At 40.4% G+C, this 66970-nt stretch overlaps 2 protein-coding genes across 3 annotated transcripts; both read left to right on the forward strand.

Moving 5' to 3' along the window:
* The first annotated feature begins 1945 nt into the window (after positions 1-1945).
* Positions 1946-8271, forward strand: LYZ (lysozyme). The gene is given in 6 exon segments (XM_059816138.1): positions 1946-1966; positions 4367-4397; positions 4400-4495; positions 5641-5646; positions 5952-6041; positions 8189-8271. Coding segments are annotated over 6 exon segments (327 nt in total).
* A 6541-nt stretch (positions 8272-14812) lies between these two features.
* On the forward strand, positions 14813-20277 carry YEATS4 (YEATS domain containing 4). 2 transcript variants are annotated; one of them, XM_059816822.1, is made up of 7 exons: positions 14813-14890; positions 15059-15178; positions 15690-15756; positions 15858-15952; positions 17419-17511; positions 17589-17676; positions 19726-20277. In XM_059816822.1, the coding sequence occupies exons 1-7, from the start codon at positions 14840-14842 to the stop codon at positions 19893-19895; spliced, it is 684 nt and encodes a 227-aa protein (XP_059672805.1). In that variant the 5' UTR covers positions 14813-14839; the 3' UTR covers positions 19896-20277. The 2 variants fall into 2 exon arrangements, with proteins under 2 accessions (XP_059672805.1, XP_059672807.1); XM_059816824.1 differs by lacking the exons at positions 15690-15756; positions 15858-15952.
* The last annotated feature ends 46693 nt before the right edge of the window (positions 20278-66970 follow it).

Genomic DNA, 66970 nt, shown 5'->3' on the forward strand with positions numbered 1-66970 from the left:
TGCGAGCTTTTCCCTGTGTGTGAATGCAGAATTGCCTTTGCTGTTTTCTCTCTCTCATGCACTCAGGACTGTTTTCAATACCAGAGAAAAAGAGGAGCCCTCTACTCAGCACAGGGGGAGTTGTCATTCCTACAAAATAAAGGATGCAGTCCTAAAAGTTCATAGCCTCAGGGTCTGAAAGATGGTCAGGAACTGCGTATACAGTATTAGGCTTCTTTAAACACAGCTGTTGAAAAAGAAAGGTGTTCTTGGCCAAGATACTACTAGTTACTATTCTTATGGTAGGAGAGTGTTAGACTGACTGGGGAAGAGACAGTAAATGAAAGTAGTTTCTTCTCTTCTGCTTTCCTTCCTGAGCCCCAAAGGAATGAAGGCGAAAGTGGCATCTTCCATCCATGGTTATTACTAAGACGAGCCGGAAAATACTCTTCAGCTCCAGCCACAGGAGTGTCTCAAAGCGTCTGTGGGTGGTGAATGCACTCACTTAACCGTGACAAAAGCATGTTCTGAATAACGTGTTTTGGGTTTATAGAATCAACCTGAACTGGAAGCAAAACTAACGCTTTCTAGTTTTACTTCCTTTGGAATGTGTTGGGGTTATTTGCCAGCTCAAAAGGTGAAGTGGAGCAACTATACAGAAGACCTAGAAAAGCAGTTAGTTCCCAGATGACTGTAGCTGGAGATAATTTTGGGGGGATTTGTCCATAAATATTGTAATTTTTAGTCATTACTTTGGTGAATAATTTTGCTTCAGCTTTTTGAGCTTTCATTGAAAGACAGACAAACCCTCCCTTTGTACCCCCCCAAAAACTGTAGCTTCTCAAGGAATATCATAAAATAATTACAAATGTGAATCAAAGCAGTATTGTTTTCCAGACTTTCCCCACAGCCTGAAACAACAGTTCTGAGAGGCACAAATAAGATGTTGAATGCTGCAGTTTTACCATGATATTTAAAATGTCAGTGTTGCTAATTACTTCAAATGCTCTTTATTTTTGCGAAATTTGCAGCCAGCATCCTTTGCCTGCATTCTCACACTGTGAATGCTTATGCTATTGAAAATGCCTACAGGTAGTCAGACCTTCAGTTCCTCCCCTGACAACTCTTAGGGCTGTTGTGATGAGCAGGACAGGACCTTTCTTAAAGGTAACCTTTCATGAAGGAAATTTTAACTTTCCATTAAATAGAGGAAAAAATGGAGAGAATAGAGATGTATTTCATTTTCCCCAATAGCAAAGGTAATGGAATTTAAAGAGTAGTTACAAAAATAGAAATTAATACCTGGGTTAATTTCTACAGTAAGAGAGCACAGGAGCTCTAGATCTATATGAACATGCCATTTTTAAAACAACTCTACAAGTGTAAACCTTTATTGCCATTCCTCTCCTCAAAACCAGGGCAACCTGTGGTCGGTGTGAGGTGGCTGATGGCCACTCCTGCAGCTACTGTACTTTGAGCCTTTTGCCACTGCAATGACAACTGTTCCCAGGGGCTGCTCTTGCGGAGTGTATCGCTGCAGGCGTGTCACCACCAGTCCCGCCTAGCCCCTTCCCTCACCAGTAGCCGGAGCGTTCCTGCTGGTGCGTTGGGCAGGTGTGCTGAAAGCTTCTTCCCAGCCTAGCTTGGAGCAGGAATGGTCCTGGAGAAGGAGCGTGTAGCCCTGCCCACCATCGGTGCTCACTGACCCACTTCCGAGTGCCTCCTGCTGCTGGAGACCCCCCTCCCTCTCCTGGCCACAGGCACGGGCTGGGGGATGTCCATCCCTGTGAAGAAGCAAGGGGAATGCAGTTCCCCACAAAATACCAACAAGGAGGGGATCAGCGGACAGATTAGAGGACAACACCTGCAAGACTATTCCCTTCTACTGCAGTGCTGTGGGCAACAGCAGGATAAGAGCTTGCAGTTGTTTGTGAGGTGGAGGTAAAAGGGAATGAGGCCACGGACCATGAAGAAGGTGCTGATGGTGGTAATGGGCTGGCCTGGAGGGAGGGGGATAAAGGAGGTTTGGGATTTTGTTTCCTTTCAATTTAAGCAGGCGTGGGCAGGGTGACTGGGGGGCATCACCCTTACGAGGCTTAACAAGAACATGCTTCATGGACACCTTGCAAGAATTTCTGCGACGCATCACTGTTTCGGCAGACTTCATAGGAATTTGCAGTATTGGTTCAAACAAAAGTCAAATTCCTGCCGGGGCTGGGCTTATTCACCTTTGTAATGGGCAAGGTGTTTCCCCCAGTCATGCTGTGGGCTGTGGTTTAAAGGCATTCATAGCTGGTGAGGAGTGAAGCAATCTCTGATTACACAGGTTTGCAGGTTGACAGGACTGGAGGCCATGGGCACAAACTGAAACGCAGGAGGTTCCCTCTGAACATCAGGAAAACACTTTTTCACGGTGGGGGTGACCGAGCACTGGCACAGGTTGCCCGGGGAGGGTGTGGAGTCTCCATCCTTGAAGACATTCAAAAGCTGTCTGGACATGCTCCTGGGCAAGCGGCTGTAGGTGGCCCTGCTTGCGCGTAGGGGTTGGAACAGATGACCTCCAGAGGTCCCTTCCCACCTCAACCATCCTGTGATACCCTGAAGTTCAAAGCATGGCTTCAAGCACCCCATTTGTTACTCAGCATTAAAACAAGCAGATCAGCCAGGGTTGGTACATCTGCAGCCATCAGACCACCACTGGCAAGGGAATGAGGCAGTAACAGTGAATATTCCTGCTTGACCACCAGAAAGCCACACATTTCTGCATTGGTATTTAGAAATACTAATTGTGGATTGCAAGACAGGAGTGTCTTAAGATTTTTGTTTCTTCCCTGTTGGTGACAGCACAGTTCTGGTTATTGCAGTCAACTTATTTATAAGAGGATAAAAATAATGAGGATACCAAATCTAAATTTGAAGACTAAGAAAGTTTTAGCTGCATTTATCATTAAGACATTGAGACCTTTACTGCATAGCTATGGTATTTAGGTGTCCCTTTGCCTAGTTACTTATTGCCCTCAGCAGAGGTCAGACAAGAACCCAGGTCTCCCAGGCTACTTGATTGACTATGAGGCAACATTAATCCTCAAAAAGGAGAAAAAAAGTGTAATTTACAGTTGTTAAAGTGAACTAGCTGATATCATGATGCAATCGGTATCATCAAGGGGCTTAGCGTGGAAGATGGAGCCTAGGGATGGTGTTAGAAGCTGCTGTTCTCTAATAGAGTTGCGATTTGAAGTGGGACACTCTGAAGGGCTGATCTCTTAAAGAAGTTGCTGAACATGACAAGAGACCATATTTCAGCCCACCTATCGAAGTGCCTGTAATTCCCCATGCAAAGGTGCCCTAACAAAGCAAATCAAATGAGATTGTGTGCTGGCCCACTGCTTCTTGTCAGCACTTTCCTTCTGAAATGAATTTAGCAGATCTGAATTTCAAAGTCTAATAAAAAGTAACCAGCTTTGAATGTCATTAAAAAGTAGATCTGCTTGCAGTAGCTCAGCTTCCCTATGCCCATTTAAAAAAAAAAAAACTGTACAAGCTGAACCTCAGGGCTCCAGATTAGCTGTAAAACTGACTTCTCTGTATTAATTCCACAATCAAAACATGAAGAATATGTAGGTGCTGGTGGCTAGTGCAGAGGGGTTTTCATGCTTCACCCTTTGGGGAGAACTTAGACAAGGGTTGATTCATCAGGGGCGTCAAGGAATCTGCATGTGCTTCTTTCTCCCGTTACTCCTGCGTGATGCTCCACCTCATTTGCTAGTGACTGGCTCCACGGCCCCCTTGCACCCCAAGCCCTGATAAACCCAGCATTGCTCCCAACACCGTGTAAGAACACACGACAAGCACCATGATGAGGTTGCTCATATCGATACACATATGATGTATTGCCATACTTCAGCACTTGACTAGAAGAACCACCTTTGCAGAGCCAGAGGATAACACAGTAATTATGCCAATTAAAACTTCTTTATCTCCTAAGGCTGTTTTTGTTAGGTTGTTAATGGTGATATATTTATGATGACCAGTAACTGTGCAGTAAGACCAGGACTTTCATAATAATTTCATAATAAATCTGAGTAGCAGAGTTTAGATAGCCAAATCCCTCTTTGGTAGGTATTGTGACAGAGTTTAAACAAAATTCTTCTGAGATAATGTTATTCTGTCCTCCTATGGCTTTCCACATTGTATAAGATATTTGACAATTTTGGAGTGATGTTTTAAGTATTGGGAAATGCCCATGTACTGAAGAGGCTGCGTTTTTGGTTACTGCGGAGCAGAGGAACCAAAAGGGGGTGGGAGAAGGTTAAGAGATGAGACAAGTGCAGGAGAGCCTGCAATCTCAGTGTTAAGAGGCTGTGTGCACTACTCTGGCAACATCAAGTCTTGGCTAATCCTTGTGTTTTGCCTCCTACCCCGGCTGCTCAGGGGAAGGTCTATGAGCGGTGTGAGCTGGCAGCAGCTATGAAGCATCTTGGACCAAATAACTTTTGAGGACACAGCCTGGGACTCTGTAAGTCTGCTCTCATGACTTCCAGGAAGCACATGGGGTGGGAATTTCCATTTAACAAGCTTTGCTAAAGTGAGCAGGCTCATGTGAATGCTGGAGCTTCAAGGTTAAGATCCCGTATCGGGTTAGTCCATCTCTGCTGGCACAGACTGCAGGTATTTTCTACAGCTTTTCTCCTTACTGTCTCTTCCCCTGCCGCTCTTCCACAGTCTAATAGAGCTGTGGTCATCAGGAAGCTTTTCCCAGAAGCAGCCTGTCTCATCATACCTCCCCAGTTTCTAGTTGCACTGCTTTTACTTGCTGCAGTTCCCTCCTCTGCCGGTCATCTCCCTGCAGTGGCTGCGCAGCTGGAGCGGGGCAGGCAGGTGAAGCTGTGGAGCAAGCAGGAGTGGGGATGCAGAGCAAGACAGACGGACGGGCAGAGGCACTGCTGTGGGACCTAGAGACAAGGAGTATGGGCAGTGGCAACACACTATCGTTAAACCCATTTCATTCAGAAGGAAGCACGCACGGGCTCTTATCCTGGATCTGGGGAGCAATCCATGTGTTGGCCATGGGATGTCCACATTTCAAATGAGAATCACTGTCCCCATCCCTCCTTCCTGCTGCCCTGACGCAGATGCAGTGGCATGTCAATAGGACAAAATAGGCCAGGTAAGTCATAAGGAGGGAAAGCCAAAGCCCCGAGAGTGGCCCCTCACCAAAACCTCTGCTCCTGCCTTGGTGAGCAGGTATTTGTGCAGCGAGACACTCCATGGGAGCATGCCTGGCGGCAGGAGCAAAGTGAGCAGGTCTGTTTGGATACATCTGCAATGGCCAAAAGCACCCTCGGGGCCACCCGTGAGAGCAGTTCTGCCTGCTAGGGCTCTCAACAGCTTCAAAGCATGACAGGAGCTGCCGCTGCAGAGCACACCCTGCCTGCCACAGCCCACCCGCTAGTCCACGTCCCAGGAGATGTGTGTGCAGCTGGGCCGCCCGTATAAGCCAGCAAAGAGGCAAGGTTATCTTTAGCAGAGTATTTTTTCTGGCCATTCCCAGGGTCTGCATTTTCACCCTTAGGGCAGTAACGATGGTGAGAAGGCCCCAACACGGCACTGGTTTCCCAAGTTTCCCTTGTGAAATCTTACTTGCGCTTCACTTCTGCCCAGGCGAAGGCCAGCATTGATTAAATACGGTCAGAACCACTGCATAAATTGGATGTGGTAGTATTTTCCTCGGTTGTTTTTGCGGAAATATATTTTGGGCTTGATTTGTGCTTCTATATAGAGGGAGCAATGTACAGAAGCATACTGGAATTTTTTTCCAAGAGTAGAAATCCCATGTTGAGTTTTCCAAGGACATGTTGAAGTTAAGATATATTGCATGTGTTTTTCATATTTGGTTGGGTTAACGAATAAAAGGACCACGCCCCTATCATGTGTATTCCCTATACAATCATCTTTTTGATTTTCTGTATCAGAATCGTGGATCTTACAGACCAACAGCCGCTGGTGGTGCGATGGTGGCAGGACTCCGAGGGCCAAGCACATGTGCAATACCCCCTGCTCAGGTGAGCGCAGTTTCTACAGGTAGTGCTGTGATAGGCGGCCCTCTCATATTCCAGCTGCAAATAGATTAGTGAAGGCTGGTGACAGCCCTGTCTTTAATATACAAAGCAGAACAACATTCAAGCCCACTGTTCCCCCTTTCCAAAGGGAGATCACACATGGGAGGAAAAGGTTTCTTTACAGCAGGAACTGCATCATTCCCCTTTTTGTCTGTCTTCATGTTTCTAGAGTAAAGAGGTTTCCACAGAAGCCGTTTACTAATTAGCAGTTACACTAATCTCAGGAAATCTCATTTTTCTTTGAAGACAGTGAGAGCTTGACTGCTTGCCAAAGACGGGCCCACATGCCAGTCTTGCCAACTTGCTCTGTTTTAACAAGAAGAGCTGTAACGCTTCAGAGCTGAGCAGCACTATCCACATAAGATCTAGTTCATGCAAGGAACGGGGTAGGGAATTTTTGCTTCCCAGGAGTGGATTAGGCATGGCATTCACCATCTTCTCATCTGCCAGGAGCCCGGACACACGCTTTGGGGGGCCACGGGAAGGGCAGCTCTGGAAAGCGGTTTGCAGGCAGGGTCTGGCTGCAGCTCCTTAGAGGAGCTCCCCGGTCCATTGTAGGAATGGACAGGGGTGGGCTGACGGGAGGGTACAGCTGGGGCATGGAGCGACCCTGCAAATCAGCAACCCCCTCAGACTCACCTCCTTCTGAAACGGAGAAATTAATTACCCTTGGGTCAGCACAGCCCCCTGCGTGTGACCCTGTTTAGGAGCCGCACGGGCATCGCTCCGGAGTCACCAGCAGTTCAGAGAGAGCTGGTGGGCTTATTCAGAGATACAGCGCAAACCCACGTCAACATGGACTTCTGCCTTCATTCAGCCCAGCAGGCAGGCATGCTCCCTGCCCCAAAGTGAATCAATAATGAAAAGTAACGTCAGATGCTCTTCAGGCCTGCCACTTCTGGTAATTAGCATGGTTTTAAGAGCCGTTTGTCCTCTGCTGCTGTTCGGAGTACCGTGAGAAGCTGTCTGCCTTCCTACAAGAACAAGGAAACATTTTGATCGTATATTCTGTTATATTCAGCTGTGCTAGAAAACAATGTAAATAATGGGTGCTACTAAACCAGCTCATTCTGATGAAGACAAGGACTGCTGACACAAGTTGCTCACACCTAAGCAGGATGAAATGGTGTCAGCTAATTTTTAATACCTTGTTCACCCAGAGAACCATCAGGTTCACAGAACAAACAAAACAGAAACAGCTGAAATCTTTCCTTCTCATGTCTTTTTATACTTTTTTTAATTATAGGTGTTACTGGCATACAACTTTGAGCCAGAGGCATAATGTGTTAGCTTGTGGTGGGATATCCCTTTTGCTGTACTAGAGCACAACTGAATGAATAGTTATCTACCAAGAAGACCAACTGACAACGCAGTTATTTACCCGTGGGCATAGGAGCTTGGTTGCAAATTAACCATAAAACAGCAGCAGAAACTAGTTTGTTGTCACCCTAGTAGCTTCATTCTATATTTTAACTTTATCCTGCAAAGATAAATGCATGAAATACAGCATCCTCTCTTGCAGCCTAGTTTATTTTGCATCATTTGTGGACTTGCTTCACTTACTCTACTTGTATTCTGGTAACTGAAAGTTGCCAGAGGAAAATTCTTTGCTTTTCCTTGGAAACTAGAAAAAGAAGAACACAGAAATTGCCACACACCTCAGCCCTTTGGTTCTTGTTGTCTAGAAGACAACAGGATGATGTCTTACCAAAGAAAGTTATATCCTCTCTACTCCAGAGATGTACAAAGATTTCTGGAGCAGCCAGCCCATAGACGGAGTATTTTGAAGTTTAGAGTGGCTGTGCAACTTTCAGCATGCTTGCCACCTTCCTTTTTCCCTATTTTGTGTGTTTTATAGGCTTTTCCCTCCCACTGTATCTGTCTGGTCAGCACATACTGTTCCCTCATTGGGACTGCTCTGTGCAGGATGCCTCATTTAACCAGGCACCGCGTAGGTCCTTGGGAATGGCTCGTACTAAAACTGGTGAACACCAACCCACACTCTAGCTAAGGGTGTGTTTGAAGACTATTAAAGTAAAAATCTGAAAGAAGAAAAAATATTGACGTAATTCCCTGCTTCTTTTCTTAAGCACTACCGAGCTCAGCCAGAACAGCATCCGTGACCTGCGCGCAGAGGACTGTCAACAACGGGAATGGCCCGAGTGTGCGGTAGGTTTCGGTGGGTTGAAAAGACTAAGCTGCATTTGTAGAACACAGGCAGCCAAGAGAGGGAATATCATTTTAAGCTAACCAAGCTTAGAAAGGACAAGCACATTGTTGAAACAACAAAGTCAGTACCGAGCCCGCGGTCGGGACGGTTTTCCGAGATGAATGACTCAATAACAACTATTTTGTTATCAAGTAGGCATTCTTTAATACAGCGCTGGGTAGCACTGGCGATTGCTCCGCCACGAGTGCTCCAGCGGGTCAGCAAAGCACCTCAGTTCATATACAGAAACATCATACATATTCATCAGATTTCTGGAAAGGGCAGTCTTATGTGGATGAGTTCCTGGAAACCATTTACATAGTCCGAGCATGCGCCGTAAAATTAGGGTGAGGGTCTTTTCACCCTCCGGTGGTCGTCCGTAGTCTTCCTCACACTGTCCGCTAGTTGAACTTTGGGCTTCCTTTGTCCATATGTGGTCATGGAATTAGCTCATCCATCCTTTGGCCCCGGAATGTTACAAGAGGGTCAGTTTAAACTGGTTCTTCGGCGCTTATCTTGACACAAACGTCCTGAGTCCCTGTTATCAGTGATATACTCGGGAGGCTTAATGAGCTATCTCAAGGCCTCGTTGATCTTGCCAGGCAAGAAGTTACATGTTTCAGCACATCCTGTTATCAACTCTGCTGGGCAAATAACTAAAACTATGCAAGTAAAGCTTTTATGTATCACAGTAGGGTCCCAGCCAGGGACTGTCAGGGATTTAACCCTTCATTCCCGCTTTTCTTTAAACTTTGTAAATTCCTTTACAAAGATTCTAAATTGTCATATTTCATTACCGTAGGCAAAGCCCAAACTCTCATAGTCAGTTTCTTCAGCTTATACCACAAAAGGCAATTGACGGCTGTTAGTCTAGTAACAAATACCAACAGCATCAAAAGTGGGTGAACTAAAACATTCAGTTTTTTCTGCAGAGGGTGAGTATCCTGAAAAGATATGCCACCAATGATGGGCGGTATCAGATTCAATTTGACTAGACAGTCCAACAAGTTTGTCTCTAGCTATTGTTGTTTTAATGATAGATTCTGCTAGTGTCTTATTTCGTTTCCTTAAATGTTCTCAAAGTTCCTGAGATTGATTCAATATCTCGTTTAATTTCTTTAGAGATAAACTTGCACGTCTTTTAAATTTAAACTCTCATAATGCCAAAACATTGCCACTTGCTCCTCTGTATATGCAAAGAATGAGTAGGTTTGTCCATACCAAGTTACATGAGTTGTATTTTTAAGGCATCCTGTGAATGGGGTGGTCACGTTATATTCTTCAACTACTGATCGATTGTTAGTCACTAAGCACACATATCTAGCATTAACCTCTACAAACATTTCGAACACATTAGGAGACAGGATCGTCCATTTACAACTATTAACAGAATGTTCTAACAAGCAGGGTTCTTATAACTGGGATTGTTGTCCACACAAGATGCAGTCAGGGGTAGTCTCACAAAGATCTAAATCGTATGTTTTATTATTATTCCCAATATACTTCCCTTGGAATTCCGGTAACCGATATTCTAGGTTCTCTTGACCCGAAAAGAGTGTTGGCGGAATTAAAAATTTACACATTATTTCAGGGTCGGTTACATTATATAATACTAATTTTCCTGCACACCACATATCTTAGCACTGCACAAATTGCGAATAGGCTTTTATCCAGTGTCTAGGATGGACCCATTGTCCAAATAGTTTCCTCCACATGAACTCATTATTACCCATTAAGTAGGACTGCACCTTATTCTTTTGTTCCAATTGCCACATAGTTTGTAGGGTACAAACAGTCCAATCCATAAATTTTGTCAAATTTTTAAGTGATTGTACCTGGGCAACTGTACTTTTATTAAAGAGATATAAGGACTCCTTATCATATTTTAAGGTCTGTATCTGAGGATTAAAGGTGGTTGGCATCCATTCAGCCTGAATCTTGATTGCTTGAGCTACATCGAATCCTGCTGCTCCAACTTTGTTCCTTAAAGTCTCTAAATCTACTGAATTTATGAGTCCTATTCCAGTTCCTACACCTCCGATCAAAGTGTCATACCAAGCTCGTTTGGCTCTACAGGGAGGTGTGGCTGGAAAGGAGATGTTAAAGAACAACATATGTTTTTGTCTAATCCAGTTGATGGTAACCTGATTAGTTGGTCCTGATTCACAGTGGGTTGTGGATTTAACAACGTTAAGGAAGCCACCACTCCAGCAGTCCTATTAACATTTCCATTTGTACACATTAGTGTATCCCAGTTACCGATCTTCCAAGTGTGTGTCTCATTTATAGGGGTGTCATTCCGAAGGAAGCACTCCTTCATCTGCAGTGGAGATCTTATCCCTTTGACTGCACAGCATTTTAAGGTGACATCTGTTACCACAGTGACATTCATCAAATTTGAGCATAATACAAAGGTCATTCTGTGCCATCCTGTCAATTTACTACTTCTAATATAGGGTTTCCACAGAGAACAGTTTTCAGAGAAGTTGACTGATGTCCCGGTGTTGTTTCCCCAAACCCATCTGAAACCACCCACTGATTCATTTGTTTTTTCTCAAGGGCCAACTGGGAGTGAATGCACTTATCAACGCAAGGCTGAAGCATAGCAACATTAATATTTGTTTCGGATCAGTCTTACAGACGTGGGTCCTACGGGTTGGGATTTCCACGATCCACCAGGTGGTTTCTTAATTCTTGAATAGTGGATCCAAGCAGCGTGCTTCTCAAGCTTGACTCCAGTGTAGGTCGTGAGTAGAACTTGAAAGGGGCTGCTGCTCCACTTCTCTTCGAGAGGATCACCTAAAATAGTTTTAACATAAACCCAATCCCCAGGTTTAAACGAATGCACCAGGGAATCCAAACCCCATGCTCTAGTAGACATTACTAATCTATTTACTTCTTGTAATTGCTTCCCTAATGCAATCAGATATTGTTGTATATTAATTTCTCCTACTTGGGTGAGATCTTGCCCTTGATATCTAGTTTGAAATGGTCTTCTCTATAAAATTTCCTTAAGTTTTTCCTTAGTTCTTGGTTTGACTCGGAGCTTTAGTAACACGATAGAGGGCTTGATCCTACCTTAAAATGGTTTCCTGGCAAATCTTACTTAATTGTGTCTTTATTAAATGATTCATCTTTTCCACTTGCCCACTCGCTTGTGGGCGATAAGCTGTGTGCAATTTCCAATTATTTTCTAAAATTTACTAACTTGTTGAACTACTTGTGACACAAAGTGTGATCTCCTATCAGAGGAGATCACTTCTGGCACTCCAAATCAGGAAAGGGAGACTGTTGTGCATGACTGCACATGTTCAGCTTCCTCCAGCGGCTCCCCCTTCAAGTCAGGCCTGCTTGCATACACGGCCTCAATGGTCTCTATACAGTCATGCACAACAGTCTCCCTTTCCTGCTCACCACTTAGAAAAGAAGCGGGGTTAATAACGGTAGATGTGACAATTTCAACATCACCTTTTACGTGGGTTACCGTCACCAGCTTGCCCAACCTCGGGCAATCCTTTTTCCAGTGCCCCATTTGCTTGCAATAAGCACACTGATCTTTCAGGAGGGGTTGATTGCCCCCAGGTGGGGCACTTACACCACTTCTCATGGCTCCCCTCCCTCCAACACTGTTGTTTCCTGATGGGTGCCAAGAGGGTACCTGGCCCCCTATGGTGCGTAAGGCAGTCACTGTAGCATTGGCAATTGTTTTGCTCATTACTCTCTCTTTCTGACTATCCCTATTCCGATACACTTGCCAGGCAGTCTCCAGCAATTTCTCTAAATCTCTCATATCTGTCCCTTGCACTTTCTGTAACTTTTTCCTGATATCATCCGCCGACTGTCCCAAAAACAGGAGTATCAAATGACCCTTTGCCTCCTGAGAGGTAGGGTCTAAACGGGTATATTTCTGCATTCCTTCTTTTAATCGGTTCAAAAAATCAGTAGGGGATTCTTTTCTATTTTGTTTAATTTCATACAATTTAGACCAATTCACTGATTTTGGGACAGCATTTCTTATTCCATAAGCAATCCATTCCCTGTACCGCACCAATAAATCCCGGGCTCCCATCTGGTTAGGCTCCCAACCGGGATTAGTGATCGGAACATGGTTATCCACTGTTCCTGGCAGAGTTCCAGCCAAAACCAGAGCCTGCACCTGGGCTCTGGCCGCTCTCACAACCATCTGCTTCTCTGACTCACTAAACACCACATCCAACATTGCATCCACATCCTCCCAATCAGGGTCCTGAGTTTTAACAATCAATTCAAATCCTTTAGCAACCTTTTCGGGATCATCCCGATAATCCCCTGCAATAGCTCGCCAACCATCTAAATCCGCTAAAGTGAAAGGTACTTTAATTCTGACAGGTCCTCCCGCTCCCATTGCCTGTCTTGGTGGAGCCTGTATGATAGGTCCCATCTTACTTCGAGTTCTGGTAATGATGGGAGAAAATCCAACATTAATCTCTTCCCTTTCCCTTGTCCCTGATTCTTCACACCCAACAGCACCAGCATCTCCTTCTCTATCACCTTCTTCTGGTGGACACAAACAATCCTCTAATCTCTCATTCTGTGAGCCAGTCTTTAAACATCTTTGTCCAATGCTACAAGCTGAGCAACATCTTTTTAGCTTCCCATTTTGCTTATTGTTCTCTTTTTCTATCGCCAGGACCATAGGGTCCTGGGGTGCTAAATTGATTCCGCATACTTTCTGCCACTCAAGGTGATTTTGCAAAGTGAAAAACATATCTGCATAAACCACTTCATCCCATTTTCCTTCTCGGCGCAGAAATAACATGAGCTGCAACGAAGTGTTATACCTTAAAGTTCCGTTAAAAGGCCATTTTTCTCCATCATCTAGCTTATATAAAGGCCACCACTGGTTACAATATTTAATTAAGGTTTTACGATTTACGCTCCCTCCAAGTGGTTCCCCGATATCTTTCCAGTGGGCTAAAATGCAGCCCAAAGGGCTCTTTTTCAACAGTCCGCCTTGTTGGTTCCCCATTCTAAATTTATACGACACAAGGACAGGGGTCGGGGCACGAACACTGCACACAACTAACAATTACTATCACAGATACAGTAACCGCTATTAAACCCCGGGTAACAAATGTCGACTTAGGGTGATCAGAGATTTTCAAATATGCGCATATCAGACATATGCGTGCACCACACACGCGTATGTAAACCGCAATCAGATACACATGCACAAACAAACGACCGTACCAACCAAATGATCAATACAATCATGCAACGTAGTAACCAAGCGATCAATAGAAATCATACACGCAACTGTATGCCACCCGGCGGGGTTCTCACGAACCGCGACTTCGGAGCAGCTTCAAACGACCGGTCCAAAACACGAGAACGCCTGTTCTGACCAGAGGTCCGTGCCTGTCCCCGCGGGGATGCGCCGAATCGGTGAGTCCCTCCCGAGGATTCTCCGGGGCCGGCCTCGGGAGTCGCCGACTCAGAGGTTCCTGCAGCCGGACGGAGGTGGTCCCGTCCGGGTCGCCAAAACCGAAACCACAATGTGGGTACCGAGCCGGCGGTCGGGAGGGTTTTCCGAGGTGAATGACTCCGCAACAACTGGTTTGCTATCAAGCAGGCATTCTTCAGTACAGCGCGGGGCAGCACTGGCGATTGCTCCGCCACGAGTGCTCCAGCGGGTCAGCAAAGCACCTCAGTTCATGTGCAGAAACATCATACATATCCATCACAGTCCTGGAAAGGGCGGTCTTATGTGGATGAGTTCCCGGAAACCATTTACATAGCCCAAGCATGTGCAGTAAAATTAGGGTGAGGGTCTTTCCACCCTCCGGTGGTCGTCCGTAGTCTTCCTCACACTGTCCGCTAGTTGAACTTCGGGCTTCCTTTGTCCATATGTGGTCATGGAATTGGCTCATCCATCCTTTGGCCCCGGAATGTTACAAGAGGGTCAGTTTAAACTGGTTCTTCGGCGCTTATCTTGACACAAACGTCCTGAGCCCCTGTTGTCGGTGGGAGGCTTAACGAGAGCTACCTCGAGGCCTCGCTGATCTCGCCAGGCAAGAAGTTACATGTTTCGGCACAACCCGTTATCAACTCCGCTCGTGAAATAACCAAAACTACCCAAGCGAGGCTTTTATGCCTCACAGTAGGGTCCCAGCCAGGGGCCGTCGGGGATTTAACCCTTCAGTCTAATGGTCTTTTCCGCACCTATTTCAGTTCGCAGCACGTAAGGGCAGTAGCTCACCGAGGCCCGGTGAGGCAGCAGGCTACGGCTGCAGCACCCCCCGCCGCCTGCCAACCGCGGCACTCACCGGCCGCCTCACACCCCGCCGCGCCGGCCAGCCCCGCCCCGCCGCCGTGACGCCAGCGCGCCGCCGGAAGCCGCGGGGGATGGCGGTCGCGGGGCGGCGGCGGCGGCAGCGGGGGCCACCCTCTGGGCTGCGCCGGGGCCGGGCCTGGCCTGGCGGGGCCTGGCGGCCGCGGCGCAGGAGCTGAGCGCGGGCGGCGCGGCTGCGGGCGGCGCCCCCTCCGGGGCAATATGTTCAAGAGAATGGCTGAGTTCGGGCCTGACTCCGGGGGCAGGGTGAAGGTGCGGCCCCGGCGGCGGGAGGAGCGCTGGCCGCGGCGGAGGACGAGAGTTGCTCCGCGGCGCCTCTGCAGGCGCCAGCTTAATTCGGGCTACAAATAGCAACTCGGCAAACGCCGTTCAAAACGCCTCGGGTTTGGGTTTGTTTCGTTACGATTTTTTCTTTCTTAGGGCGTTACCATTGTGAAGCCGATCGTGTATGGAAACGTCGCACGGTATTTTGGGAAGAAGAGAGAAGAAGATGGCCACACTCACCAATGGACGGTTTACGTCAAGCCTTACAGAAACGAGGCAAGGCGTTAACGTGCCGGTGGTCTCCGGCCTTGTAACGGGTCACGGAAGGGGAGTCGGGCTGGTGTCGCGCGTGGGACTGCACGGCCAGGGGAGGGGAGCGCGGGTGAGCGGGTGCGGCTCCTTCGCCCCCGCTGCTGCGAGCCGAGCAGCGCGCTGTAACAGTGCGGGGGGTTTGAAAAGCCGGGATGTGAGGAAAGGGCAGAAGGGTGCTTGGGCATAAGCGGGGGAAATGTGTAGGCTGGTGGTTTCCAAAAAGGAAAAAGGGAGGGAAGACACTTTTTTTTCTTACGTTTTTGGAGTGATCTTTCCAGCCCAAGCGAAAACTAGAGAGCATTCATGGGGACAAAACACTGGCAGACCTGTGTGGCACTGCTAATTCTTGGATTTACTGTCTTGCTTTCCTCCTCTGTTTAAAGTCAGAAGAAACACCAGGCATGTGGGATGGACGAATAAACAGTAGTTTGGTGTGCTGTGTAAATAATCAGAAGTAATGACGTTTCTGTTTTAGGATATGTCTGCCTATGTGAAAAAAATTCAGTTCAAGTTGCATGAAAGCTACGGTAATCCTTTAAGAGGTGGGTTTTGCATTTGGGCATTTGTTCCTAGAGCTGGGATTTTGATTAGTTCCACTGAGCCTTTATCATCCGTATTAACACTTCTGTGTTTCCTGCTGCAGTTGTTACCAAACCACCATATGAAATCACTGAAACGGGCTGGGGTGAATTTGAAATAATCATTAAGATATTTTTCATTGATCCGAATGAAAGACCTGTAAGTACATTGAACTTTTAACAACACTTAATTAGTTATGGTGGCCTGAAGCTGTGCTGTAGGGTATTGCTGGTCAAAATAAGTCCCATCAGCCATGGAAGCAATAAAGCCTGTTCTTGCAGGAAATGTATTTCATGGTTGGCCATGTTTTCTTGTTTCTGTGCTTTACTACTTGCATTTGTGATGGCTTTTCCTGTGCTTGGCTTCTCTGACATTTACTAATATGTGACCGCATGTTGCACCTTACTGGGGTTGAGCACATACTGAGGATTTCTCTTCCATGTAGCTTCCTAGTTCTAGGATATTTGAGTATTTTAATTTTTTTCTTTTTTTTTTTTTGTTTATCAGATTTGGTCAAAATCAGTCAAAAAGCAGCAAAGGTATTATGCTAGCATTAGTCTCTTTCCTAAGAAAACCAGGTTAAGACACTTCTGTAGTTGAATAAAGCATCGGAATGAACTTCTTTCTTCCCATCCTGTGTTTTAGACATATCTTGCAGGTTTGTTTATCCAGGTTTAGGTAGGAAACTTGATTACTGTGTTTTAGGGGAAGGAGATGTTTATTTCTGGAAGGACTGAGTTCCTTCTGTTGCATGAACTACAGAGATCCTTTTGCTTTAGCCATTTTTTGCCAAATGAGGGGAAAACTGAATTTTATGTTTTTCTTGAATATGTGAGAATTGATACTAGACTAGAAAGGGCTTCTTGCGCTGAGGTGCACCCTGACCTGTCATATTAATTCCATTCACAGCTTGACCAAGCTGTCCTAAGGTTGGTTGGGTGTTTTGTCTTTGTGGCTGTTCTTGGAAGGCTGTTGCAGTGCCTGTCGTGTTCTTGCTTTCCAGGAAGTACCAACCAGCGTAAGGTATCGCTCTCTTCCATGACCGTTCATGGGCTTGTTTGTGGAAGGGAAGAGCTGTGGGCTGCGTGCCTCCTTCCCAGGTTATGGTCCAAGCTGTCAGTGTTTCCTCACGGCTAGACAGAGGGCTTCGTTCCTCTCCAGCTCCTGCCATTTGCACTGCAGTAATGGAAGAGTAACTCCGTAGAAAGAAATTTCAGTGAAAAGCTTTCACAGGCCCCCCTGGTGTTTTTCTTTCACAAGAAGGGATGATAAGGTCACAGAAAGCCCTTTCTAAGTGATTAATTGGCAAAGTCAGCTTGAACTAAATCATCCATTTGGAAATGTTTGCTAGAAGGTGGTCTTAGCAGTTTTTATACACCCATCCTAAACCACTTGCCAAGACATTTTTAAAGTATCAAGAAGCCTTTGGATAGTTGGCATGTTTTAACAATGAATATTAAATTTAAGTAATTCTGTTGAATTTAAGTGATGTTTATTTTTGCATGCCTAAAAGATGTTTTAAATACCATACAATTGTTTAGTAAGAACAAATACTACTTGTTGATATCTAAATGATTTGTATTTCCCTACAATTGTCAAGCTAATAAAATTCTCTCTTCGTATAGGTAACCTTGTATCACTTGCTAAAGCTTTTTCAGTCTGATACCAATGCCATCCTGGGAAAGAAAACTGTAGTTTCGGAATTCTATGATGAAATGGTATGAAAATTTTTAAGGTAATCCTCACTTTATTTTGAAGAGTGTTAGTGATACCATGTATTTTTCTTCTTTATTAGATATTTCAAGATCCTACTGCAATGATGCAGCAGCTGTTAACAACGTCTCGTCAGCTAACATTAGGTGCTTATAAGCATGAAACAGAATGTAAGTTGAAAATTAAAATACTTTAATTTTAGAAATAAACAATAGTTGGTTTTGCTTTTAGTGTTTTTTTCTGGGCTGTAACAGTACAATAGATTTGGATGCTGCTAAAAAGTGGTATTTTTGCATTAAATTAGCTTCAACTTTGGCAAAGATATTAATACTTACTTGAAAACTTTTAAGATTTTCTGAACTGTATGCCTGCTGAAAAAAAAGGAATTATGAGTTACTCAGTGTGAAGAGTGATAGCGTGATCTATGCCCAGTTTAACATCTTTGAAATGAGTTAAGACAGACAATAAATTAAGGCCGCTGTATTTGTAGTACAGTTCTGTTCAGCTCATCAGGATGTTAACTGCAAGCAAAGATCACGCTTTAAGCACTGAAATACGGAACAGTTAGTACCGTTTTAGTCAAAGCAGCAATCCTTTTCAGGATAAAGAGTAGTGTCTGAAAGCTCTTCCTGTCTTTTTCCCTTCTTTCTAATTCTTTAACTGTAGGTCGTTTCACAACACACTTCTTCAGTATAGCTTAATGTTCTTTGCATCCTTATCTAATTGTCTTTAAATATAAACCAGAATATTAAGGGAATTAAAGAAATTAAATGAAAATACATTGATTCGTAAAATATGATGCATTTAGTGATTGTTTCTGTTCTGATCTTCTGAATTTCATCTCTTACGTTCTACTCTCAGAAAGCAAATGTAGTATTTATTGAGTCCATATCCTACCTTGTTAGTTATGAACTCTAATGCCATCATAGTCTGGCGCACCTGGCCTTTGGCTTATCTGCATGTTCCCCGACAATAAATGTCACGTATTTTTAGACAGAGAATACCAAGAGCTAAGAGTGGTTATGAGTTTGAAGCTCTACAAAGTTAGGGTTCTGATTTGCCTTATGTCTCTTCGGGTGTGTGGACATGTGGGTTACTTGTATTTTCTACCTCAGTTTAGCCAGTCTTGAGGTGGATTTTCGTTATATTGCATGTTATGGTTTACATGTAGAAAATGTTTAATAATTTGAATAATAAAAAAGTCTTGTCCAAATTTTAAATTTCTGCATGTTTCTCCTGAGCATAGATAAAAATTTTCAGTGGGTTTTTTATATATTTCCTTAAAATGTGCTACTGAAGCAAATAAAAATTAAGATTTCTTTTTTTTTTGCTACTGCCCACAATTATTTAATGTATGGGATATGAAGGGAGATCCATGGCCTCCATAGATTTGTTGGCTTTACTAGCTTTGTCCAAAAACTTGTGCATGAAAAAATAAAAAAAGTAATTAGGACATCTCAGTAAACCAGATTAAGATGTCCTAATGTCAGGTATTTGTAAAGCAAAGGCAGCACCACTGAATCTTGTAGATACATAGAATTAAACTCCCGTGAGACGGAGAGTAGAAGGTGGTTACAGTACATGGAAAAAGAACCACAGAACAGTTGAGGTGCTGCAAAGGCATCTCTGGAGGTCATCTTGCCCCACCCCCTGCTCAAGCAAGGGCCACCTACAGCAGGTTGGTCAGGAGCATGTCCAGACAGCTTCTGAATGTCTCTGTGGATAGAGACTCCACAACCTCCCTGGGCAACCTGTGCCAGTGCTCGGTCACTCGGTCTCCCAGTGAGAAAGTGTTTCCTCATGTTCAGAGGGAACCCCCTGTGTTTCAGCTTGTGCCCATGGCCTCACATGCTGTCACTGGGCACCACATATGAACTATTCATAATTCTCTGTAATCTCCCATTTATTTGTTGTCACCATGTCAGGGGTTTTTTTCCCCACTTAATCTTCAAAAAAACTCTGGAAAATTATTTAGTGAATTATATAACTCCATCCACAAAACTGATGGGCTGAATGAAGCCACAAAACAAGCTTTTTTTTTTTCTTTAATTCCAGGTTTTTATTTCAATACCATTTTGACTACAATCATTGAATCTCTAAGGCTAACAGTAATAGATTTTTTTCAGGATACCCCATCCAAACTACTGTTGCAATTAAAAAAAATAATTACAACTTTTCATGGTACTTACAAGATTTGTTTTTCTTTATCACCACCACAGTTGCAGATCTTGAAGTGAAAACCAGGGAAAAGCTGGAAGCTGCCAAAAAGAAAACTAGTTTTGAAATTGCTGAGCTTAAGGAAAGACTAAAAGCAAGTCGTGAAACCATCAACTGTTTAAAGAATGAAATCAGAAAACTTGAAGAAGATGATCAGTCTAAAGATATGTGATGAGTATTGACTTCATAAAGAGCCTATACTGAAAACAGAAGGACTTCAATCACGGAATTGTATGTGTTCTCTTGAATTCTGTAACTGAGACTATGTGAATTTCACTTGTAAATGATTGAAGAAAAAAGAAAGAATGTATCCTTGTTTTATAGTTAAAATTTGTGGGTACTTAATGTTTTATTTCAAGTAGAAGGGGTGTTGGAGACGAGACTACTTTTTTTTTTAACTGCATTTGGTGTATAAAACCTTTGTATTAAGTCTTGTATTAGTTCAATGTGATTTTTACAAAATGCCCGTGTTTACTTTTTTTACTTGTTTTTTCTACCGATTGTTTAGAAATGCATCTTTAAAGCTGAAAATAAAATATGTGGGTTTTATTTTAATATTTTTTGTCTCTGTCCAGTTGTGGGCTTCAAGAACAATTGTAAACAGCACACCCTGATTTAAGGCAGAGGTTGAAATACAATGGTATGCAAGTTGTTTAAGTCTGGTTACAGTGATTTCTGCATGTCTGTCTGTTACCAGCACAGTGAAACTTTCTGAAAACAGGACTTTTACCTGTAAATATAGAAGTTATTTAGAGTTTCTAGCCCCACATCTACTTTAACACATATAAATGCATCAATTATACAAGTTATGCTCAGAAGCAGGAAATTATTCCAGTCTTGTTCTGTAGAAGTTTTTTTAATATTTGTACTGTACTGTATTTATTCTTAAGTAACTAGCAAGTGTTCCCCTTGAAAAATCAGTACATGATCTTTTGCCTGTAACATCTCCTTTTTTTTCTTTTTTTGTTCTTCTTTTTTTTTATTTTCTTTTGCTGAGGTAAGAGTTCCTGATAGAGATGGTGCTACCTCAGGTTTTGAAAAGGCTTGGGCATCTTTTGTACTGCTTCAAGATACCGTGTTGCAGTAAACTCTGCTATAGAGGATCAAACGTCCCACATCCCCTCTCCCATAGAAAACAATATTATCAATGCTTTGAGAACAAAGCGCTAATTTCTTCATATTTGAAACAATTGATGCTTGGCTTTTACCATGGCTTGGTAAAGATTTAGAATTGAAACAGTTTCAACACTCAATATGTAGACTTAAGTTTTTAATTAAGAAAAATAACTGTTAAAACTTGGCATATTTAGTTTATGGTATTATCTATGTATGGGTTGAGGAACAGCTTGTAGCAGTGGTTTCCACACAGATCCTTCCTAGCACTGCAGACTATCCACATTTTTCTGGCTACCTAGCTGGTTTGGTTTATTGATTCAGTAGCCAATTCCCTTTTAAGCAGTAGCTGAAGAAGAATGTGATGGGCAGTTTCAGTACAGTAGAATGTACCATTTTCAGAACTGCACTGAAAATAAGATTTGGGTGGGCCACAGTATATTACACATTTTAAGGTTGAAAGAACACTTTTTCAGTGAAAAATTAAAAAAAAACCATACCATTTTCTTTTATGCTACCTTATTATTCAAAGTGTGTATTTGGCTGCTTCCTTGTCTTTGACGATCATCAGTAACAGATTTTAAAGGAAAAATACAATAGGGTTAGCATGAAGTGAGACCTTCCATGTGTATTCTTTTAGCTTCTTGCAGTTTTATTCCATTTCCTGAGGAGGTTTTTAAGGTCCATTTGTGCATGCTGAAAAAAAAATGGGAATGGAAAGCACAGTTGTGGTGATACTAGGTTGTATGCAACATTAGTATATTCATGTTTTAAAATAATACTAATGTAGAGCAACTCGGAATATTAAATAGGTTCTGCAAGAGCTATGACTAACAAGAATAGAGCTCCTGCAACTGCCTTGAACAGACCAAAAAAGAAAGGAGTGGTACATACAATAACCAGCCGAATATTCAACTTTACAGAAACAATGATCCTGACTCCACTGTTAGCAGCCATCAACATGCTAGACCAGTGATGCAATTTTTGTTCGTGGTTAGCGGGTTTTTTCCCCCCAGTTTTTCTTTCAACTTTTTGTATTTTTTTTCTTCTACTTTGTGCTCTCTGTAAAGATCATACAAGAGTCGTTAGGTTCCCCCGTTAATACTAAGGCAAGAAAATAGTCCTAACATCTTTCTGTGCTGAGCAGTTACTGTTGATAGAAAACAGGAAGAGTATCTTCTGCTTTACAAAGTTCTCTATGTTATGTTATGTGTTTTCATTAGAAAATACTTTCTTCAGATACTGAAAAAGCAATTGAGTCCAGTATTAGGCAGTAATTAAATTCTGGAAAAAGTTCATGAAAATTAAACGGTTTAGGATTTTGACTTGCTAATAAATGTGAAAAAACCCCACCTCCCTGCATTTGACAAGTAAACCTATAGGTACCTTCTCTATGTGCAGCTGCATGGTTCTCAATTAATAGACAGGTTATGTTTGGACCTATGTGTTCTGCTGTTAAAAGCTGTTGATGCAAGCACCTGAGATAGCATGTGTACACAGTAAATGTACAATATAGTGTTGAACTAGAGTTTATCATTTTCGAAGTTACTAGAACTGAAATAGAGCAGGGCATCTAGGGACACAGTTGCATTTGACCTCCATTGCCTGAAGAAAAAGAAAAACCCAAACATGACACTCTGTTTTATTTTTGGTAGCCCTACAAAGATGTGATTCCAGACAAATAGTTACAGTTTGTGCTTGCCAGGGGTGCTAACTTAAATGCCAGCTATTTATATTGCTGAGACTGACTTCAGACTGTGGTTTCATCCTGAGTTATAATTGTGAAACACAGATGTATTTAAATTTGCTTTGCAAAGCAGGGGAAAAAAAATCCCTCATTGTGCTATACGTATAGTTTGATATCACTGAATTGCACAATAATTTGTTCACTTGCCTACACTGAACCATTAGGCTCCACTTGAAGTAACCTTTTGGTCAGTAAAGATAAAACATGGTTTATCTCAATTTATATGCTTACGGTTACCAATATTTCCAATGAGCAATGTTTACTTCAGGCATCAAACATGCAAAACTGGTAGCTACTGTCATTGCTTCTTCCACTATAAAGACTTGGGGTTTCAAGTATTTTAGCTAAGACACATTAATAGTCATCACAGTAATTTCAAACACTGACTGCTTACTCACTTACTACACAGTATTATTTATTGCTAGTCCTTTTTTTATCTAGCTCCATCTCATGTGACTTCACAGAATCACAGAATCATTAAGGTTGGAAAAGACCTGTAAGATCATCAAGTCCAACCATTAACAAAAAAACCCCAAACAAACAAACAAAAAAAACCACCCCCCCCACACAGCACCATGCCCATCAAGCCACGTCCCACAATGCCACATCCACACGCTCCTTGAATACCTCCAGGGAGGGTGACTCTACCACCTCCCTGGGCAGCCTATTCCAGTGTGTTACCACTGTCTCAGTAAAGAACTTTTTCCTAATATCCAGTCTGAACCTCCCCTGGCACAACTTGAGGCCATTTCCTCTTGTCCTGCCACTCATCACTTGGGAGAAGAGACCAACACCCACCTCTCTGCAACCCCCTTTCAGGTAACTGTAGAGAGCGATGAGGTCTCCCCTCAGCCTCCTCTTCTCCAGGCTGAACAACCCCAGTTCAACTTCTTTTCTTTGCCTTTGGATTTGGCACACGGTAGTTTGCAGTTAGTTAAGACTGTGAAGCTGTATAAGGCTGTGCTTGGGAGGTTTCTCATCAGAAGTGCCATTAGCTGACAGGAGATGTGTAAATACACTTAATTCAAAGATTTACTTGAGAATTTTTGTGGTTAATAGAGATGGGACTGGAAGGAACATTAAGTCACCCTGTTCCTTTTCTTTCTAGATAGATGCTGGTAATAATACCAACCTAAAGACACTTTTGCTGCTTATGCATTTAATGCATATTAAATAAATCAGTGTTTGTTTGCTTCTTAATGGGAATACAGATCTAAGAGCATTTCAGGTTGTTTTCAGATATAAGGTTGTTTTCCGAACACCAGGTGGCAGGTATGTCCAAAATATTCTCCAGTCTCAACAGCATTTTAATTACTGGGATTTTGGCAGATCTGCAATATCTTTGGTTGATCTTACTTGCTTTGAGACTTGATCATCTTATTAGACAACTTGTATTTGTTTCTGTAGAGATGACCAAATTATCTCTTGCATGTTATGAAACTGTTCAGAAGCCTTGTGAGCAAATCGAATGTGCTGTGCCAGGAAGCAAAAAAAAGTGTGAATGTTTGTCCGCAATTTTTGTTCATTTGGCAAGGGAAGCAGCTTTCAAAATACAAATCTCCGGGGTTGTTTTTAGGGGTTTTTTTGCTTTTTCAGGCTAAGATTGTCTGACAATATGAATGAACAAAACATAACTTAGGTACTTTACTGGACTGCATACTTTGCTTGCACTCAATTGCAGGTGCAAAATGGCAGGATTTTCCACAAGTAATTACTTTTTAAATCTTAATAGAGTTAATAAGCTTCTTTGACTACTTACTGCTTCATGTGTACTATGAATGAACCTTTGGCTTCCAAGTATTTTGAAACTTTTGATTTTCCTGAATACTGTAAGGAAGAAGCTTAACTTAAGTAAGGGGAAGAAGAGAGAATTAGAATGGTAAAAAAGAATGGCAACAATGAGAAATTATTGTTATATATGCATCATGATATAATTAGTTGGGATTTATTTTAACATTCATTTGTGATACATTTATACTATTTGTTTCAAAATGTTTTGCACTGGAACATGAAATCTTGTAAGTTTCTAGTGAAACAGTCTTGCCTATGCAAATAGCTAATACACATCTAAAATTAAAATTTACATTTCAATTTTCATAGCAAAAACCTCTTGAATGCCTAGTGATTAGGCCATAAAAAGAACTCATTAGCATTGGAATATGCAGTATTTGTCCTACTCCCTCCCTGATAATTACTATACTTTCCAAGGTGTTAATATGTTAAACAAGTGGCTGGCACTTCTTATTCCCACAGTTGTGGAGTATTCTGTACTTTAGGACAGAAACGAATTTAATCTGATCTACTGGCTTCTGCTTTACGAATGCTTTCACCTGAAGTGATCAGTAGCGTTTTTTCTTCAATGTCTAATTCTACAACGTCTGGCAAATCTCACATTTTTTCACACTCTACAATTCAGCTTTATTTCAAATAGCATATTTCATTTAACCTCTGATCTAGAATGTTATTAAAATGCATGGTTTTTAATTAAACATACTTGTAAGTTTCTCAGTGAAACATTCCGGTATCTTTATTCATAGGATCAAGAAACAACACCTCTGATTAAGGAAGGTCTTCTTCACCTGCTAATTGATCAGACAAAACTGCACCTCAGTTTAATGATTCCAAACAAAAGATTCCAAAACATTTCACAGTTAAATCATAGTTTCTAAGTGTGCATCTTTAAGCACTAGCATGCTGAGTCAATACAGTTAGAGAGTTGGCAAAACCAACGAGGTTTATGGGTTTATGCCTCTTATGCACGTAGCAAGGGTGGCAGCTTTTGGAATTAAAATTTGGAGAATGAATAGTGCTGCAGCACTCTGCTGTTCCATGTCCTGAGTCTGTTGAATGTAGCAGGGCCAGCATGTGGGCTCCTTCTTCCTGTCTATGTTTATTAAAGCAAGAATTAATCCAGGTAATTTTTGTTTTAATCACAGTCCTGATTAGAGTGGTAACTGTCCCACCTAAAGCTCCATTCAAGCCCTAAATGACCTGAACTCTGAGTAAGTAATATGGAGAATCTTGAAAAGTTAGGTTTGGGGGCTTGCAGTTAACTTTTGGTGTTATTTCCTGGTTTCTGTATGGAAGTCTATGTAGTAGTTAAAGCGTTTACTCCATAAACTAAATATTCCTGAGGAAGACTGAATCTGCATCTCACAGTTTTAGAAGTTCTTAACCGTGAGGTCATAAGAGTACTTTCCATCGCTGCTATTCAGTGACCTGTAGACAGTCAGCTCTGCAAGACTTCTCTAAGACTGGACAGGGAACAGGCGAAGGAATACCATAACCTCACTTGGTGATTAGAGCACTGGAGAAAACAAATTGAGTGGGTTTTTTTGAGCTGAATAAAGCCACCATCTCAGAAAAGGGTTAGGTCTTTAGTAAATGAACATGTCTAAATTAGATGGTATTTATTTCCCATTACCTTCAGAAGTCACACACCTTTTTAGTGATTGTAGAAGAAATGTGTATATATATTGAACAAATTGGAACTGATTTTTTTCCTTCTTGCTACAGGTTAGGCACATTTGCATGGTGAGGCAAGACACAGAATAGGCACTTAAACTAGACAGACTGGACTCCACCACCCTCCAATGTAGTGCTTGGAAATGATCAAAGCATCTGCTGCTTTGCAAAGCTTTGTGGTTGCTCTGAATCTTCCTTTTTTAGTCCTTATCAGCAACAGCCAGGAACTGCAGTGTTAGATGAACACAGGCATTGCCCCAGATCACTGACAGAACATCGTGGGCGATGTCAGAGTGCAGAACTGATTTGGTACACTGTCAACTGTCAGGCCTGCAAGTCAGCATGTGGCTGCTACTCTTGGGTAGTACTTTGTACTATTTGCGCATCTCATCACTGATCAGTCTGCTAGTCCTTTTTCTTGCTAGATTCATTCTACAGTATCTAACAGTCGTGAGTCTGCAATTTCAAATAGCTAATGCAGTCTAGCTGAATTTAGACTAAACTGTGTTTTGAGTTTTGCTTACTTTTTATTAATGAACAAGCAATGAGTCGTAGTCCTTGTGCATTTGCTGAGGATAGAGAAGATAGACTTCTAAGGCTGTGAATTCTTTCTAGTAGTTGTTTGTTTTTTTTTTTTCTCAAGGATAAAAGGCAGAAACAGTCATTACTATAAAGATTATTATTTGTATGAGTTTCAGTGTTACTTTCTTGGAACAGAATGACACAGTATTTGTATTTTAACACGGAAAAGCAGTAAAACTTTTCATGGTTTTATTGTCTGAAAAGTGAAATTTAATTAAAGTTTGTTCATAGTCTAATCTGACCCCATATGGTACCAAATGTTTGCAAATGCCCTGCCTCTTCATTTGGAGCTGAAAATCCTTAGTACTTCACTAAATAAACCTCATCTTTAATCCTTGTGAAGTCAGTGGGTTTCAATCAGACCTCTGGTGAATGAAGGTAATAAATCAGTAAATGAAGAAGCCACATTTTCATAGTAGAAGGGCCACTTGAGAAAAGGGCCACTTCAGTAACGTTTTATCTTTCGTGATAGTTAGACTTCACAGCATTCCTTTACAAGTATTAAGCTAAGGCTTTTGGAAGTCTCGTAGATAATCTATGCATGAATTTAAACAAACCATTTTTTCAGTTTGTCACCTAGCCATCGCTACTGTATGCCCTCTTGTTGACCTTGCAGTAAAACTGTTTTCTTGTAGCGTATTTTGTACATTTGCCCAAAGATTTGTCCTCTCTAAGTTCCATCTCTCTCCTCAGTTCTATGCTACAGCTCCTTCACTACTCAGCAAGAAGTACTAAAGAGAAATTATTTGTAAGACAAAAAGCAAAGTATAACTTGGTTTTGCTGCTGCTGTTACTTCTAGAGCTTTATCTGACACTGATACTGTAGAGTGCTAGCTTCAGAGCCTTACCTAAATCTAGAGACAGTTTGTGTGACAACTCTGTGTACATTTTGTAATCATCTAACAGCTGTCCACACATAAGCATGTTGCACTTGGTTAGCGGCCATTATACCTGTGCCACCTCTCCGTGGCCTTGTGTAAAAATACCCCAAAACAAAACCCTGTGGCTGAACCTCTATTGTAGTGTCCCTGATACAAACAATAAAATTTGCTGATCTACAGTATTTTAATAATAGCAACATTTCGTAAACTGCATCTATTGCTAAATCATCGATGCACTGTGTCAGGCACACACTTGTTATCATTATAGCTTTGGTTGGAATTTCTGCCTAAAAAAACCCCACCACCAAATAAATCAACGCAGTTACTTGGGTGCCTTCTGATCTCTTTACCGCTCCGTAGTCACATCTATTTTTTGAGGACTGACTGCGGTTTACTCCACTTGGACTGGAATTGCATCCAAACTATCTTCAGTAAAGACACTTTGTAATTGTGAAACAGAACTGGATTTGAAGTAACATTCTCATGATCAAAGATTCTAAGAAGCTTTTGTAGTAATTGGAGAATAACAACTCTATAAAATGTGTTTGCTTCTCATATTTAAATTAAGCATAAAGATAAAATGCATGAAAGGCTTATTAAATGAACATACAGATACTACATCTGATAAGATCAAAGCAATTGAGTGGGATTTTAATTTAGGCATTTGACTGACTTTGTCTAAAAAAAAACGTTTTTGAAGTAATGCTGGCCTTGTTCCAAAATATCTGAGAGGTTCACTCAGTTGTGGATTGCTCTACTGGGCTATTCCCTCCACTGCTGATACATTATTATTTATATCGTATCCTGAGAATACTGTACGTGCAAAATGTGCAGGCAGAGTTCCAGGCCTAAAGGCCTTCAATCTAAATGGGCAATATAGGATGGGTGGTATAATAAATTGCAGTTCTTTACTTGAACTGTAAGCAATGTCTTTCAGCTCTAAAATTATACCCTTCATCCACTTTGAACTGAAGGAGCATTCAGTACACTTCTCATCCTGTGGCAACACAACTCAGTCTGACTACAGTGGATAAGTGAAGCAACTGCTGTCTATGGGTTTCACCATCTTTAACAAAATAGGCTTATTTTAAAAAATTAGTATTCCTGGAAGTCACTTGCATAAAAATTGTTCTTATGGTTTTAAAAAAGGAGAGATGGAAATAAGACTTCTCTGAAAACCTCCCATTTGTATCAAAAAAGCTTTGATTTGAACTAAGTAACCTTAGGAAGAAAACTTAAGGACAAAAACTCTAAGCATCTTGCTTCATTACTTTGACAAAATAAGCCTGTATCTGCCAATTGTGAATGCAGAACACAAAACACAAATACTTCAGGCTGCTTCATAGAGGTGTGCACTGACAAGTGCGTCTTAAAATAAGACCAGGATATGCAGCCTGTCCTGAGCTCTAACACAAAGAGCAACTATCTGAACATCTCAGAAAAGGCCAAGGGTATGACAGAGAGAGAAGGAAAAAAAAACATCAAAGATATCTATGGTCCACAGTTACCAGTTTGGATCTTCTGTCACAATGAAGCTCTCTTCTGTGAGGGAGCTGAAGCTTTCTTAGTGGAATGCACTTCCCCAAGAATCGACGGCTCATAAACTCCAACTTTTCTCACTTCATCTTGAAGACCTATTTCTTTGGGTTTCTTTAATATAAACAGAAGCCATTTTTTTAAATGCTTCATTGAAGCAAAAACTGTTCTGTCATCTTTCCTCCTGCTAAGAGGCAGTATGGAATAACAAACACAATTGGGACAAATACCTCTTTATAGTAGAGTTAGCTAGCCCCATCTGAATCAAACTGCTTTGGGAAAAATTCCATGAGCAGGACTTCCTTGGTCTCCATCCTTCAGGCTCTTCCCTATACTTGTTTCTGTGTGAGAGAATAATGTTGGTATATATTTTGATTCTGTCCCTGATTTGGCTTAAAATACATGCTATTATACATAATTGAAGGGAAATCTAATTATTTCTGCTTAAAATAATAATTGCTTAAAATACCATTAAATTAACAAGTTTGCTTTTATTTCCCTTGTTTCAAGCAATTATGTAGTTTGCTTCTACCAGCTCTATGTGTGAATTTAGGCAGTCCTACAAGTGAGAAATAATATGCTGGCTGCAAAATGAGGCACTGTAAAAGCAGCTTTATATTTCATTACCAATAATTCTGCTTTGCCATACTTCATCTTTTCTTCTTCTATGCCTCTTCCGAGGGCATATGCCCAAAAGTTATCTCATAGATTTTTATGTTGGCTGTCTCAGCTCTAATTTTAAAAGTTATTTTTTCAAGCGCTGGAGTGGTTCCTTACCTTGGATGGCCCGTTACCTTTGCTTAGTGTTTTCTGCCCACATGGTAAGAAGGTTCTCACTTTCCTGAAGAAGCCCACTCCTTATATACTGTGGAGAAATAAAAAAAAAACCTGGCATTTATGTTTTTCTTCTCTTAAAATGTAAGGCTGTGATTGGTATTTCAGCAGTGGCTTCATAAGCTGAGCCTTCCCCCAAGCAGGGGTGAGACCCTTTAAGAGAAGGGTAGGTGATATCTTTCACAGACCTCCAATATTCATCTGTCTGTATAAATCATGATGCTCAGCTATCCATTCACATCTAGCTGTGATTTTGGAGTACGTGGGACAAAGGCACATGAATGAAGGAGATCAAAGCCTGCTGTACCAGTGTTCAGAACTGTTGATCTTGCACTTTCTCTGACCACTGCTTTCACTAACAAATTATGATTAAGAGGCAAGAAAGAAGAGTAATCCTGCCAGTGTGAGTTTGGGTTTCCTCTGCAGACTTACTCCTCAGCAGGCAGAGTTGTTTTGGAAGACAGAAAGATAGCGTGTTTCACTGTTTTTCAATGTGACAATTTGACTTCTTCAGAGAAGCTTTTACTTCTTGCATAAAGTAACATATCCACCTCAGAGAAACTGCACAAGGTCACTGTGGGTCTAATTTACTTCACTATTTACATCAAAGTTAATCTGAAGTAATGTATTTTATCTTTTCTTCTCCAGATAGGAGAAACACTGGATGAAAAAAACCACAATTATATCTGATTTTGCCAAGTCAGATCTATCACTGCTCTGGGGAAAAATCCAGGTTGCAAATTTAAATGTTTCTTTAAACGTTCTTCCTGAGCACACCAAAAGGCAACTTTCTTGAAAAAGACAGTGTATCTCTCGAGTTGCACAGGACACAATAACTTGTGTGTTAGAGAAAGGAGTTTCAGAAAGGCAGAAATGCAACTCTGCTATGTAATGCAGATTAGAATTTGACATTAAAGACCATTTCCCAAAGACAATTCAGTCACTCTGCCAACTACTATGTCCCTTAGTTATGCAAACGACCAAGTAGAGCAGCGATTATCTGCCTATGCCAATGCAGGTCTTTCCACCACTGCTAAGTATACATTTTTGTAAAGGTCCCCTCAAAATCGTTTTAACAATCTCTGAGCATGAAAAAAGTGTATTTAAACGTAGTGCTGGAACCTGGAATGATTAATCCATCCATTCATGAAAAGCATCAAAAAGATACTTTGAAGTTTTTATAAAAAACATTCTGTAAGTCATTCTGTAAGCTGCTGGCAACATACATACCAGTGACAGCTGTTCAAGTAAAAGCTTACATCAATTTGCCAGTTTTCTTTTTGCACTGTCTCAGATCTTGTATGTTGCCATCCTATGGCCAGACTTTCTGTTACGGCAATGCTTTTCCTGACTGGAAACCATAGCAGGACATATTCTTGTAAGGACGCAGGCCCAAGGAAAAAGTAGTGTTATTTTTAACATTTTCTCTCTAGCAGTCACCATTCATAATGTACAACATACACCGTGAAAAGACCGAGAAAACCATTGATTGATTTAAATCTGCCTTAATTTTTTACCAAAGGCAAAAACTGCACACACTGGTGCTTAATCATACTTTGCATCATGTACAAGCATGCACTTTTCCATACAAATTCCATAAGGTGTTTAATCTGCTATTGCAAAAATACTTATTTGCATACAATCACACCCTGCTGTGGTTTTAAATGTTTTCTGAGAATACATTTTGAGCCTATTATCTTAACCTCACTGCCTTTCTACCCACATATAGACTAGCAGACATGCAAACCCTTTAATTTTTATTCAGGCCTGACTGCAATTAAGTTGAAATGCATTTGCTCTTTAAAACTACAGGACTCAGCTTATTCTGTAAGTATTGTTGGTGAATACACTGTCATTCAGCTGCTGAGCTCTAGCAGAGTCTGCATCTTACAAATAAAAGTTCTTATTACAGGGGAAAACGATGATGGGCACTTTTGGGTATTTTTGTAGTCTGAATTGTTTGTTCATGCCATGCACGCCAGCTGTTGAACAGAAGCAATCAGTCACAAACAGCATTATCTTATCTTTCAAAAATCTTAACCCAAATATCAAGAAGCACTGACCCTAGTTAGAGAAATCAAGGTGAAGAACATCTTTTTACCAGCTTTCTTGCTGAAGACAGGTTTGATCCAGATGCAGAGAATATGCACTTACACAATCACATTGTGCAACATGGCAGCACACGCTACGCTAGGTGTACTCTTCCCCATCATTCAGTGTCTGACAAACTAATTATGTAACATTTGTTTAAAGAAGACGTTGGAAGTAAAAACCGAAAACCGTAAGCGTGGACAACAGTACCATTTACTGACTCCTGCTATAGTTGCACCCTGACAAACAACTCCTCTTCTTGACATACTTTTACTAAGTATTTTAATGACTACTGTCAAACCACTAGAGACAGAAAGTACCAGAGCTGACTCTTGCTTTCTTTATGGCAAATCCGAAGCGTCTTGTCCCCGTTATGTTCTTGCACTGAATTTTAATATAACCCAGACCAAATATAGTCCACTTTTGTCAATTAATATACCATATGGCATAATACATAGTTAGGGCACAAGCACATGGTAAGCACCTATCTTAAGAAGACAGAGCCACATAGGTTGCAACGGGCCTCAGGAGGCCACCGAGGTCCACCTACCGCTCAAAGCAGGGCCAGTTAGAGCAGATTGCTCAGGACAGGTCCAGTCAAGCTTTGAGTATCTCCCAGGAAGGAGGTCGCACAACCTCTCTGAGGAACTTGTTCCAATATTTGACCACCTTCATGGTAAAAGTAAATAATAAATAAATTAATAAATAAATCTCTGTCTAAGCAGAATTTCCCATATTTCAACTTGTGTCCATTTCCTCTCAGTCTACCTGAGCAAACAACAGTGGCAATCTCTTCCCTTAGCCACCTTCTTAAGGCTGACCAATCTCAGTCTTCTGCAATACACCATTTTCCAGTCCCCTGACCATCTTGGTGTCTCTCTCCTGTATTACCTGCAAAATGGCCATGCTGCATCAGAATACACAGGTATGCCTAACTCGCTTCTGATCTTAACAACCAGGACTGAACAGTCAGGATGAGAGCATAAAGAACAGGTCAGGTATAGCACAATCCCTCTTGATATATATTCAGAGTTTTCAGTAAGTCATTGGTTAGGGAAAACCTGAACCAAAGGCCACTGTATTCCATTCCATTTACTAGCTGCCAATGCACTGCTTCCCTTTTGAGTTTAATACCTTTTTGAAAGTAATGACAGTTTTAGCTTCCACATTTCTGGAAGCAGTGAGCTCCATACTTCAGTTCTGCAGCATCTGAAAAAAAGACTACCTTTTGGTTGTTTTAAACCTGATGTCCATTATTTCCCCTGTGTGCCCACTTACTACAAAAAGTGAATGAGAGCTCCCTACCTTCTCTCCACAAGCCACCATTTTATATAATTCAATCATCTTCCCTCAGTCACCCAGGCATTGTCACTTTTGTCTTTTCCAAACTGAGAAGTCCAAGTACTGGTAGTCATGTTTTAAACGGAAACCGTTCTCTATGTTTTATTATTCTTTCCTATCTTTACTTCTTTCTGACCTAGGAAACTAGAGCTTCATACTGTTTTCTAGTCGTGGCCATACCACTGATCTTCACAAAGATGTCACAACACTTTCTGCTCCATTCTGTCTTCCTTTTCTAATAATTCCTGGTATTTTTGACTTAGAGCTGGAAATGAAATTTCCAAAGAATTACCTATAGATACTCTAAGAACTCCTTCTTCAGCAATAGCAGCTTATGTAAAACTTAGCACTAGGCACATATAATTAAGATTGGTTTTGCCTGTATGCATTACCTTACATTTACTGAGACTGAATTTCAACTTCTAGCTTAACACCCATGCTGCTCAGCCGAAAGAGATCCTGTTGCAACTCCTTGCTGTCAGCTTCATATTCCACTACTGTAAAGGATTTTGCATCAGCAGCAAACTGTGCTGCTTCCTTACTCATTCTCTTTCCAAAACCATTTCTGAGTATGCTAACTAGTGCAGGTCCCAGCATGAATCCCTGTGGGAGTCCAATCATAACTCTCCCGCAGTGTAAAAAATGACTATTTATTGCTACCACATTAACCCTTCTCTTTCAACTGGTTACTAATTCCCAAGACAGCCTTCCTTCCTAACCTGTGACAACTAATGTTCTTTAGCAGCACTGGTGAGGGACTGTGCCAAAAGCTCTTTTGAAATCACTACAATGAATGTATCACCCTGGTTTATCAGTTTGTTGATTTCATCAAAGAACTCCATAATTATGACAAAGCTTTTCTATCTACAAAAACCCATGTTGATTTTTCCATAGTCTGATGTATTTGTCTGTATGCTGAAGCCTCACCCCAGCTCTCTGTCACTGATTTGCTTGTGTGACCCGAGACAAGTCTCGGTGACTACACCAGTAAGAGGACTCAGGTGCTGAAAATGAACACTTACAATCCTTAAATCCAAAATGACTGTCTTAAAAATTCTCATCCAGTTGCTTTCCAGTTATGGAGGTGCTTACATTCCATAAATTCTTATTTCAGTGAGGTTCCCAAAACATCTGACTGCTTTAGCATATACTTCCCAGCAAGCTAATTCTACTCCTAAATGTCCAGCCCAGACAGTCACAACTAAACAATTTCAGTGGCTAGGATTAAGGAAGTTTTAATAACCATATGATGGTTATAGCACACCCCAAGTGAAGGAAAGTATTAATTTATATGTTCACAGACAGAGGATGAAGCCAAACCCAGGTCCCCCACAAGCTGAGTTTCAGGGTTTCTAATCACTGAACTATAGGAAAAGGACAGGATGGTTTCTCCTATCCCTTAAATATTCACATCCTGTATAAAGGAGCCCCCTTAGGCATCTAACATGAAAGAGTTTTTCAAAGTGACCTCCAAGTAGAGCAGCTCCTTCCAACTCAGTTAGTTTTGAGGATCTTGAGAGACAGACTTGTAAGTTTTGCAGCTGTACTTGCCTGCCTGCTCTGCATTTCCCATGTAGTTGTGTTGGTAAAATGGACTATCTGTCAGTGTCCTGGTGATGAACTTGCAGTGTGGATCTAACTTAACTTTCCTGAATTACACTGTAGTGGCTGAGGCAAAGGCACATAGTCCATCTGCCAGTTTTCCAATAGCAGTCGTAATACCTGCTCGTGGGACACAACAGACAGAAGCCCAGCATCTTACAAGATCTTACAAGATTCTTTAGCACTAAGCCCCAGTCACTATGACTTGAGTCACATAAATGTCATTGGCCTTTCACGGTGAGAAGTTTAGCCAGCTTCTTGTTCAGCATGGATCCCACGTGATCCTGTTCCTCCACTTGCTTCCACCATGTACCATATAAGAAACCTGGATAGAGAACTAGTTGCAATTGATTTCACCCAGCAGCAAGGTTCTTCAATGTTAACTGCCAGAAATCCAAGCACTGCAGTACCAAGACCCTCTGTAGACGTAATCCACACTCCCTTGTAAGTAAAATGAAACTGTATGTCTTCTCTTGTAAAGGAAACACAGAAATAATTCCACTAATGCTAATGAAGTATCAACTAACACAATGACAAATGCCCTAAGAATACCTAAGTAGTTATTCACTGAATGAATAAATAAGTAAGGCAAAGGGCACTTGCTGCATGCAGAGATTTAAAATAACCAGCTGTTTTCTCCTGTGAGAGGCATCTATCCTGCATCCTGAATGAAGAAGGGTCAAAATAGAAAAATGGTGTATGACAGGCTACTTAATTCTATCCTTTGTGCCCACAAGGGAGTAAAAATTACAGTTGCACAAGTTGCCTAATTTTTAGAAGTCTGACATTCTGACAATGCTCTTTGAACACTGTTTTGTACATAGTATATAGTCAAATTTACACAGTTCTGAGGCCCTGAAACTCTGAAATACAAATGGGTGAAGTAAGGACATAGCACCAATCTTCACTTGGAATTTCCTTGTTTTTGTCAGCTGAAGTCAGATCTTGAATGTTATTGCAACACACTGTAGCTTTTTTGCATTTAATTAGATTTACATCCCACTTCCTTATCACTGGCTAGCTAGAAACAGACGTGCGTACATTCTACAGTCAACACATCCATGCTCCTCCTGGGAAACAGACAGCAAGAAGTTAAAGGAACTGCATGTGGCAGCCTTTGTTAGGGGAATGAAAACAGTTCAATTTGGTTAAGCAGAACATTAATTTGTGAGGAGAACTGAATTTGTATATATATATTTGGGAGGCCTAAAGGGCAGCTTCACTTGCAATGATGTTTTTCAGGCTTTCAATATTCAAATCGTAAGGGACCAAATATCTAGTATCTCAAGGAGTAAGATACACAGTATCTCAGCCAGCAAGCTCAGCCTAAAATGAGGCCAGAGAAAATACCTAAGTTTAAAATTATGTTTTTGCAGGTCATAAAAGTGTACCAACCAACTGCCACAGCGACAAGTATCCTCTCCTTCACAGTACCTTACTTAGAGCTCACGGATCCTTTAACCATGTCAGTGGAATATTTATACAAGAACAAGACATCCGAGGAAAACCAAATTACAATAGAAACAGTTACCTGAGGAATTCCTGAATGACCAGGTCTGCTCCACTTTTCCCTGCATATCACAGGAATAAGAGCAGAAGGTTTGTCATATTCCAGCAGTCATTTCAGGGAAAGTTTCACTATGTGAATTAAAATGTCCAGCTGCAAGATGCCTTTATGTACTATTGGACTGAAATGTCTTTTTTTCATTTTTACCTGAAATGTTGATAACTTAACTAATGATGACAGCATTCAATGAAGTAGTGAACTACTTGTTTAAATTATTGGCTCAATCTTGTACTTCTGAAAAAAAAAAAAAAAAAGACTATTATCTTTACCAGGACGGTGTTCTTTCTTAAGAGATTCAGGATCAGGCCATAAGTGGATGCTGTATAGCCCTTCCTGTATGCAAGGGCTTTGTTTGATTGTGAAAACAAAAACTTCTTGATTTAATCTACAAAGAGTCATTCTACTTAGCATGCCACACATGAGGGGAGGCAGAATGTGATGTGACTGGCGTTACTCTGTTCAGCTAGCACAGTAAGTCCAACTCTCTCTCTTTGCAAATCTGTTTTCCAGTTCCTGAAATGTTATTATAGACTGAATGTGTGGGTTTTTTTTTAAAAAGAAGGTTTTGTTACAGTGTCAAATGGATTTTGGAAAGGGGGGGCTGTCAGAATAAAATTACACTCTAGGTAGCCTCTTAGAGCAGGGAAAAAGAGCAAGCTTCTATACCACATTTCAACCAGAAACATGCTTTCACTGCTGAGTCATAAACCCTGACAGACAGTGTTTATAATAGAGCCCTCACCTATAGCTGGGTTAGGTGGTGCCTATAGCAATATCAAAGGTCTTCTTTATTACAAAACAAAGTGACTGCGAAGTTCTATGACTGTCATGAGGCTGTTGCTATGGTTTTATTTTTAAAAGAAACTGTTTACTGTCCTATGTTTACTTCAAGAGCAGAATTTATAGTTGAAACATTAAGGATCTGAATCAATATCCATCTCCAAAAATACATCCAGGCTTCATGGTGGGGTATACAGATCTCATACTGACCAGAAAAGACTTCCCTGAGGAGAACACAAACTATACATGAAATGGGATAGGTTCCAAGTTCTTGGGAAGAAGAAATATAACTCCTTCACTTCGTACGCTTGAGAAGTTTGTTGCCATGAATCTCTGAAAAACGTGTAAGAGGCAACTGAAGAAACACAACGTAGAATTTAGCATTCTATTCCCCAAGAGTCCTCTCTTTGTCAGACCAAGGCATTACGAAAGAATACAAGATAAATAAGGGAGCACTTTTCTAATCAGATAAATCTGCTGTTAAAATGTTGTATATGACTGGACTGCTTTCTTGCTTACAGAATTGAATGCTGCCTAAATCAACATAGGTCACGGGCCTTGACCTGCAGAGTCCAATTTTCATGATAAAACCCACCACAAAATGTTGGTATCATCCAGGAACTGGATGCACAAGAGGGGTCTATGAACTGACACTGAAATACCTTAGGACAGTGAAATGAGAACTTCTGGAAATACAAGCTACAGTGTATCTGACGCAGTTCAATCTTATTTCCCCTTCAAAGACTAAGAAACTTTTCAAAACATTTATATGACCTTCTAATTTTTAAATAAAAAAGAGGTGTTAACCTGAAAATTTTCACTTGGGGTGAAAGTTTCATTATTAGTAAAGGAATTAATTCTAAATAGTACTAAAATTTAACACTTTTAAAGTGAACATTTAATTGGGTAAACCAGTTATGAATCAGAGAACGATGAAATGTGTGATTACTTTTGTTGTCTCAGAAAAGCCATGCATTTAGCACACCCAGTAGCCACTGCATAAGACCATATAAGAAATGCCCAAGCAAACAAATTGAAATGTTTAGCCACAATAATAATTTTACAAATTTTAGCTATGGACTAACCACTTACGGAAAACTTTTAAAGGTGGCAGCAGCATCTAATTTTTAAAAAGCTATAGTGAAACAACAGAGGAGGTGCTGACTTCAGAGTTGATCTAAATAAAGTTTAGGAAGATCTAACAGAACTGAAGATGCCATCAAAGGATTTAAATTATAAAATTATAAATTATAAAAATCCAGGGGAAAATATATGGGGGGTTTTATTGTCACAGGGAACGTCAAAAAACAACAGGAAAAACACGATGAAATCCCAGCGAGGAACGAACCACGAGGGATAAGTTCATAATTTGCAGAAGTCTGCAAGCAGCTATGCAATCTTCAAAAGACTAGCAATCTGTACAGCATCTGGATGGACCTGCAATAATCTCAGATTGGGATGACAGAAATGATTGCAGATATGACCAGCAACCAATGTCATGGATCCAAAAGATCTATGAAATGAGAAAGTGAAGGAACAACAATGTGACCAGTCAGAAATTCCCAGCAGGAATGAGACACAGCAAGGTCTTAAGAAGCCAGAAAACCACCTGGAGAAAGATATATAACAGCCACAGAGCACAGCAAAATTCCAGTATCTAAGTACACAATTGGTCTGTCAGTAAATCTGGGTGAGCTAGGTAAGATAACACTCAGGTAAATGGTGAAGATGACCAATTTGACAGGTGAACAAAACCAGCACTTCACCTTTGATGAAGACATTGAACTTGACTGTCGAAGAGACACTATGCTACCCAGATTTAATACAAATCTTGACATACAGCTTAAGTGCAGCTATTCACATGAGCTGGTAAAGGTATGGTGAGAGCTAGAGGGAGTAGAAATAGAAATAAATGACCCAGCAGAAAATACGTGTGGAGACTTTATTCCTTGCTCATCCAGATGCTGCTGAGAAAGGCTATGGAAAAATTGCAGTATACAAATACTTAGCTGGATGCGGACTCACAGATCGAGATCAACAACTGAAGCCAAGCAGACTTTTAAGACAAGTCTGCATAACAGAGGACCTGAATGTCACAAGGAATCCTGCAGACGTTTGTCTTAAGAACAGCTCATAGCTTTGTAGCCCAATGATATATTACACTGATGGGATATGAGCATATATAGTATGTTAGATGACAGTTTGCTACGTGACTTCACATATTACGTGACTCAGCTATAGGAAAATCCCATTCCCTCTGCTTTATCCATCCAGCTCTCTGAGCACTGACTCACATGCACAGAAGCCAACAGCTGCAATGGTATAAACGTTAAACCACAATTGTGTTCCCTCTCCCCCTTTCCTTCTAGATAGTATCACCTTTCTAGCATGTACATCTGAAGAAAACCTCTGCGTGGACTTCAGCTTCTCCAGCTCTCATACAACCTACAGATTAAATGAATATGGGGGTAGTGGACTACTGTCATCCATCTGCTTGTGCTACAAAGCAGTAACTGTCAAGGGATGGGAAGAAAGGTGAACAACTGTCAGAGCAAGATTCTCCAGTCTCCCTGCCAAAGACTTTAGATAACTGAAACACAGTCAAAACATGAGTTGCACAACCCCGGAGAAAGTAAGACACATAGACAGATCAGTTCTGTGAAGTAACTAGGTGCTAGGCATTGTTTGGTGGAGAGGTCAGACGTTACAACAAGGCCAAAGAAGCTAGATAACAAGGGGGAAACATATGTAGCATGATCTGAGACAAAGCTGAGAGTTTTGTGCAGGCTACCGGCTGCTCTAACTGCGAGCAATGTGTTTGATTTGTGTGTGTGTGTTGGGACATTAATTACTCGTTCAAGATGAATTGTAGATTACAAGGTCTTCTGGCCCCAGACCTGTCACACGTATTGGTCTGTAAACAAGCAGCAGACAAGATGACATACGGGTAGCAACAGTAAGAACAAATGCAAGGTGTTTTTTTCACTGGCTAACAGGAGTGTTAAGTGTTTCCACAAAACTGCACAACATGCAGGTGTGGCACCTTCTCTCATTCTTCTTGTTTCCCACATTTCTTTTTGCAGTACTTTCTTTTTAATATACACCCTGCCTACCTTTGCTTTCAGTTGCACGCAGTGTGCTTTCTGAAAACAGCCACCTCAGTGGCTGTAGCCGAGTTACCACGGCAGTGTCTAAAATAACGCCGTGGCATCGCGTACAACACAACTGACGGAGGCTGCCTCGCAAGAAATTTAAAACAAACCACACCAAACCGACCGAGCCAATCCTTTCCAAAGCTGTGCGCGCAATTACAGCTTTAATCCTTTATTATTTTTTTACCTGAGAAACCAGCAAGGCCCGCTTCGCGGCCGCCTCCCTCACAGCTGGCCCCTGCACCGCTCTGAGGGGCGCTCTCCACTGCGTGCCGCTTCCCGCGAGACGCCCTGGGGCTCCCCCGCCGGGCGGGTGACGGGCCGGGGCCGGATGCCGGGGCCGGATGCCGGGCCCGCCGCCCCCCGCCCCGTTCGACGGCCCCGCGCCGCCGGCGCGCGCCCCCAACGGCTCCCCGCAGCGCGCCAGCACCCCCGCGCACCTCCCGCTGCCCCCGCCCCCTGGCCGCTGCCCCGGAAGGCGTTCGCACCGTGCCCCGGAAGTTGTCGCGAGCAGAGTCCGGCCCAGAGCGAGGCCCTGTTGGTGCCGCTATCGGGAGGCGCAGCCGTTACCTGCGGCGCGACGCAGGGCCGCCGTCTCGCCCGTCACAGGCGGCCCGGCCGGCTCGGCTCGGCGGCCAGCGCGGGGCTCATGGCGGAGGTGGGTCCTGCTGCTCCTACCCTCCCCTCCTCCTCCCCCCCCCACCCCCTCCCCGGGCTCCTTCTCGCGGGGGTGTCCAGCCGGCTCCGCTGGGAGGGGGCGGCAGAGGAGGCTCCCGGGGCCGGGCCAGGGCCCGGCTCGCCCGTGAGCGGAAGCAGCCCCGTGTCTCGCCTCCTCCTGCGGGAGCCGGGCTGGGACGTGCCCTGCGGTAGGACCGGCCCTCCTTCCCCGTCCGAGATGTGGGTTCGGGGTGCGGGGACTCGCTGTGGGGGTGGAGGGAGCTGGCTGGCGGCTGGACCCCATCCCCCCGGGGCGGGCTGCGGCCGGGGGTTGTTTGTGGGCGGGGAACGCCGGGGGGGGGATCACCGCCTTGCTCTGGGGCTGGGGCGGGGGGGAGGCGGGGAGCGGGGGTGGATGAGCGGAGTGTGAGTTTAAAAACAAAAGACGACCGTTGAAGTTGTCCTGGCGGTTGGTTTGCTGGAGGCAGGTCTGGCGCGGGGTCTGGATCCCGGCTGCCTGACCGCCCGCCTGTTTGGTGCTTGGTGTGTCCGATAGTTCAGTCTCATCTTGTGTGACCTGTCAAGCACTTGCACCTTCCTCTAGGTCAGCTGCTTCTGTCACATGCCTCTCAAGACAAGCGCGTTTTCTGTTCCACGTCGTCGAGCAAGTCCAGAGGCTTTCGAGGTGCGAGCCTTGAGACTAATTGAGAGCTCTGTCGGGTATGGACATCTCGAAAGCCCCTGGACTTGCTTAGCGATGTGGAACCCTGACAGGCATTAGGGTCAGCAGACAGAGCCTCCTGAGGGGAAGGGGGTTCTCCAGGCTTTTCAAAGTGGTGCTGTGTGTATGAACGGAAGTGATACCCACCTCACTTGCTCGTCGTTTTAAACTCCCCTTCCTCTGACATGTCCCTAGATGTGAATGTGGCAAGGATAGAGCTGAAGAGTCGCAAAGGTCAAAAGGTGTCTCAGTACTCATTTGACTTGGTTATCCATCTAAACTTGATTTTCTGGAAGATGAAAGCACGTTCTCTCCTCTTCCCGGTCCCTGCATCTTGTTCAATGTTAATGCATAAGAAGTGATATTCATGATTAGAAATCACTAGGAATGTTGTTGGACTGCAAGTTGAAAATAATACTATTACTGCAATGAATACCTACAGTAGAAATCAGGGTTGATTTTAGTAAGTGTTGAAAAAGTTGCCAACTGTGGTTTGCTATTAATATTTTTAACAAGTTCTTCATTTGTGACTTTTTTCAATAGTCTTTGGATTTTTTTTAGCTTTATTTTTTACTTGAAGTGCTAATGACAAAGTGACATTTAGTGTAATGAGCAAAAAAGTTCTCTGAATAAGTATTTCTTATCTTTCTTAAATGTGTTAATGTTAGCAGTAATTCTATGTTATGAATCTGTCATTAAATCTGCTCTGCTAACTCTACAACATATTTGTATTTAGGGGAATCAAAACCTAATTTTTTTACGATTTATTGGTGTGTTAAAAGTGATTTGGTATTAAGACACATAGGTTCAGATCCAATAAGTATCCTGTTTTCTTGTTAAAGTCAGCAGAACTGCGAGGGAAGTTCGTTGTCTGTCTTCCTTGGTTTGCAAGTGCATTTGAAAAGCACACCTGTCTATGCCTGCTTAAAAAGAAACCTGCATAAATCACCAGTTCAAGTCCAAAACCTGTTAACTCCATTCCAAATAGAAAGTGATGAAGAACGTTATTCCTTGACTGAAATCCCCTGAGTTTATCTGCCTCTGTGTCAAGAATGCTTTGAAAATGCTTGTTGAAACAACGTGCCGGCAGTTGTATGTATAGCTGGTTAAATGGCTTTCCAGGGTTTTGCTCACTTTCCAGTTCAGTGTCATGTCTTAAATGTTGGTGGGGAGTTGTAGTCAAAATAAACTGTTCTCATTTCTGTATAATTCTTACAGGCAGAGTAGTTTCGAACACTTTCTCATCATACAGGAAATTGCTGTTTAAGAGAAGACAGGTTGTCTTAAATTGTTGCAATGGGCAGGTGGTAGTTTGTGGAAGAATCTATCTTTGTAAGAAAAGGAGAGTTTAATAAACTGGAAAAATATAATATACGGCACTTGGGAAGACTGGTTTGCGGATACATGAATCCGATTCTGCACTTCAGGTATACGGTTCTTGAACTGTAATGTTGATAACATTTTGTCTTTTGAATTGTTATGATTATGTTTCTTTTCTTTGTTAACTGGATGAACATAAACAAATATATTTACTTGTCATGGAAATAATTCCCTACTAAATCTAACGATCCAGTAATAAATTGTGTTGTTTGGAAGTTAGTAAGATTATTGCCGACAGTCTGTCTGTACTCCTACTTATGATACTTTACTGTTCAAAAATTAGCTTGAAAGTAGCTATATCCATGTTTATTAGGGGTCTGTTTCTGAACTCATTGAAACGAATTTTGTTCACTTCTGTGACCATTGGGTCTTGTAGTTTAAGCAAAACAACTTTTTGAATAGTGGATGAAATTCACTCCTGAGCAGAGATGTTTGTAAGACCACTTTAATCACCTGAACCATTGTTTAAATTCCTTGGAAATACTAAACAACAGTTAAGATAATACTGTACATGACTTCATTGGTTTTATTACGTGTATGTTCTTCCTATGCAAATATCTGAGGTGATTTAATCAGTGATATTTAAAAGAATATCTGGTGAAAGTGTCATTATGGTAGAGCATTAGTTACTCTAACTTAATTTTGTCAAACATGAAGAGTGAAATTGGTTAACGTAGTGAACTGGCCTCACTTACTGCTGCTTGTGCCCATGTAGACTATGGCTGCTTAGGTTTCCGAAAAAAATTGGGACAAGGTTTAATCTTAGGAACAAATTAATTAAAATAATCATGTTCAGCTGCTCTGGCAAGTTTAAATTTAAAATCTGGCGGTGTATGAGTATGTTTCCACAGCATCACGAGCTGATCAAAATTGGACCTTCGTCTTCCCAGCCTCCTTCCTCCTCTGTCTTTATTGTGCCGGTAGGATTGCACTGGGAGCTAATTCAGGAAGCTGAACTGGCTGAAAACTAGCAACTTTTTTTTTTTTTTAGTAGAGTTAGTTTTTAATTGACTCAGCGCCCTGAACCGACTCACCCTGCAGTGGCATGGCATAGCTGTCAGTGGCTGTGTGAGCAAAGAGGGGGGATCCGAGAGAGGGAAGGGAAGAGTGGCGCTGCATAGCTCTGAATGTGTGAGTGATGTTATGGGACTCCAGCCTGCAACCTACTGCTTTGCATAGCCGTACAGCTGGCATGGACCAGCTCCACCATTGAAAAACATGGTCCTGTTCGTTCCCACCCTGCTCTGCTGCTTCCTCCTTTGTGCAGGCAAATACTTGTATGGTTATGTGGTGAACTGGGTTGAGGTTTGAACTAACTTGGGGGAGGGGCAGGCAGGGGAGGGTAACGTTTAAGCTGGATCAGTTTGCTGCACAAACATTTGTGCTGGCGCAAAGATGGGGGTGGAAGCAAGCAGTAAGGGGAGCAGGGTGTGTCTGTTTCTTTTGGTGACAGTGACACATTATGCCAGTTTAAAGTATATTCCATACTGGCCTAATTCAGTGAGGTTAAGCTCGTACCGCATTGAGCGTTTGAATACATTGTTCAGTTACGGTTCATGGGCGTATTTTACATCTAGGACCCCGTAATCCATGGCAGTGTGTCTCTGATTTCATGACGTACTTTGAAGGGATTTTGAGGGATGAATCTGGCCTTTTGTCTAGTAACTCCATTTTTTAGTATTTTTATTTGGTACCTATTGTTTCATTTAGCAATACTTAATGGGGAAAAATATGCTCCTGTTTATAACTGCTGTTCATCCATCAAATTCCTGAAACAATGAATTTGTTCAGCATGTATATTAACTTTTTAAATTTAAAGAGACTAAAATCAGAAAAGAGATAGTGATCAGAATGTCCACTAAGAAAACTGCAAGGTATTTTGCAGTAATATGTAGATTAAAAAAGCCAAACAAACAAACTTACGAGAATTATGAGGCTGACCTAAGACATATAATTTCAGACAGTTTCCTAGAAGGCAGTATGTGACTTTTCTTCTTAAGTAACTATTTAATAGTTAGTGGTTTTCAAAATCTGTCTTAAGGCTTTCAGGCTATCACAGAAGTTGTACTTAATGTTTCAAGATATGGATAGGCATCAATTTTGATTTCCCCCCCTCCCACATTGGTCAAAATTGTAGATACTGTGTCCCCTGGCTATTTGTTTCTACTGCTCTGCCATAGATTGCCATACTTAATGATCCTTTCCGCCAAAGAAGCTGTATGCAGTTTTACGTGCTTTAGGCATAATCAGCAGTTAAATGGACAGTATTAGCTCGATCTACCTTCACTGGTCAGTTACCTTGATTAATTTTTCCTGAAGTGGATTAGTGTGCTCTTAAACCATTCACTCTCTTGCAAGTCCGTATGGGTGGTAACCTCTCTTTGCTGGGTGGCGATGAGTAACTGTGGGCAGTAGCTGCTGCTGGAAGAGGTGACCTATCTGCAGCTCTTCAATGACATTTTGTGGAACAAATGTTATGTGTTTTATTTTTGCCTGCTACTGAATAACATCTTTTTTTATCAAAGCTATTTGAGGAGCTGTTGACTGAAAACTGCTGTCTAGAGATGTGTAATTTCATGCAGCATATGCAGATGGTATTTTGGTTGTGTATGAGTTGTAGAACAGCAGTCCTAATATATCAGACTTGGAATTTTCTACTCTTAAGCATCATCTTTTCTTGTTGGCCCTTCTGTGTAATCAGTGTTAGATGTGAACATTATTTTTTAATTTGAACTGGTGATAAACTGGTGTGTGGTGTTTTCTCATATAAGTATATATGCATATAAATGTGTGTGTGTATATATGTCATGTGTTCTCCAAGTATAATGTACTCTTCAAAGTTTCCTCTTCACTGCTTCTGGCAAGGTGGCAACAATCATGACAACCAATTTAGTTCACTCTTTATTGAGGCACATCCTCCTGGAGGCTTGTGATTCTCCAGAATTTCAGTCTTTCCCTCAAGCTTGAAATGACAACAGAAATAATTATCCCTTGGCTTTAATAAAAAGAATAACTTATTTCTGATGTTTATACAATAAAATTTCATGATCATTGCATGTTTGGGACTAACTATATGCATTCTTTTCAAATTAGCAGAAATGGCATGATTATGGACTGTTTCCTTCTTTGTCTTAGAGTACTTCAATTTCATGTCTTATTTGTTCTTCCGAAATGCTTTCACATCCATATGTGGGGTAGTGAGATGAGAAGCCCCTTGTCACATGAGCTGTACTTAATCTGTCACTGACTTCTCAGATGGGCCAGGATAATCCCTAAAATTTTTGCCTGAATCTCAGTTGACAAAGTAATACTAATTAATATCTGTGTTAGGGAATGTGTGCCTCTGAATTACTGCAAGTGTAAAATGGTTGTGTTGCGTGTTGTTGCTATCATAGCTGCTTGTGCTGGATGGTCACCTTTATTTACTTCAGCTTCCAGAATCAGCCACAGTTACTAGACCTGCCACTCTTTTTTTTTTTTTTTTTTTTAATGTAAAGTTTCAGTATTGGCTCTTGGTAGAAATACCTCTGTGTTGGCACATTTTCGAACTGGGGTTTAAAAAAAAAGATCCCAAATGTAGGTTTTAGCTTATCCTTTTCCTTTATTTATGATAAGCATGTATCTTACGGCAAAGGTACTCAAGTATTTCTTGCTATTCAGCTTTTTCTTGTACATAAGTCTGTTACTTTTCTGTTGAGGAAAATGTGATTCAGAAATACTGTATGAATTGTCTGTGCTTGTAATAAAAGCTGAGAACTGTAGGGCAGTTAGCATATCTGAGATAGTGATAGTTTTCCTGGACTGTACTCCAAACTCAGGAGAGTGAGGCACAGTGTTTTTAGTCTGAAGAACTGACTTCTTTCCCTTGGCTTTTCTTCATAGTGATTTTGGTCCTGGCAGGGTTGAGATGCTACTACTGTCATTCATACAGTGGTGACGGTTACTGTAAACCGCTGATCTGTTACTGTGTGCTGACTCAGTGGTGAAAAGTTGCTTTAATTTCCTGCCTTGTCAAGGGTAAAATGGACTCTCTATCCCATATGCTCGTACCTGGATTCCTGTGTTTCTAATGGAAGATACAGAACTTCGATCTATCTCTCACTGGAGCTGCAGTTTAAACTGGTGTGTTGATATTTCCACTACTTTCCTGTGGCTGCTGCCAAAGAAGTTAAACTGCGTAGTAGTTCTTATCTGCTGGGATTACTCACCTTGACACAAATGAAGCATTTGTCTTTCAAACAAATTCTCTTAAATGCTTTGCACGGGCATATTATCTTCTTGTGCATTAGTACGACACCTGGCACAATATGCAGGTGGGGACATTTCATTCTCACCATCATGTAGTCAATAAAAGTGATTGTAGTAATATTGCTTGCTTAGAATCATAGAATACCGTGAGTTGGAAGGGACCCATTATATGAACATTGGAAAGATATTAATCAGCACAATGTTAGATGTATTTCTGAGATGGAGTGTCTTTATTTCATGATTTGCAAGATGATTGACAGAGTGGAGTTGGCTGATTTTGCCATGGCTTAGGAGAGTGTGACATCTTTTTCCCAAATGGAGATGTTGAAGCAGTAGCTTTGAAGGGGAAACTCTGACTTTTTTTTTTTTTCTTTTTCCCCCTGCAGGAATGCAAACTTTGGTTTATATATAAACTTAAAGTGAAAAATGAACGATTTAGTGCTGTGTTCAATCTTGGTAGCAATGTATCTTACGCTGAGCTTTTCTGAAATGACAGCAGTAGCTTTTTGCTTAGCTGCACAGCAGAGCAAAACAGAGCTGACTGTGCAGCAGTTATCCTTCAGACATGTCTAAATTTTTCAGTCTATTTATGAGTATCAACAAACACTTTGTGCATACTTTCGCCATGCGTTGAATGCTTCTATTTTCCTTTAATTTAGCTTAAAACTAGTAATGGAATTCCTGAGGTTTTGAAAGGAATAGCTCTTGGCAAGCCTAGAGTTTTGAAACCAAAGGCAAATTAAGATACCAAGCAAACACAGGGAGGGCTACTTCTTCAGGGAAGTATGTTAAGATTCTTCCGACATCTTAGAGTTTGTTGTATTTATGTTTTAAAAAAATACATATCTCTCTGAATTACTCCTTTAAAGCACAGTTGTTGTTATTTATCTTTTTAAAAAATCTTACTGGAACACAAGGGGACTTTTTTTTTCCCCCTTGATGTCACTCAACAAGTTTAGCCTTTTTGGCCAACCGTTAGAAGTAGAGGGTGTAATACTCCTTTCTTTGTAGCTGTCTGTATTTTTCACTAACTCAAACACTGATTGAAGCATGTTATTAGATTACAAATTTTAGTTTAAATAAAATAACGCTCTTGCTTTTAAATCACCACAATAATTTTAATTGAAAGTAGTTGTTATTATGCATCTGTCAGGTGGTACAATAATACAATAAAAAATTTATTTACATTTTTAAAGTGTAGTTGCGCTTTCTATAAAGTGTGTAGCTAAGCTGCTTTATCTTTGAGGGAATAAGAGGAGATAAGATGTAGGGAAACTTGTCTGGCTGTCACAGCTTTGTCCCTTGTCAGCATCTGCAGTACTGCTTGCTGCAAGCATCTTCCACCCTCTTTTGCACCCTCTTCCCACTAATCTGGAGGTGTACAGCATTCATAGAAATCTTGCATGCTATCTCCTTTATTTAGGTTACTGCATTTCTTTTGTAGAGTTTCATGGCTCTGTATGCTTTCATTCAGTCCTGCATTTCATTGCAGTGTTTCTTATTACCATAAACATTTTGAATGTCTTAGAGCTCATTATCATCTCTCTCAAACTTAACTGGTTTACTATTTGCAATGCTGCTGACAGCAGTGTAATTCTCTCTCGCCCAGGGCAGTTGTTTGTGAGTAGCCTTATTTTTTTCCTCTTCTCCTTGAATCCACAGTCATGTTTTATTAATATCCCTCTTCTTCCTTGTCCAAACAACATTTTCAAGACCATGTTTTCTTTTTCTGTCTTTACAAATGAAGTTTAGGCCTGTATCTGTCACCTGGAGTACTTCAAGTACCTCCTCCCTCTTCTCCTGATACTCCTATCTCTGCAATCTGTTTAAAATACAGCTGGTATGATTTTTCAGTAGTCTGCTAGTTTTCCTCATCAAGCTAAAGCCCATTGCCTTTGAATTGGAAGACCTGCATCTCATATTTCTGCATCATACTCTTCTTTTTCCCTGCTATTCTTGGTGCTCAAATATATCTTCTCCCCTCCCCCCCATCTTTACTTATATTTCATGTTGTATTCTTCACTTTTTCAGTATAATTGTATGTTACATATGTTAATGCTACTACAAAAGAAAATGATTGCACCTCTGACTTTTCTTCATGGGTATTAGGGTATCCTGTTGTCTCTCTGCTTATACAGATGAACTGTGTTTTTATCTACCAAAGCTGACAGGGATGCGTGTTACCTTTGGATCTTTTCTTATAGAGACCTGTGAAATGTATGTTGCTGTATATCTTCCAAATCTAGTTCACTTGTCTGATGACTATACTTTCTACTTTGGAGTAAGCAAAGAGCACTGGTGGCATGCTTTAAACTCTACTGTGTGAATACAATGTCAGATTTCGTGGACTTTTATTACCGTATGTGATTTCAGTTAGTAAATACCCTTTTTTCTTCACTTGGCAGGTTTCTGAGGCAAATCAGATGTAATCTGCAGCTTTTATTTAAATGATATACAAATTGATTTAAACTGGCAATAAAAGTACTATTAAGTGCCATGTCCTGTACTTGACTTACTGCAGAACTAAAGCTAATACTAACAGAGCTAATACTTTTTTTTTTTTAATAAGGAAAGCCAAGTAACTCTTAAATATTTTTTTCGTGTCTCATGAAACTTTGGGTCACAAGGTTTTTGTGGCTTGTGTTTTGGTTTTTGTTTGTGGTGGTTTTGTTTTGTTGGTTTTTAAGAAAGTTAACCTTTTGGGGCTCCTCGTTATTTGAATATTTTTGGCTGGTAATACAAAGAAAAAGTAAAACAATTGTAATAGTTAAAATAATAAATTTTAACATATAGCTTGCTGTACCTGTCTTAGAAAAGTTTTAGGGTAGTAGAGTTAAATTGTCATGAATCTCTTCTGGGTCATGGCAGCTGCCTTGTGTTTCACTCTCTTAAAATCTACTGAGTAGACTTTCATGCCTTGAAATTGAAAGTGCAGTGTACGTGTTACTCATCAGTTTTTATTGCCATAAATGTAAAATGACTAGGGCCATGGTAGTTTTAGTGTGTATTCTCTCAGGTGTACAAACATTTATGCTAAAGTAAGCTGGATATTTGGTATCAGTCTACAGTATTTGTGCAGCTAGACTGGAGGTAGTCTTAAATTCTTAAACAATTGGCCCCTACTTCAAGGTTGCATTTAATTGGCAAATATTTGGATGCTCTGTGTGAATATGAATGCCCACTTTCTTACGTTTCTGATGGGTTTTTTTCTTCATTTACTGTGTAAGTTTTAGGCAATTGTACTCGGTTCCTGAGAGAGCTCCCTCTGCCCTTGCAATTTTGCTAGGAAGGATACCATTATGTTAATCTTTGTTATTAAAAGGCATTTGGTTAAGACATTTTAGATCTTAAAAAGTAATGAACAAGCTAATACTAAATACAATATTATCCAATAAATTGTTCTCTAAACTTGAACTTTGTGGTATTTATTTAGTATTACTATAATAACGTTGTTGTGCCTATATTTAGAGGAAGTCTGAGTAATACATGCAGATTGGTTGGTCCTGCAACTCCAGAGAGTGCTCCATTCCTAAAAATTGCTGGACTAGAAAAGAATGTATACAGGAAGGGAAAAAGGGAATGTGCTACATAGGCTTCAGATGAACTATTTTATTTTTTTATTTTTTTTCTTCCCGCCTCCTCCTTTTTTTGGTAGACAGGTAGCTGGGTGAACCTTTCTTATACAGTGCTTACATCCTCCCTCCCTCCCCAAGTTCCAAAACTTTTTCTGGTAACAGAGGTGGGGAGAGCATTTCCAGCTTGTCCTCTGGGTCTTTAGTTCTAGAGCAATGTGTGTTTTGTCTCAGTGGTACAGCATATACCAGAAACTTAGATAAGCTTCTAGTTTCTGTAAGACTCTTTAGGTTTAAGTGTATATTATGACTGTTATTTTAAGATACTTATGGCCTCTTAGGGTCTTGAAATATTTCTGCTAGTAAAGGGCAACAAAGTGCCCTTCAAAATCTAAAATTCAAGTTATTTGTCTTGGATTCTCTGTGCCTACAGTGAATGTGGATCATCTGACCTTCACAAATGTGTTTTCTTTTACTATGACTTTAGTCCATAAGTGTCAATACGTTTGTTTAATAAATATTTATTTCTTCCTGCTTCAGGGTTCCTTGTTCTGTTAAGTCCTTATATAAACTGGTCCTGTAGAGCACAACTCCATGTATGTCTGCTAAATTTAAATTTACTTCTCTTGAAGAGTTTGTATTTATTATGTCAGCTGTAATATAGAATTCTATTTGTTAAATGGATGTAACTTACTAATTTTAAATGGTATGGTTTTTAAATAGTTTCATATTGAAGTAGAAAGTAGTTTAACATTGTCAGGAGTGTGAAATTAAAAAGAAAACTCCCTTTCTGAAGGTTTGATTGTGCCAATACCATATCAGTTTAGCATTTTTCTGTGAATTCTTCACTGCTGATGTTAAAATAAATCAATAACACTTACTTATGCTAAAGCCTGTCCCCTATCCTGTCTCCCCGCTCCAAGGACATAAGCACCTCCGATTTACCCTGGGGCTCAGCCTAAGGCAAGCTGTGAATGTTTGTGTCCAGGTTTAAATATTTCTCAAGTGTTAAGGTTCACAGGTACAAGCATGTAAAAAGTTAATTGGCAAGCAGTTAAGTTTTATGTTCACTTCTCACCTCTGATAGCTTTCTATACTCTTATCTATTGATAAGTAAATTGGAGCACAATTTTGAGTGGCTCTTTATTTATTTAGATCCTGGTTCATGTAAGATTTTGCTTAGTGTTTTGACTTCTCGTTGAACTGTAGGTAACAAAACTTAGTGAGATACGTAGGAAGAATGAGGTTCAACTTAAGCATATGCAGGTCAGTTTTGAATTTACTGGTTAGATGCTCTGCTTAGGAAGGATGATTTCTTTGTAGTTTGGAGTAGGAAGATGTCTGAAGAGGAGGAAACCTGTTCAACTGAGGCTTTGAGGAAAGACTGAAGTACTTAATGATAATGTACTCTAGGGAAAGCTCTTAATAAAATCATTAAAAGTTGACTACCATGAGATACTTTATGCTAATAAGTAGAGTGATATTAACCAGTTATGTGATATGTCAAACTGTTGTTACATTGATTATAAGATGACTGGTTGCAGTGGTACTATTCGATTGATTGGCTCTAGTGCTGACTTATAAAGTGAGCAGTGCATTAAGGATGGTGCATTGGATTCTTAGGTCTTCTATCATAAGCATAAGTTTTCATATTGTACACGAAATAGGTAGTTTTAGGCTTTTGCATCAAAAAATTAAGTATTTGTTTCAACATGCTGTGCATTTAGTTGCTAATTATTTTGAAATTGTCTGACACGTTTTTTTATGAACTGCTTTAGTGCTTGATTACGTACAGTTCTAGAATTTTTTCAAGAAAATAAACATATTTGAAGTAAGACCTGTTTTCTAATCCTGCTATCAGATGTCAAAATGTCTAGAATAGGCAGATTATATTTCTTCATGTTGCTTTCCAATGCCCCACATAAAAGTGTGTGACCTAGATGTGTGTTCGTTTTCTTTTTTTCTTTTAATGGAATTATGCAAGTTAACATAGCTTTTATTGTTGATTAACAGCTAAAATTATTGGGGAGGGTGGGATGGGGAAGGGACAGCTAGTGTTCATTCTTCTATAGAAAGAAAATCTTCAGCTCTTTTCCATCACTTGGGTGCTTTCAGCTTTATGTTCTGCTCCATCATTAGTCTGTAGAAATGCTAGCATTCAGATTGTCAAAAATTGGACATAACCCAGGAGCTGAAAATAATGTAAACTCTTGTATAATGAAATATATAAAACTTCCTTGTCAGCTAAGGAGGAATAAGTAAAATACTGTATTAATGAGGTTTGTAGTTAGTTAGATTTTAGGTTTGTTCTGTATGAAATGTTATTTCTCAAGTGTGCTATACCAAGGAAATGTAGCTTCAGAAAGCCTTCTATATTCTTGACTTCAGAACAAACAAGGAAATATTGCAGAAGAATGCTTGAGACGATGGAATAATAAAGCCTAGCAGTGTATGGTGAACAGTAGAAGTATTTTACATATTTCTTCAAATAGTAAATGTTGTGGGCTGACTGTTAGTGACTTGAGAGAGATCTTGGTTTATATTAATTGTAAAAGCTTTCTATGAATTAATTCCAATACCAAACATAACTTCAGTGAAGTCACATCATTGATTACCTTTCATGATGAATGGACTATTTTGAGGTGGGTAGTTATAGGAAATTTTATAACTACGTAGAGGCATGTAAAAAGAACATAAAACTAGAAAGACTAAGGGGGTGTTGTCTTTGAAATGCAAGTCTAGAGTTATGAATGAAATGTAACTAAAACAGTCACCAAAATGTGTGATGTTAAATTTTGTACGTGAAAAGCTACTTGCCGAGTTACTCATAGGCTAACCTTAATAACAAACTTTACATAAACTTTCTTTGGGTTTCAAATCTGTATTTGTGAAGATACTGCTTTTATGGTACCGTTGAGAGTAAAACCATTGTGGAATGGAAATTTGGTAAAAAATCTCAGAAGCCTAGAAGCTGAGTTTCTTTTGCTCTGTGCTAAAATCCCATCACACCTTCTTTCCAAATCAAGATATGCAGAAGAAGAAAATTCCACTTTTTTTTTTTATTGTTACATAGTGTGTAATTTGGGACTAAGGACTTCTGCTTTTTTAAAAAGGTATTTTTATAGAAATGCTTTATTACTGAGACTTGCCATTTTTGTGCTGGTGCAGATGCACAGTGAGTAGATCACTCCCACGTCCTCTAAATATATTTTTAAGTTGTTTGAATGGCACAGTTTTGCCCAGCTGCTTTACACTTGGGTGAAGTGTTAACAGTTAAATTGGATGTCAATAGTTTTGGTTTTTTTATTTTAACTCAAAAAAAGTGACAGCATAGCTTGGGGCAGGCATGGCACTTCTTTCTATGGTTTGCTTTGCACAATCATCTTGTACATGCATGATTAAACTATTTGTAAATCAGTTTACAGTATGCCTTACAGTATTTTTTTGTTTGCTTTAAAGAGGCCATGATGTGACCTGCAGCAATTTAGCAGCTGATTTGTGAGTGGTTCAGTGTTTGTCTCCTGAATGAGGTAGGGATTTTGTTGGGGCGCTGGCACCTTGTGAGGACAGTGAATTTATCCACTGGCTCCTTGGTGATGGTGGTTGCTACTTCCCAGAACTTCATTTTATTTCCAAGAAAACTGTAAATGCTTCCCTGTGAAGTGTGTGCATTCATAGGCACACATTAGGCCTGTGCCTAACGTACTGAATTGTACTAATGGTTTATGTGGTGCCCTGTGATTTTTGTTAATACAGATTTATGTGTTATTTAAACATCTATTTTAGTAATTTTTTTAAACTAAGCTACTAGTTGTGCTTCATCTAAGGTTATATTTCACTACTGATGGCATAAGTCTATAGCAGTGACTTGGCAGAGATTTTAAACACTTGGAAATGTAATTAAATTTCTCAAAAGTGTCAACTATAGATGATTCTTTAGGGAAAGTCTCAAATGAGTCATGTACAATACAACACAAGTAGTAGACTGAGTTCTGAGGATCTTATGATTATTTCTTGTTCCCTAGGCTACCTGATGGCCAGCAAGGAAGCCTAGATGGGCTAGAGATTAAAGAACTCGACTATCGCTTCAGTACATAGTGAGTTACAAAAATGGCTAAAATTGGCATACCCATACAAATTTGTTCTGTCCAGTTTGGCCCTAGTTCAGTGACTATAATAGACAAAATGTATCACCTCAGCAGCCAAGAATTAATGCATTTTAGATTGAATAGTGTAAAAATTACACCACTGGGGCTAAGAGACCCATGTTGCTGCTGTGTAGGGCTGTTAGAATGGGGAAAGTTAACATGCTTATGATCAATCCTATGTGAAGTAGGCTAGTGCGATAGGACTGCCTGCAAAAGTCACTGTCTCTGCTGCAATAGAAGAATTTGCATCAGTCTGCAGCAGGAGGCAGGTTTCAGAATTTGACAGCAGCCCTCCTTGTAGCATGCCACAGGCTTTCAGTTGCTGGCACAGCAGAAGCAAGGAATGAATATAATCTGGCTGTGTTTCCATCATGTATTGCTTAAAAGTTTTCCAGCTGTTTGTTTTCCCCTTCTGCACTACAGTTTGCTGCCCTCTCACTTGTGATGTTATAGATGTATATAAAGTGACTGAAATAATGTAAATTAAAAGTCCTCTTTCCTTCCCGAGGAAAGTAACATCAGTACACATGCTTTGCATAATGTTCTTGCTTCTGTAGTTATTTTCCAGAACACTTGTTAAGCAGTATTGACTTCTAAATGAAAACCAACAATTTTCTCCTACTGTAATTTAGGGGTAATGTACAGCAATTGATCTGCATATTCAGATAGTCAGCATGAACAGGTTGGATTTATGAAGGAGCATAGGGATGTTAGGTTAATAATCTTTGAAATATTCAGGGTTAAATAATTTACTTGAAGTTGTACAACAGTATCAAAACACATATCATATTTAGAGTAAGCATATTATTAGTGTGTTGTAATGATCAGCTATTACAGAGAATACATCCAATTCAGATGTAGAACTGGACCTGTGGGAATCTGGGGTGTTTCACATAGGTGAGCAGCCTAAAGGTTGGTGGGGTTAAACAGAAGTTGTAGGAGCTGGGCAAGGTAAGATAAGGTAGTGGATGAGCATAGGGAATTGAATAGGAACTGATAAAGAAAGGGGACTAGGAATCAGTTAGAAAGAAGCTTGATTTCTGGAATATTCTGGATTTTGGGTGCTTGACTTAATTTATGCTAATATCACCTATTACATATACAGTTGAATTACAGTGTTTTACTGTCTTAGCAGTAACTAATTATAATGTTTCTTAGTTCTAAATTACTTTCAAAATATCTGCAATATTGTTAGGCAGGGATAAGTAGCTTCTGTGCTTTTGTTCTGGTGTGTCTTCCAGTGTAGAGAACGGGGTTGCAATAGAGCATCTGGGATTAAAGTGCATGGTAAGCAGCATAATGATTATTTCACGCTGCTTCTGTAACTGTGTGTAAATTTTCTTCAGTTCCTTTCTATTTCTCTGCTAGAAAATAATGTAGCTTTTGCAGATTTTGTTGTTGGATTGCAGTTTCTATAACATACTCTTGTTGACTAATTCAATTACTGCTGGATGTTACTTTGACAGAAGCTTGTATTTTCTTTGCCTGTACAGTCTGAGACACACCATTTTCATTTGCTTTTGAATTTTTTACATTAACTGCAAAAGTACAGAGAGAAAGAATAGGAATCATGGTTTATCTTGGATTATCCAAACTTGCTTTGGAACATTATTGCCAAAGGCTATTACACTTAGTGATTATTATGTTTATGAAGTTGTATTTTCTCAAACCACAATTCTTGTAAAAGGATAATTAAGTTAAAGTTTGGGCTATCCTTGGCAGATTGTGTCCGTGCCAAAATATTTTCAAACAATATGTAGTTATCATTTCAAAGGTATCCTTTTAACTTGAAATACTAAGTAGTGTAGTAAGTTTTTAAAACATACTACTGTCCTTCTAATTTACTGAATATTAATTTCAAGGTGAAAGCAAGCCATTTATCTTGCACTGCCAATAGAAATCAGATGTGAAATGTGCTACTTTATATGAAGGCTTAAAGTTTATGTTCTTACTCTAAATTAATCTTTAGGCTGTCGATATTTTGGGGGGGTGGGGGGGGCGGGCGCCAGAGTATTGCTGTTTGTGGCTATTGTTGCTGAACTCTTTAATAATCAGGTTTAGCAAATCACGAACTTCCAAAGGTTTCATGCTGTGTGTTTATGTGAAGTATAATTTAATACTAAGTTGGATAATGCTTGAGCTGGAGATTGTAAGGATGCTTGATATTCATAGTTGACTTTTTCAAAAATGATGGGAATGACTTCCATCAGTCAAGTGAAACAGCTTAACTGTCAGGAGCTTAATCTTAACTTGTACACTTAAGTGAAGTTTTTATGTTCTTATTAAAGAAAATGCAAAAGTGGACTTTTTTTTAAACAAAATCTGTACTGGCTAGACGGTCACTAATCCTCTTCCTAAACATTTAGGAACTTTTGAAGCTGTATTTGTGCAGAATTTTTGACACTTTTACTGCAGTGTAAATGGAAGTTAGAAATAGCACTGTTAGATGTTGTAGAATGCCAACATCCTGCTTGTATAAGTCTAGATTTAATAAGCCTTATCAATACCATTCTTGATGTTGCAACTGAAATACTGCGCTTTTATAAAAATCTTATTTTTCCCAACTTTTAAACAGATTTTAGTATTTGCTTGAAATTATACTTTGCACACATAACTGTAGCTCTATGTGAACTTACCTTTGCATAAAATATGTTGAAAGAAAGCAGTTTCAGAGGCTACAGCCTGTTTTCCCTTAGGTGTTTTATAGGTTTCTGTAAAAGTGATATACAAGTTGATCTATTTTAGCAGATCCCTGTAGTATCTCGTTACATTATAATGAAGCTGTATTTTCATGACCACTTTAAAATGGTTAAAGTATGACCTGTTGCCAAAAAAGAAGAGTGTGAGTTCTCCTTAGGCTTCATGGTCCAGCCTCCCTTTTGTTGGCACTAGTAATAGTGTGGCCTTCTGATCAGCAAGATCAGCACAGTGGTTTGGATTGAAGCTTGTCTGGCTAATTAGAACATAGCCAGAGCAGAAAAGACCATGTCTTTCAGCTGCAGTCACCTTTAGATCAGCTGAAGGGAACACAAAATAGCATTCTGAGAAAGAATGGCACAGCAGTTAATTTAAAATATCCCATCTCACAATGACTGTTTAATTTGCAAAAGGAAAACTTCATACTACTTGATAGCTGTGTGCCTACTTTCTATACATGGGAGGAAACAATATGTTCTTGTTATAAATTGAATTTGTATTATCTCAGAAATGCAGGCTTGGTTTTGAAAGAGGTGTGTTTGTTATCTCTTACCTGCTGTCAGTTCTAGTAGACACGATCCTAGTAGAGAATTACAAATTTTTAAAGTAATGATTTATTTTTGGCATTTTTCTGGGCTTCATTGTCAACATACAAAGAAGAACAAGTTGAGTGGGACATAGATATGTGTATACCAATATTGAATCATTTGGACTTCTCTGTGATTTCACAACAGTAGTAAGAAATTATTTTAATTTTTTTTTTTAACTCAGGGAAGCAAGCAGGGGTTGGCAGTGTTAAAGTTTATGGAGTAGCCCAATATTTAATCTGCAATATTTAGAGTGGCCTTTCATGAGTGTTACACAACTGTTTTGATTATCAATATTCACTGCTTTGGCTTTTTTTTTAAAGATGTACAGACATATTAGTTATTCCCTTTATGTAACTAATATCAAATGCTCTGGTTAACGTACATAGGTACTACGCATAATGGAAATGATATATGAATAGAATACAACTGAATTTCTTCTGTAAATGGGATTTTTTACATCTTTCTTCCCACATCCCAGTCACTCCTGTACCACACATACTTAAATATGGCTACTGGGGCACAGTTAATGTAGTGCGTTTGTTTTTTTTTTTTTAAATTGTGAAAGAGAATATTTAAGAGAAACTCAAACCTTTTAAAAATTTAGCTTTAATCTTGAGTGTATGGTTAAAAGAGCTTTCACAATTCCAGCTGTTTTGAAAGCTGTCTGCCTGTAATGTTAAAATCTTTGACATAAACGATGACCCTTATTAACATGAACATCTGCTTATAAGAGTAGAAGAAGCACCTGTTTTCTTTAACTTTAATTTTAATATTTTCTTTTCAGTATAAATACTTGTTGCTGCTTGTGAAATAATTGTGATTTTGGTTGCGTTCTGCCTAGATTAGTGCTGTCCTTTGATGTGCAGAATAAATTAAGATGCAAAATTATTTGGGATTTCTCCTCACTGTTAAGTTCAGAATGATGGAAAGATTATTACGTGAAACTTAAATTCTTAATGCTAACTTGTAGCTTTACTGACTGTGAGGGGTGGTCTTAGACACAGCTGTTCACAGGATCTTTTTTCTGTTCTCCGCAGAAATGTCCTATCTGTCCCTGTTGCTTGAAGACAACAGAAACCCCAGGTTTCTGGGGTTGCACTGAATCAGTAGGAAGCTTGTAATGTTGATCAGATATTAATAATAACATCTGGTTTTGCTATTCATACTACTGTCTTTTTCAGGATAGATTAAATAAACAAGAACACTTCAAAATATTTTTAATTTGAAAGTATCAGTTTCTGGTAATTGAAGATGTGGCTTTTAAGGAATGACTTGGAAAATACATGTAAATTTTAATGGCGTCCTTTAATGGTTTATATTTACCTTGATATTGTTTAAAATATTATTATATTGTGTATAGGTAAATTTCTGTGGGAAAACGTGCACAGAGTATGATAAACATGCCTGTGCTATCGTTAATTTGTTTGACTGGATTTGGTGGTGGTTTGAGGGGGATGTTTGTTTGTTAACTCAGTGTGAAATTATAATCTTTGTGTTTGTCCTCACAGATCTGTTACAACTTTTTGAGAATCTGTGTTTGTTTTTACAAGTAGCATAATTTATCTAGCTAGCACAGGCAGCAATAGCAGTGAAGAGAGGGAGGCACAGGCAGGCAGTTCATGCCTTAAAGTTTCTAGAAAGCTCAAAGGGACTATTCCTTTTTATGAAATTATTAAGACCGGCAACCTATTTCAGAGTTAGTGGAGCAAATACTGTATTTGTGTATTGTAAGACCCCATGTAAAATCCGTCCTTCTTAAAACCAGTCACACTGGGTAACTGGGAGGTTCTTGTGTGTAGTAAAGCTTTGGAAAGGAGAAACGACATGCTCAGGAACTTGCTGTGTGTGTATTACCATCCAGTGGGTACAAATGTTTGTGTCCTTCTGCCTGTTTATTGTGTAGTTTTGGTAAAGATTGAACTTTTTGCATTAGAGACTGTTAACTTGGATAATTCTGTGTATTTTGGGACTACGTAATTAATGGATGTTTCAATCCAACTAATGACCAAAGTTCTTTGAACCAGTCAAGCATACTTGCCCATGTGTTTCCAAAACATGCTGATATCCAAAATTACAAGCTTGTTGGGCCACTTGGGCAGGTTGATGAGATAGTTTTTGTGCATTTGGTAGAAATAAGTTGCACCATCCTAATGACTATTTATTAATTTAAGTCATCACTTCTTGTTTACGGTGTAATCCATACTGATATATGCTCAACTTCATTTACCATACAGTAACAGTTTTTTGAAATGTTTGATGGGCAGCACATATTCTCCTGACCCATCTTCTCTCCTTGCCACATAGACTTTCCCTTGTATAGCCTTCAGATTGTAAGGGAATGGTGAGAGACTTTTCGACAAGGTGCCCTTTTTGCCTTAGTATAGATGAGCAAAGCTCTAAAAATGGTTATGGAAAAGATTTCAATCTCACATGATTGAGCCTCCTATATATGGACCTTTGGACTCACTAGTTGTATTATCTCTAAGAATACAGTTCCTGCAGGAAAAGTAAACTACTTTTGGCACAGCATGTCTTGAGAATGACTTTATTTCAAGGTCTTCCACCATTAGTTTTTCTTCCCTTGTCTCTTATACTATTGCAGACAGATGTTTTAAACATAAAAATGAAGTGGATTTGTCAGCACTGTGTGCTGAATGTGAGTAAGGTACAGCTGGCGTTTCTCAGGAAGCTTTGTCTAAGTGAAGTTTACTGACAAGTTGTACTCTTTCCCCTTTCCAAGTCTGTACCCATCAGCTGTATGTCAGATGTCTTTACAGTTGTGGGTTTGAAGGGTTATGAGCAGTACAATATCAAACAATACCTGTGTAAGTGTAGAACTGCATGTAAAAACTTGTACTCAAATTAAGGGTGAATTGCAAGGCACTTAAATTGTATGATAAGCCTAACACTGTTTTAACATAGTTGAAATGAGTCTGCTCATTGCCAGTTCTTGGACGGAGAATGTTTTCACTGCACAGGAACAGACAACAAGATAACTGTGCCATAAAACGGGGTTGCCAGTTTAGACTGGTAGAGGTGTTCCTGCCAAGGAATTGTGGCTGGACTTCCAGTTTTCATATCTGTTATAGTGTGCGTAATGGTCAGCTGAAATTACATCTCTCTTGTGGTAGCTGCACTATAAATATTAGGGCAGGAATTACCAACTGTTTTTTAGAGTTTATAGTCTAAATGCATAAGACAGGCATGCAAAATAATAAAAATACATGGGTTACATAAGTGATTGTAGATTGACAGCAATGGTGGTAGCAAGGTCCTGGATATGGGCTAGGGGTGAACTGAACAAAGAAAATGGAATGAGAGGCAGATAGCTGAGATGAGGTGTGGTGAGAGGAGAAGGAGCAAGGAAGTGAGATGAAGACTGTAACAGAAAGAAAAGGTCAAGCCAATGTAGGAAAGACAGTCAGTCAGATGTACAGAGAACCTTTCAAATGTCCTGGAAACCAAAGGTCTTGGCCTTAGTCACCTCTGGTCCTGTCACCTGGGGTACTTGTCCGGCCTCATCTGACTGGCCATCTCCACTGGAGAGAATGATTTGCAGTGTGGTGATTGATACTCATCACCCTACTGATTCACTAAACCCCAAAGTTGGTACAAAAGGGCTAGTTGTTATTTTCAGGGTATTTCCCAGCAGAAGTCTCTGTGGCAGGAGATGGAATGCTATAGGAAAGACAGGGGAGAAAAAAAAATTGAGGTGGACCGAAAAGGAAGGATACTGTGTTCAGTAATCATGCTTTATGAATCAATTGTCATATAAAATTGTTACCAGAACTGTGTGCTTCTGGAAAACCTCCTCTTACACAGTACAGCAAGGGTTTTTTTTTTTTCTTTATTGAATAGGTAAAACTCATTATCAAAGATACTAGATCAAAAATACCAGTTATGTTAGTGAAACCTTAAAGTTTCGTAGCTTTGTTACATAGCAAACATTTTGATTTTTCTATCCGAAGAGGCACATACTTTCAAACTGCATGTGTTCATTGATGTTATTTCCACTGTTCCATGTTTTAAGATACTCAGTAATCACTCCTGTAATTTATGCCAGTCTTGTATGTAACATGGTGACATGCTAAAATGTAGTCCTTGGCAGGAATATATTTCAACACCAAGTTCAAATGTAGTTTTTATTCTAAAACTGCTTTTGAAAATCTTTGAATATTGGAGAAAGGGGTTGTTTTTTGTTTGTTTTTTTTAATGCCAACATTTATTCTTGGTCGTAAGTTACTTAAGGATAGAATGGAGAAACATAGTCTGACTCCATCTACATCTCGCCCATTTACTCTTGCATTGAAAGCAGATAACTTTCTACCTATGTATTCCAGAAAGTTTTCTGACCTTGATTTCGGAGCTACTCAAGACATCAAAGCTCCATCAGTTTTCGTGTCAGCTTATTACAGACATTAATTACAAATTGTGCTGTTTTGCTGGCGACCACTGGGTTTTTACCCACAAAATGCTGTAGTTGTAGAATCTGTGAATGACTGGGTTTTGTCTCATTTTTGGGCAGCCTTCTACTACACTGAAGCAGCAAACTGGCTCTTTAAACTATGTAACTAAAGTTACCTGTCCTCTTCTAGAAAATTGTTGGATTGAGGTGGTATCCATTTTGCTTGTTGCACCCGCTTTAAAATTAAGCTGCAAGTCCCATGGATGGGTCGGAATCGTAACTTTTTTAATGTTTCCGTTAAAAAAACCTGCCTAAATCGGAATTCTTCTGTGTTCTGTTCTCTTTCAGTTTTTCTGTGACCTTTCATTGACAGTAAGGTGTGATTGACTATTTAACTGCAGCACAGAATAGCTACAAAGGTGTATCTAAGGTGTATCTGTGGACATAGTTTCAAAGAACATTTATCTTTGTGGTGCTGTTGGTATAAACAGTGCCACCCCCTTATTTGTGTTTGGGTGTTCATGTGGTGAGCCTGATCAGGAAGCTGGTCCAGATGAAAAAAATTGCTGAGTAAGAAAAATAATTACTATTTTTAACCCAGCTCAGTTATGAGTGACATACTGATGTTTGGAAGTGGTGGATAACTGAAGAAACATTTCTAGAAAGTAAAACCTGAGATAGCTTAAATTCAGGTTGGTATGGTGTTTTTTATTAGATTTTGTTTGTATTTTATTTCTCAGTAGCAATAAATTTTATTTTGCATACATTTAGGCGGAGATGTACATATTAGCTGGAGGAGGAAAATAAGTCAATTTATCTCTGGTCAAGTTGTGCTAATGAAGCTGTGATCTGGGTATGGCTTGAGGTCCCAGCTGAGCTAGGCATGCAGCTAGTTCTTGCTCCCCCCTGCACATTCCTGCCTTCTCTCCGTTGTGCCAGCTCTGTCACTAGGCCAGCAGGGAGGCAACTCAGGAAGCTGAACTGGCTGAAATGTAACCTTCCAAAAATGTATTTTCTGCTGGCCTTGCTCCATGAAGCAACTCACCATGGAGACCAACGAGAGCCAGAGCTCACCTGTGGCCAGGAGCAGCAGGAGAGCCCATCGCTGTACCTCTGACTTGTGTTATTGTGTAGCCTTCGGACAGCAGGAGTGTGACCTCTTGAAAGGTGGCTGCATGTATTTCCAAGCAGCCCTGCTGTCCTGCTCCTGCTCTCTGCACTGCCTGCCTGTCCTACCACACTACTGCTTCATGACCTCTGCAGGGTTTTGGCAATCACCTCTCCTCTCTGCTCCCCTGGCACTCTTGCAGTTCTCCATCGCCTCCTGCAAAGTGCTGCGCAAACTGGAGGGGAGAGGAGAAGGGATGCGAAGGTGAAATGAGCCTTGAGCTTGTGGACTTCAGTTTGAGGAATGCTGGTTTATGAGATGAGGATGTCTCCTTCATAAAGGAGACAACTTGTCTGCTTTAACCAATAAAGCAGTTAGCATCAAGAATACTTGGGGAATCGGCAACTCTGATGGGGGTCTGCAGGGCTTTCAGAGCACCAGTAATACATTTATTTTGGTTTCTTGTTCGCAAGGTCTTTTTGAAGTTTAATAATAAAAAATGTAACAGAAGAGCTACTGTTTGTACCCCTTATGCTAAGGTACTCTGCCAAGTGGTACTACTTCAATATCCATTAAATAGCACAGCTGGCACAGAATAATGAGGGTGTGGTCTGTTTGGGTAGTGTTATTGATGAAAGAGAGTACAACATAAATATGAAGAATTAACGTAGTGTACCCTGGGAGCATACATGTTGGTTGGTGTCCCCCTGCCCCGCCTTCAGTGTGTATATGTTTTCCACTGTGGAAGTTCATCAGAAAAAAAATGAATTGTGGAGCTGTGGAGGGTAAATTTTGGAGGCTTTAGTCCCTAGTAAAGACAAGACCCTGTTGTGGAACTGATACCATTTTTAAAGGGTGCTATGGGTGCTGCTTTGATGTAGTCATGGCTAGTAATGGTAAGTCTTGGCATCTTCAGCAGTCTCTAGAATTAATGCTTTAGGAGAGAAAATGGGCATTGAGTATAGCCATCAGATGCTAGCAAAATGGATGGGCAAGGACAAGCTTGTCCATGCTAGCTATAAACCAAATCAGCTTGTTTTCCATATGCAAGAGTGTTTGAAGTTTGTGTGGTATTTTAAACTGCATCGACCTCATTCTTAATATTTAGACGTTGCAGAAGTTTGCAGCATGTAAGATTTGCTCATAAAATAACACAGAATCATAAAGCCACCGTGAACTCATATGTAGAGATTACCACTGAATGCAGTTGGTAGAGAAACAAAAAAATCTATATGAAGGCTTTGAGGTCTACAGTATTTCAGGTAATATTTGACACTGTACAGTACTTGGAATTCCCCATAGCCAAGGCGAGGTGGAGGGGTCTGAAGTTTGTCTGAGGCTGAAACTTAAGGCTACTGTCCCAGCACCAGGAAAGTTCAGTGCACTACTTAGGCCTTTCATTTAGGATATTTTTTTTAAATGGAGTTGTGTCACTCCCTTGCTCATTCAGAGAGGTTTATAGGTGAGTCTTCATGTGTATTTACGAATCCCAATCTTGGATATGACTGCTGTGTGACAGCATGTGCTGCACATATTCAGGCATCATAGTTGTTGATTAGAAAACATGCATGTGCTATCAAGATGAGAATCCAGAAAGGTTATTTTTATCCTTAAAGTTTATCTGCCACTTAAGATAACAGGTGATAATTTCAGTACAATAAGGTGAAATGTGACTTTTCTCTGTAGTTGAAGGTACCAATGCTTATAAATGTCATGTGACACACAAAGCTGACAGTTTAATCCTGAAAACCTTCCACAGAAATTATTTTCTAAATGACAGGTAGTCAAACTTGTTAGTGGAAGGACTCTTATAGAAGGACTTGTTTAAATAAAAGTATACATTACATTTTTGGTGAGGGAAGCTTCATTTTATTGTATTATATTCGTTTTATTTGTTCTTCAAAATGGGCACCTTCACTGTACAGTCTTTCAAACTGCAAATTTGGGACAATAAAATGTCCAAAGAAGAGCCTTCAGTAGTGTTTTGGAAAGAGTTAAGTCTTACAAAAAGAAGAATAAAATCAGATTTTTTTCATTTCCCACCATCTCAAATCATATCACCCCAGGTAATACTCTTCTAGGTAATAAAGATATAGTTGTTAATATAGATTTAGGCAGGTGTCCCAGGAAAAAAAATAATTATGTAAATCGTGGCAAATCATGAGGTCCACAGCTGATGGTATTGAGGAATTTTAAAATGTGGCTGGGTCTGCAAGCCATGTGTGCATTCTTACGTTACAGTCCATTATTTTGAAAAGTAAAAGAGAAATGTACTAAGTTTAATTAGTAATGAAAAAGTAATTGTCACATTCTGTGACAATTATTTTACAATACTAATTAAAATTAGTTTCTCTTTTTAGGAAGAATGGTGTAACAAAACTCAGTGCAAGATCCTACGGAAGGGCAAGGTGGTATTTGTTTCTCTGATCTCCTGGTTACTTGACACTTGTTCTCTGACAGATTTCATTTGCTTGCATGCTTGTGTCCACTTGCTCAACAAGCAGCAAGGCTTGTGCCCAAGTGGTTTAGCCAGGATCCCTTGTGAGTGACACAGGACAAGAAAAAAGCTGTCAAATACTCGTGACATCTCTGGGGTTCCTCTTGACTGGTAATGCCAAACTAATGTTTGGATTCTCTTTTATATCTTTTGACTATCACCAGGTGTTGTGGCGTGGTTGTCTCAATCTTCAGCTTCCATAAATCTTAGGATGGGCAGCTGTTCATTGTCTGTTTCTTCTCTCTCTCTCGTTTCTCTCTCTCTCTCTCTCGTTTCTCTCTCTCTCTCTCTCTCGTTTCTCTCTCTCTCTCTCTCGTTTCTTCTCTCTCTCTCTCTCGTTTCTTCTCTCTCTCTCTCTCGTTTCTTCTCTCTCTCTCTCTCGTTTCTCTCTCTCTCTCTCTCGTTTCTCTCTCTCTCTCTCTCGTTTCTCTCTCTCTCTCGTTTCTCTCTCTCTCTCTCGTTTCTCTCTCTCTCTCTCGTTTCTCTCTCTCTCTCGTTTCTCTCTCTCTCTCTCGTTTCTCTCTCTCTCTCTA

Source organism: Gavia stellata, chromosome 4, assembly GCF_030936135.1.
Source record: "Gavia stellata isolate bGavSte3 chromosome 4, bGavSte3.hap2, whole genome shotgun sequence".
Lineage (NCBI taxonomy): Eukaryota > Metazoa > Chordata > Aves > Gaviiformes > Gaviidae > Gavia > Gavia stellata.

Coding starts and splice junctions, on each gene's coding strand:
- YEATS4 (XM_059816822.1), top strand. CDS start 14,840: ATGTTCAAGAGAATGGCTGAGTTCGGGCCTGACTCCGGGGGCAGGGTG. Junction 14,891..15,058: donor ACTCCGGGGGCAGGGTGAAG/GTGCGGCCCCGG, acceptor TTTCTTTCTTAG/GGCGTTACCATTGTGAAGCC. Junction 15,757..15,857: donor CTACGGTAATCCTTTAAGAG/GTGGGTTTTGCA, acceptor TTCCTGCTGCAG/TTGTTACCAAACCACCATAT.